Source organism: Pipistrellus hanaki (assembly GCF_964339955.1).
Source record: "Pipistrellus hanaki genome assembly, chromosome: 2".
Classification (NCBI taxonomy): domain Eukaryota; kingdom Metazoa; phylum Chordata; class Mammalia; order Chiroptera; family Vespertilionidae; genus Pipistrellus; species Pipistrellus hanaki.
The window spans coordinates 44143575-44215663 of record NC_140504.1 but is presented as its reverse complement, the minus strand read 5'-3'; the positions used below and the strand labels follow the sequence as shown (position 1 = coordinate 44215663).

The 72089-nt window shown below is 38.3% G+C and overlaps 2 protein-coding genes across 2 annotated transcripts; both read left to right on the top strand.

Annotated features, from left to right (window-relative positions):
• Positions 1 to 580: 580 nt before the first annotated feature.
• Positions 581 to 1038, top strand: LOC311617546 (phospholipid scramblase 3-like; the record flags this gene model as incomplete). Its single annotated transcript, XM_084873906.1, has 1 exon — positions 581 to 1038. The coding sequence occupies one exon, from the start codon at positions 581 to 583 to the stop codon at positions 953 to 955; it is 375 nt and encodes a 124-aa protein (XP_084730032.1). The 3' UTR covers positions 956 to 1038.
• A 48956-nt stretch (positions 1039 to 49994) lies between these two features.
• On the top strand, positions 49995 to 66056 carry CLDN1 (claudin 1). Its single transcript, XM_084872393.1, has 4 exons — positions 49995 to 50505; positions 59107 to 59271; positions 61468 to 61552; positions 63452 to 66056. Exons 1-4 carry the CDS (start codon positions 50283 to 50285, stop codon positions 63609 to 63611), a joined length of 633 nt encoding a protein of 210 aa, XP_084728519.1. The 5' UTR covers positions 49995 to 50282; the 3' UTR covers positions 63612 to 66056.
• The last annotated feature ends 6033 nt before the right edge of the window (positions 66057 to 72089 follow it).

Below are 72089 nucleotides of genomic sequence, written 5' to 3'. Positions count from 1 at the left end.
GCCATCTCTCCGAGTATTCTTGTTTGTCTTTGTGAAAGTCTCTGTGTCTGTCAGGTTGTCCCTGAGCTTGCCTCCACTTCTAGAACTAAGCTTCTGGAATAGCAACAACCTGCAAACCCTCATCTCTTTGCTATGGCAGGATTCTTCTCCTCCCCCGTCCCCCCACCCTCCCAGCTACACCCTTCACCCTCTCCTCTCTATCCTGTGACTGCTGGGTACCCAGAGCAGGTTCAGTATCCTGTGCCCATCCTGGACTCGCACCAGTGCCCAGCCAGGTGCCTGCCCCTGCACCGGGCTTCACTCTCTTCCCCTTGCCCAGCCTCAGTGCCCTGGGGCCTGCTGCTGGGCCTGCTGTCCGCCTCGTGCCACTGCCTGGGATGCCTTCTGACCTCGAATTCTTGGTGCCAACTGACCAGATCCTGATTCACCAGAAGGCTGCACGAGTGGAAACACTCCTAGGCTAGGAGGCAAGTAACAAGTATGAACTGTGCTCAGGGGCTGGACAGTCCCTGGGTCAGGCGGCTGAAGAGAGCAACTGCTGTGCACATCTGTGCTGCAGGTGGACTCCAGGGACGAAGAGATGGAAGTACAGTCGCCACCAGGCACCATCATTGGCCGTGTGCTGCAGACCTGGCATCCCTTCCTCCCCAAGTTCTCCGTTCAAGATGCCAATCACCATATGAGCCTGCAAGTGGTGGGGCCCTGCTTTGGCACAGACACCAACTTTGAGGTGAAGACTCTGGATGAGTCCCACAGTGTGGGCTGCATCAGCAAGCAGTGGTGGCGGGTGGGGCTGCTCCAAGAGGCCCTCACAGATGCAGATGACTTTGGCTTGCAGTTCCCATTGGATCTGGACGTGAGAGTGAAGGCTGTACTGCTGGGAGCCACATTCCTCATTGACTACATGTTCTTTGAGAAGCGAGGAAGCACTGGGCCCTCTGCCATCACCAGTTAGACAGCATCTCAGGGTGAGGACCATCACCTCAGCCAGAACTCAAGATGGTCACCTGGCCTGGCCTGGCCTGGTCCCTCCTCAGAGGCAGCTCCTTTCCTCCATGAACACTGCAAAGGACAGACAGAGATGCCTAAGAGGCTGGGGTCAAAGTGCCCCATTCCTACCCTACTCCCCTGGCCTCCTTCACCTGTGGCCCCCACAGAAGGGTATGTATGAGTGCATTTCTCCTGCTACCTCTTACCACTGTCTCCAGCCATCCATCCACACACAGGCATATCAGCTTTCAAACTGGCCCTACTCACTTCCTCTCACCCCTTTCCAGGGCTTCTGCTCTGGATGGAGCCTTTGGAATCCAGGCCTCTGGGGTTTTACACAGAGTTAGGGTGAGAAAGGATAAACAGCACCAAAGATGGCTGATATGGCCACCCACCTCTGCTTCAGCTTGACCAATTAGTTTAACCTCAGAACGTAGCACTCAGTGGGGATCCCTACTTCCCCAGCAATGGCTCTAGGTCCTCGGCCCCAATGCCCACCTCCTCTCCTCCTGGCTCTTTTCACAGCTGGTGCTTGCTGCAGCTCTGTGTGACTTAGTTAACCATCCCTTCCTGCCCTGTTCCTAGAAAGGAGGCTGCATCTTTGTGTGTTATATTCATATAAACTTTATAACATTTTGGGAAGAAAAAATACACACACACACACAAAAAAAAAAAAAAAAAAAAAAAATGACCAAGAGAATGCCATGGTCAACATCCAGAGTCTGGCTCAGGAAAATGGAGAGAAGGGAGAATTCCATAAGTTGGCCGATGCCAATATATTTCTGAGTGACTGCCTGGTGTGTGAAAGTTGTGTGACCATAGAGGAAGAAGTCCAAGTTTCTCAGCAGTGGGAAGGACCAGCAAGCAGGTGGGCAGTAAGGAGCGAGGAGTTCCGGATTGAGAGAGGGATTCCCAACTGTTGCCTTAGGCCTGTTCCCCAGGGGAATGTGCCTAAGCCAGCAGGCAGACATCCCCTGAGGCATCCCAGACTTTAAGAGGGTGCAGGCATGAATTTTGTGCTCTGGGCCTCTAGTAGAAGAAATAAAAGATGAGATCAAAAGATATATAGAGACAAATGATGATAACAATAAGACATATGAAAACTTTTGCAATGCAGCTGGGACCGGTTTGGCTCAGTGGATAGAGCGTAGGCCTGCGGACTGAAAGGTCCCGGGTTCCATTCTGGGCAATGGCATGTACCTTGGTTGCAGGCACATCCCCCATAGGGGGTGTGCAAGAGGCAGCTGATCGATGTTTCTCTCTCATCGATGTTTCTAACTCTCTATCTCTCTCTTCCTCTCTGTGAAAAATCAATAAAATATATTATAAAAAAAAAACTTTTGCAATGCAGCAACAGCAGTAATATCTAGAAAATTTATATCATTACAGGCCTACAGGCAGAACAAGAAATATCACAAGTAAACAACCTAAAATTATACCTTAACGAACTATATATTGTAGAAAAAGAAGAATAAAAGCAGCCCAAAGTCAGCAGAAGAAAGTAAATAAGAAAAATTAGAGCAAATTTAAATAAAATAAAAAACAAAATGACTATACAAAAAGTGAAAGCCACAAAGAGCTGGTTCTCAGAAAACATTAATAAAATTGACAAACCTCTGGCTAGACTAAGGAAAAGGAGAAAAACTCAAATAAAAAATCAGAAATGAAAGAGACATTACCTCAGACATTACAGAAATACAAAGGCTTATACAAGAATATTATGCAAGACTCTATGGCACCAAATTCAATAACCTAAAGGAAATTAATAAGTTCCTAGAAATATATAACATTCCTAGACTGAATCACAAAAAAGTAGAAAATATAAGTAGAGCAATGAACAGTGAGAAAATTTGAACAACCATCAAAAACCTCAAAAAGTAAAAGTCCAAAGCCAAATGGCTTCACTAGTGAATTCTATTGACCAAAGAAAAGGTGATACCTGTCCTTCTCAAACTCTCAAAAAATTGAGAAGGCACTACTTCCTAACATATTTTATAAGGCTAACATAATCCTGATACCAAAATCTGGCAAGGATAACTCAGACAAAAAAAACAAAACAAAAAAACCCACAACTATAAGCCAATTTCTGATAAATACATATTAAAAAATCCTAAACAAAATATTAGCAAATAGAATACAATAATACATTTTAAAAAATACATCACGATCGTGGGTTCATTTTAGGTACACAAGGATAGTTCAACATACCCAGATATAGCAATTTAATACACCACATTGACTAAATAAAGGATGAATATTATATGATCATATCAATAGATTCAGACAGAGCATTTGACATTATACAACATTCATTTATTATTAAAGCAATTAATAAAATGGGCATGGAAGGAAAGGACATCAACATAATAAAGGCCATACATAATAAACCCTCAGCTAATATCATACTCAACGGTGAGAAACTGAAAGCTCCTCCTCTGAGATCAGGAATAAGGTAAGGATGTCAACTCTCACCACTCTTATTAACCAGAGCAATCAGGCAAGTGAAAAAATAAAAGCCATACAAACTGGGGATGAATTAAAATTGTCACTTTTTGAAGATCACATGATTCTTTTCTTTTTATTGGACATACTGGGATGACATAGGTTGATAAAATTATATAGGTTTCAAGTGTACAATTCTATAAGACATCATCTATATATTGTTTTGTGTGTTCATTACCCCAAGACTCCTTCCATTTATTCCCCCATACCCTCTTCTCTCTCTCTCTCTCTCTCTCTCTCTCTCTCTCTCTCTCTCTCTCTCTCTCTCTCTCTCTCTCCATATATATATATATATATATATATATATATATATATATATATATATATATATATGCATTTCAGATAGGAAGGCAGAGGGAGAGACAGTTTTAAACCCAAACTAGTTTAAACAACAAAAGGTTGTCTTATAAAGTGAAAAATAAATTAGAGGAAATGTGAAGCATTTTTTATCAGGGTTCTGGCTCTGCATCCACAATTATTACAATTATTCATGTTCTACCCTCCTCAGAATGGCAGCTTTGTCTTCCAACTGGCTTTCCTCATCTGGATAAAATAGCTCCGACATCGACATCCACACATACACATTTCCCTACTTGGGAGATTGTAGACTGTCCAGGTACTAGAAGCCCCACTAAAAGTCCCTGCAGTCCCTCTGAATGGACTAGGTTAAGTCAAATGTCCACTTCATTCTCATTACTGTGATAAGAGGAATGAAGTGCACTGCTTGGCTTAGTGTAATTTAGGTATCTACTGCAGTAGGACAAAATATCCAATACTTAGTAGCTTAAAACAACAAATATTTCTTTCCAGGAATCAGGAACTCAGGGTAAGATTGGTTGATTGCTTCTGATTCAGGATCACATATGATCTTGGCTGTTGTCATGTCCTCTGAAGGCATGGCTCAGAGAGGATCTGCTGCTCCATTGTTGTTGGCAGGTTCCAATTCCTCACTGGTTACTGACTTACTATTTCAGATCCTCATTATAAGGGCCTCTTCTGAGTTTCCTCATGACATGGCAGCTGGCTTCTCACAGACTAAGTAGTCAGAGACAGCCTAAGAGAGTGCACGCTTCCACACTGGATCACCCAATCTCAGAAATAATATACCATCGATTCTGCCAAATACTATTGGTCAGGAAGACCAACACCAGAAAAATGTGGATGGGGACTATGCAAGGTGTGAATAACAGGAAGGGATAGATTATTGGGGGCTATTTTGGATGCTGATCACCACAGCCATGTACACCACTCTGCAGCCAGGACTAGTATTAGCTTCCCTAATACCTCATGGGGAATTCCACATAATTTATTCCACAATGTTCCCATGCAAAACTAAAAATCTCATGAGTTATAACGAGTTCCACAATAAAGTAGGCTCTAAGGCCAGAAAAATTCAGGCAACAAAACAAAACTAGCAGATTTATATTTAGATATAAATCACTTTCAAAACAAAACATTCTGTAGTCTTGCTTTCTGTGGAATGTTCTTTGGCAAATGATTAATTGGACATTTGGAGAAAATGTTCACCTTGATCATCTAACCTTAATATAAACTCCTTGCTTAGCCAACAAGCTTGTATTTAATGTCACCATTGGAGAAATTAATGCTAGAGCATTAGTTTTGAATCTCTAGCTCACAGATCAAATTCACTATTCAATAGGTTCCCTCTACTGTATAAGTAAATTCTTAAGGGAAGATAATTTATACCAATAATTTTAAATGTTAAGCATCATCAACTTTCCTGGAAGTACTGATAAAATATATTGTCTTGTTTTTATCACACAATACAGTTTCACTGTTGCACTTCTATATACATCATCAAATACAAACCTTTGTAGTTATCAGGACAGAAAGTATTGTCCTGTCATGAAATAAAGAAGTAAGAAACCTTTTCTTTCAGAACGACAAATGAATCTCCTGGGGACCCAGAGTAGAAAATTATCTAATGTGAACCTCAAGAAGGAATTTATCTATTGAGATGGACTCAGGCTCCTTTGGTTAACTGGGCCTAAATGCCAACTCAGAGTCTTGCAGCAGGTCACTGACAGGGGCCTCTTAAATAGCCCATTTTGCTGGGAAGAACCACAAGCTGAACTGTGTTTCTCACACTATGGCCTGCCTGCTTACATTGTCTAAGTCAATGGCTGCAGTTAAGTTCCTTGTATCTCCATACAGTCACTCAACCAATAGATTGTGACCCTCTCCGACCAAAATGTACCCTTATTTCCTTTTATAACAACCAATCCAAACTGCACAACTTGAAAACTTCATTTTACTAACTAATATGGAAACTATGGGTAAAAAGTTTTCCCTATAAAATGGCATCTCCTTTGTCTCAGCAGAGCTACTTTTGGTTTCTGCCTAAGTCTGTTTATTCTTGATTGAAAACTGTTATTCTGAATAAAATCTCTCCTTTTTCACTCCAGGACCTTTTGATGATTTCATTCATACTCCCTACTTAAAAGGAAGCAAGATATGAAAAATAGTCTTCACTAAAGATAAGAAGCATTTTAAATAACTTATGGTTTCAAGTTTTATGTTCAACTAATAATGTCGAATATTTATATTGCCTTATTCCTTGAATACTGCCACATCTTGACCTGGAGCAATTTTAAGGCCTTTGCAATCCTCAGATAATCTTATTTTTGGAGGCCTCAGCTCATAGTATATCAGATATAATGGAAGCCGTGGCATGTTGCAAACCCCCTTAAGACATAGATACTCACTGCCCCAAGCTTTCTGGAAATGTTGGATGCTGATGGATCACAGTTGAGACACTGTTACAGATGTTGCTCTAATTTAAATAGAGCTTTCCACCCAAGAATACACTCCCTTCTAGGAAGAAGCCCATATCTCAGGATGTGGGGGACAAATTCGTGGTCTCCTTCTCAATTTGGGACAGTTGTAGAGGTTTATCCCAAATCAAGAGCTTTCTGTAGGATTTGCCAAATCCTCATAACAACTGCATTATAGTTCAACTTCTCCCTCTATCCAATCTTGCCCCCCCCCACCCCTTACAGATTTGTTCCAAAGAGTGTGTCTTAGTAAATCTGCTCCAAAGTCTCCATCTCTTTTTGAGAAATTTTTAGACCCATTTTCTTAAACTAGATATTTGTACTTTGGGCATATATACTTATCTTGCAAAGATTCTTTATTTTGTGTCTACTTCACCTTAAATACTGTAATCAGTTTCTTCTTTGCTTCACAATTTAAAGACCAGAGCCAGCCATGCCTCAATCAGAGTTCATTCCATCTCAACACAGGCAGCCAAGTCCAGTTAAGAATCCCAGACTGTTATACCTCAGAAGGAAGGTGGGGAAGAGTGGGTGGATGCTAAGAGATCAACCAAAGAACTTGTATACATATATGCATGACCCTTGGACACAGACAATAGGGTGGGCTGGAAGAGGTCAATGGTTGCGGGGGGGGAGGAGGAAATATGTAACACTTTCAACAATAAAGATTTTTTTTTTTAATGAACCCCAGCCTTTGTCAGAGTCTCACCAGCTTAGCCAACAGGATTGTTATAATACTTTATAGCATCAAAACTCAAGCATATAGTTTTCTTTCGGTTCCTGGACCCAGTTCAAACATGTGTGGAGGCTTCACCACACAAACAAGTAATTCTAGGACACCATCAGGGTTTCCAATAATTCAACCCAATTCTGACAATATCCACTCAAAGAAAGCATCAGATTCCACAAGTAAAGGAATAGCATCTAGTTCTATAACACCACTCTCCACTTCACTCACTAATTGCAAGCCCAAGTTGTTACCTATGCTTCAGACCAACTGGCTATAAATCCTAGGGATTTGATTAATTTGCTAGAAAGGCTTACAGAACCTAGGAAACCTGTTTACTCACTAGATTACTGATTTATTACAAAGGAGATTAAAAGTATAAATAAACAGGCAGATAAAGAGAGAGATAGAGTAAAGCACCAAACTAAGGAGCTTATGTTCTGTGGAGCCTGGGACCTAGCACTGTAGCATATAGAATCATTTAGCTGCCCAACATGGAAGCTCTCCAAACCCTCTCCTTTGGGGTTTTTATGGAGATGTCATTACATAGTCATGATTAATTAATTAATTGGCCATTGGCGATTGTTTCAACCTCTATTCCCTCTCTTCTCCCCAGAAACCAGTGAATGGAACTGGAAGTTCCAACCTTCTATTCATCCTTGTTTACCCTGGCAACAAGCCCTCATCCTTACGTGCTTTACAAAAGTCCCTTCATTAATACAAACCTAGAGGTTGTGGAAAGGGTCTTTTCAAGAATAACAAGATACCCTTTTCACCTTTATGGCTCTGAAGTGTTTTCAGGAACTAAGGACAAGAGACTAATTATTATAACAAAATATATTTCCATTACTCAGTAAATTTGAAGGACTTGGGGACCTGTGATCCAGGAACTGTGCATGAAGACTATATATATATATATATATATATATATATATATATATATATATATTTCAGTATTGGCAAGTATCCTTCCTATCAAGTCCCACACCTCTTTATTAAGCCACAGTTTACAGCTATACTAAAATTCCAGAATTTCCCTGGACATGCCTTTCTGTCATTTGTTTGCATCTTTATACTTCCTCTTTCTTTTTTCTCAAATACTATGGCATTTTTTGTATGCTTTAGGAGTTCTTACTCAACCTCTAAAACATGTGTCAAATCTAAAAACACTATGAGAAACATTTTCCAAGCAGAGTTTGTTATCCTTCTCTTCTTCAATGCGCTCATATTAGTTTAAACCAGCACAGATCACATAAAGGTATAAATAGTATCGCCTGCTCCAGCCATTAAGTTGAGGAACATGATTTTATCATAGAATCCTATCTGGCCTTAGTACTAATTCTGGTATTTAAAACAATTTTCATTGAATGATAGGTGACTAAATATTATAGTTTGTTAGTATTTAGAACATGAAATCTATCATCAAAAGAATGGAGAGTTATACCCATTAACTGCTAGAAGTAACTGTAGAATTGCGATAAAGTTGAATAGAGTTCATTCATTTAATTCAACAAGAATTTACTAAGAACTTACATAAAATTAGAGCTCAAGAGTATATGGAGGAAACTTAGGGTTAATAACATTGAGTAGGTAGATAGAGAGCTAAATTTAGAAGTTCTTAATGCACTGTGTGTAAAGTCTGAATTTATATGTTAGGGTTGTTCATTTGAGAGCAAAATTAATGACAATCTTAATGAACAAATTTTTGCAGATATAAGGCAAATTATAATATAAACAAGATTTCAGAAAGTGATTAAAACACTTCAATTACCAAATTCTAGTACTTTATGTACTCAGTTATACACAGAAAATTGATGCCTTGATTACAAATCATATTCATTATGCTATAAGTTTCAAAAATTCAACAAGTTTATTAGTTAATTAAAGTAAATACTATGCATTGAAACAACAAAATATTAAAAAGTTAGCCTAGAATGAGACCATCTGCAGTTTTACTAGTTATATTCTTTAGAAATAATAATAATAAATTAGGTTTCAGTAATATCTTGGGTCATAAATATTTTTCAGTGAAGGAGCATAGGGTCTCTTATTTAGGTAAATTTACCTACTATATTGAACTATAAATTTCAATAACTACTAAAGCCCTTCTATGAATAACAACTGGAAGAAGGATGATCTGCAACAGAATTGGATTTAATTAAAAGACTATGTCCACAGAATTTCACTATAGGTAGGCCATACAATGGGACAGACTGCCATCTCTTTTCTAATAAAATCTTTGCTTGTTGAAGTCTTTTTTTAAATTTCTTTATTGATTATGGTATCTCATAATTGTCCTCATCCCCCCATTTCCTTCTCAAACCCCTCCCCAAGTATGCCTGCCCCACCCCCCTCTTGTCCATGACCACTGGTTAGGCTTATATGCATGCACACAAGTCCTTTGGTTGATCTCTCCCCTTTGCCCCCTGCCCCCACCCTCCCTACCTTCCCTCTGAGATTTGATAGTCTGGTCACTGCTTCTCTGTCTCTGGGTCTGTTTCTGCCTATCAATTTATATTGTTCATTATTTCCCCTAGATGCATTAAGTCATGTGATACAAGGAATTTCCTTATAAGAACCGAAACTGAGACAAGCCATAATAATGGTTATGCTGAGAGGCAAATGAATCCATCTGTAGTGAGTTCCTTTCTGGGCCAACAGTTCTTTTGTGTCCCAATTTCAATGTCAAACAGTTCTTTGTGTGTATATATCAGCCATGGTATTTCAGATCTGGTTGGTGGACAAATGGTGGTGATGCAGGTCCTAACGTCTCTGGTTTGGTCCTGGGCATCCTTCGTGATGCATAGCTGCTGTCTGCTAGTATGGCAAGGCGCTATCGGCGTCTTCCATCTCTGAACTATTTCTCTTCTGTCTTCATGGCAGGAGCACTTCTGTCTATTCCTCTCTGTTGCAGGAATCCACATGGCTTGTTGAAGTCTTGAGAAATAAGCTCATGTTTAAAATTTCATTGAAAAATTCACTGTGTAGAGTAGACTAATTATGACATCCTGGGAATAAATAGCTAGATTTCATCTCAAAACTCCACACAGTTTGCATTTAGCTTACAAGGGCTGCTGTTCCTGGAGATGTACTGACTTTCCAGGGGGAGGGAGGAAATTTAGAGTTTCTGTGTATGACTGATCCATTTGTTTGTATTCTGGAGGGATTTTGGTGGATTTTTATTCTGTTTTGCATATTCAGTCCTATGTGGCATTTCTAGTTTGAAAGTTGATGAATTGAGGATATGAGTAGATTAATGGTTAGATTTTTTTTACATTGTAAGAGAAAGCAAGCTTCATAAATCATGCTATATTTCTATTGATCTTTATAGCACTTCTCAGTGGCTCTTATTATGATATAAAATTCACAGAGCCACACTCTAAACTTACAAAAGAGAAATTTCCAGCAAAAAAAATAAATAAATTTCCACATATTGCAATGGAAATTGTATTCAACCTCATTTGTTGAGAAACTATAAAGAGGAGAGAATGTAAGAAACCAAACTGAGTTCAAGCCTGGCAGCATGGTTCAGTGATTGAATGTCAACCTGTGAAACAAGAGGTCATGGTTCAATTCCCTGGGTTGTGGGCTCAATCCCCAGAGTGGGGCGTGCAGAAGGTAGTCAATCAATGATTCTCTCTCATCATTCATTGATGTTTCTATCCCTTTCTCCCTCTTGCTTCCTCTCTAAAATCAATAAACTGAGTTCAAAATCTCAGACTCCTACTACTTTATAATACTTTTAGACACAGTGACAGGCAGCCTGAGCCCACACAGGGTGCCCTGGTAACAATACCTGAACTTATCAACTCATTTTAAATAGTTCTTAGTGATTTCATTACTCATCTAGCAGCAAAGTCACTTGAATACTATTTCATTTTTATGTCACTAGTTTTTGCATTGTAGCAATCATTCCTTTTTAGATTGGTAATATGTAATAAATGTTTCAATTTTTAGTTAAAGTATGTCTTATGTATTGATTTCAGGGAGTCAGGGAGAAGGAGAGAGATAGAAACACCAAGAATGAGAGAGAATCATGGAAAGGCTGTCTCCTGCATGACCCTCAGCAGATCAAGTGGGAAACCCAGGCATGTGCCATCACCAGGAATCATACCTTGACCTCTTGGTTCATAGGTCTCTGCTCAGTCACTGTGCCACACTGACCGGGAAACAGTTTGATTTTAAAAGAATGTGGAGGGTGTCAACCGTAATTGAAAATAAATTGTAGTCCTAGCTGGTTTGGCTCAGTGGCTAGAGCATCGGCTTGCTGACTGAAGGGTCCCATGTTGGATTCTGATCAAGGGCACATGCCCGGGTTGCAGGCTCAGTCCCCAGTAGGAGGTGTGCAGCTGATCAATGATTCTTTCTCATCAATGATGTTTCTCTCTCTTTCTTCCTCTTCCTTTTCTCTCTAAAACTAACAAAAATGTGCTACAAACAAAAACATCTAAATGCACAGCATTAAAAATAGAAGAAAATAAATTTTAAAAGATGAAACTGGGTAAAATGTTTATCAATCAATTTAGAACCCCAGTTCCCTAATAAGCAATATGACCCAATTAATTTATAAAGAATTTTAGAGCTCAAAGAAGCTTTTCAATGAAAGTAACAAGTAGGCCGGGAAGTGAAGAAAGAATGCCAGTGAAAGGGGTAAACAGTGTATAAAGAGCAAAGGGCTGCCACGGACCAACCTGCCTGTGCAAAAGTGCTGTGGCAAAGGGTGCCATGCCCTGAGTGTGGGGAGAGAGGGCAGGACTGCAGAGTGCTGAGGATGGCAGGGGGTGAAACTGGTGGGCTTCTCACATTCCAAGGTGAGAAAAGAAATGGGCCTCCCAGGTGTCTATTTCTTAATGAGCAAAGATAGGATTAAAGGGTGTTGAGGCCGAAACTAGCTTGGCTCAGTGGATAGAGCATCAGCCTGTGGACTGAAAGGTCCCAGGTTTGATTCCGGTCAAGGGCATGTACCTTGGTTTTGGGCACATCCCCAGTAGGGGGTGTGCAGGAGGCAGCTGGTTAATGTTTCTCTCTCATCGATGTTTCTAGCTCTCTATCCCTCTTCCTTCCTCTCTGAAAAAAAAATAAAAATATATTTAAAAAAAATAATAATAAATAAAGGGTGTTGAGAAGATGGACCTGGAATCCCAAAAGGCCACCTTAGATCATGCAAATGAAGAGCTGAAGGCTTTTTCTGAGCTGATTATATATAAAAAAAAAAACAAAAAAAACACCCACTTTTTATTCCTCAGTATGCTTAATTTTCATATTTAGAATCCTAATTAATAGCAACAATGTATTGAACTTTTACTACTTAGAGGCTTCTGTGTTACTCCCTACAATCCAGGGAAGAAGCAAATATAAAAGTAAAATAAATAATCCTTGCCCTGAAGAAATTTAAAAATTTCAATACAGAGATAAACAAATGATAATATGAATTAAAGTATAATGAGGACCACGAGACTATTATAAAGTGCTGAGGAATCATGGGAAAGGAAACATTAGTGATAGGGAAGCTCAAAGATGGCTTTAGACAAGCTGAAATGTTTGAACTAGATTTTAAAGAAAGCGGAAGATTTATAATTAATGAGAAGGAGGGAGACTTCTTATCTGCATTGATGAAAAGCCATAAATTAAGAAAAAATGAAAAATGCTGTCCACACACAGAGAGTGCAGGGTGTAGTGTAACAGAAAAGCGGGTTCAGATCATGTTTGTTAAGAACTTTGAGTGTTGTGCTAAGAAATTGGACTTTTAAGTCTTTTGGAAACCACAGGTCCTTAAAGATCACGTTTAGAATTAAAAAGTTCTCATAAGAACAGAGTAAAGTGTGGAAAAATAACTGGAATAAAGAAAAAAAAATAGTTAGGGCTGTTGTTTTAGCCAAGGCAAATATAGAGACGACTTGCATAGTACTAGAAGTTCTAGCCATAAAAATGAGAAAAGAGAAAAGAATAAAGGCAACTAAATTGGAAAGGAAGATGTAAAGTCATCTCTATTTGCAGGTTATACATCTAATATATAGAAAATCCAAAAGATATATCTCTCTATCTCTATCTCTACCTCTATCTCACACACATACATATACACAAACACATGCACATATAGACACATACACACAACTGTTAGAACTAATGAGTGATCAAAGCAAAATGGCAGGGAACAAAGTCCATACTAACACACACAAAAATGTACCTTGTGAATATTTAAATATCTCTGCATCAAAAAAGAATATCAACAGAGTAAAAAGTCAACCACAGACTTGGATGCTGTGGCTCAGTTTGTTGGAGTGTTATCCCCTACACCAGTGATCAGCAAACTCATTAGTCAACAGAGTTGCAAACCACGGCTCAATAGCCGCATGTGGCTCTTGAGCCATGCTTTGCTGACCACTGCCTCACACCAAAAGATGTAGGTTCGATTCCTGATCAGGGCACAAATCCAAGTTATAGATTATATCTCCAGTTGGGGCACATGGTAGAAACAAAGGGTTAATGTTTCTCTCTCCTCTCTCACATAGATGTCTCTATCTATCTATCTATCTATCTATCTATCTATCTATCTATCTATCTATCCATCTATCATCTATTATCTATCTATCTATCTCTCTATCATCTATCTATCTATCTTTTATCATCTATCTCCTTTCTTCCCTTCCTCTCTCTAAGATCAATTTTAAAAAATATTTTAAAGGCAATCCACAGAATAGGAGAAAATATTTCCAAGTTATAAAACTGACAAGGGGTTAACGTCCAGAAAATAGAGATAATTCCTAAAACTCAGCAACAAAAAGACAAATAATCCAATTCAAAACTGGGCAAAGAACTGTCCTCAAAACTGCCTGGTACTGGCACAAAAACAGACATATAGACCAATGGAACAAAACAGAGAACCAGAAATTGACCCAAGCCATTATGCTCAGTCAATATTTGACAAAGGGGGCAAGAGCATACAATGGAGGTAAGACAGTCTCTTCAAAAAATGGTGTTGGGAAAATTGGACAGATACATGCAAAAAATAAAACTAGACCACCAACTTATACCATACTCAAAAAAAACCCCTCAAAAAATCATTAAAATTTAAAACAATATTAATGATTTATGATTGTAACAATAATTCTTGCTTTTTTATAGCAATATTTATTTAAATAAGATTTTATGGTATAAGAAAAATATGTAACTTTATTTTCTTCAAAATGAGAGATATCTTAATACCATTTATTAAATATCATATCTCTATTGCTTTTAAGTGCCAGCTTTGTTACCAAGTAAATTATTTTGTATGTTTGAGTATGAATACATTTGAGTGAGACTGGGAAAAGGCTATCCAATCATTTTTCGGAAAACAAGGCTTTGGTTTACCACAAATAGGTAATTTACTACAGTGTTACTTATGCCTGGCAGTTCAGAAAATTTCTGACAACAGATACATTAGTCTGCAATCTACAGATTAATCCAGACATACTGTGTCTATGCTCCCCATTTACAGTTGCAAAAAAATCTAAATTTGAAAGTTATTTTAGTTCTTTAAGATCATGTTATGCCCACAATGGCAATGTTTTATCAGCAATTAAATCAGAACAATCTAAAAAAAGAGATATGTTCAAGGTTTGTTTTTGTTAGTCTCATAAAATGCAGTTATAAAAATAACCTAAAGAATCAATTATTAATACATTGCTTGAACATGTTTGATATAAGAACCTGTAAAGAAAAAGATTTCATATGCCCAGCCCATCAAAATGGTGGTTTTTACTATTTTTGCAAAAAAGTAAAATTGGTTTTTCTCCTGATTTCTTTTATATATATATATATATATATATATATATATATATATATATATATATATATATATTATTGATTTTTTACAGAGAGGAAGGGAGAGGGATAGAGAGTTAGAAACATCGATGAGAGAGAAATCATCGATCAGCTATCTCTTGCACACCTCCCACTGGGGATGTGCCCACAACCAAGGTACATGCCCTTGATTGGAATTGAACCTGGAACCTTTCAGTTCTCAGGCCAACACTCTATCCATTGAGCCAAACCGGTTTTGGCTCTCCTGATTTCTTTTAGGCTTAGTTTAATTTTAATGACTTTGAGGATCCTTATGTGAAAGATCCTAAAATATAAAAATCCAGGACTACAGCTATGCCTCATATGGATTTTTTTTTTTTAATTCACAAATTAGGACTCTCACTATGGACCTGGATATTGATCCTTTCTTTTTTTTCTTTTACTTGTTTGCACACCTAAGCTACATTAATTAGCTATTTTCCTTTTATATGGGTGATCTCCTGGCATTGACTCTGTGCATGCAACTGGGATATCAGTGAATATGAACACCCCATTAAAATACCTTGTATTGGTTTTCACAGGACTGTGAGAGGTTTTCTCTTTAAAATATTATAACAAGCTAAATATTTATTAATAGAGTTACTAGAGAATGGTATGTAAAGTCCATAAACCACACATTTTTCTAATAATCTGAGAACCAATGTTTTTTTTTCAAATTATTGTAAATTTTAATGGGCAGGGGGCCTAAATAGACATTTCTTAAAAGAAGACTACAGATGGACAATCCACATATGAAAAGATGCTCAAGGTCACTAATCAGGAGAGAAATGCAAATTAAAACCCCAAAAAGCTATTTCCTCACCCTTTCAGAATAATTATATTCAATAAATCAATAAACAAATATTAGGGAGGCTGTGGAGAAACGGGAATCCTTGTGCATTGTTGGTGGGAATGCAAATTGGTGCAGCCACTATGGAAAACACAGTTCCTCAAATAATTATATAAAAATAGAACTACAGTATTGCCTAGCAATTCCACTGGTGGGTTTTCATAAAAAACAAACAAACAAAAAAAAAAAAACAACAAAAAAAACCCCCACTGATTTGAAAGATACATACACCCTCATGTTTACTGAAACATTATTTACAATAGCAAAGATTTGGAAGCAACCTAAGTGTCTATAGTGTCCATTAATAGATGAATGGATAAAGAAGTGCTACATATCCTATCTAATAAAGATGGAATATGCTAATTGACCTTCACACTGTCACAAATATAGTAGTGCCCACAGCGAATAAGGAGGGGATATGTTAATTTACTGCCATGCCCTCAAAGATGGTAACAGTCACAAGATGGCATGGCCAAGTCCCCTCAGCCCTGCTGGGCCTCCAGAGTCTCTCAGTCCCCTCTGGCCCCCAGCCATCCAGGGCCAGCCTGAGGCACAGGCAAGCCTCAGATTGCCCAGCTGCCCAGAGCTGCTGGAGGCTCAGGTAATCAGGGCTGGGCGAGGCTTGCACTGCTGGCAGTGCAGGCAGCAGAGGTGTGATGGGGTGTCACTTTTCCCTGATCTCTGGGTTACCTCCTACTCCTGAGGGCTCCTAGACTGTGAGAGAAAGCTGACTGAGCTGAAGGACCCCCTCTCCAGTGCATGAATTTTCATGCACCAGACCTCTAGTATACAATAAAATATTACTCAGTCATAAAAAAAATGAAATATTGTCATTTATAACAAAATGGATGGACCCAGATGGTATTATGCTAAGTGAAATAAGTCAGACCAATAACATATAAATGCGCTTCTATGTAAAATCTAAAAAAAAAAAAAATAATAAACAAAATAGAAATAATCTCATAGATACATAGAACTAATTGATCATTGTCATATTGGTAGGAGCTTTGGTGGAGTGTGAAAAGGGTGAAGGGATTAAGAAGCATAAATTGGGCTTAACTGGTTTGGCTCAGTAGATAGAGCATCGGCCTGCAGACTGAAGGGTAGCAGGTTTGATTTAGGTCAAGGGCATATACCTTGGTTGCAGGCACATTTCCCAGTTGAGGGTGTGCAGGAGGCAGCTGATCGATGTTTCTCTCATTGATGTTTCTAACTATCCCTCTCCCTTCCTCACTGTAAAAAAAATCAATAAAATATGTATTTTTTAAAAAGAAGCACAAATTGGAAGTTATAAAAACAGTCACAGGATGTAAAGTACAACATTATAAATATAGTCAATAAGTAATAACTGTGTGCTGTGTCAGATGGGTACTAGACTTATCAGGGTGATCACTTCATAAGTCGTATATGTGTCTCATCACTATGTTGTACCCCAGAAATTAATATAATATTGTTTGTTAAGTGTAATTAAAATTAAAAATAATAAGTTATTATTAATTTATTATTTTTAAAATTATCCCAGATAAAAGGTGGCACTTTCTACAAAATTATTACTCAAGGAATTTTTATTAGATATTTTTAAAAATACAATATATAAATAGAAGCACATAATCCTTGTTGTTCTAAGTCAAAAGTTTAAATAGAGAGGATTAGTACTTGGAGATTTCCCACAGTCAGTAATTATTTAAATAGTTGACTAAAGTGGGGTTAGGCATGATCACAGTAATCAATATGTTGGTAGAAATGAAAATATAAAAACAGCAAAGTTAAAAGTTCAGCAAGTCAAAAGCAAATGAGTCTAAGTCTAGCCATGGCAATCCCTATTTATCATAGACATTTAATTACCTCTGTTGGTGTGTAATGATGGTGTGAGAAAGAGAGGCCAGATTACTAGGAGGGTTTGTTGTGTATAAGAGTAAGTCTAACACAAGGGAGTTCTCAAAATAACTCTGCAATGTTTTGTATATTTGAGTTTCTGGTTTATTTTTTTTCAGGTAAGTGTAATAATACCCGCCCCCTCCAAAGAAAGATCTTTAGAATAATGTTTATTCACTAAATTATTCCTGTGAACACCTTCCGTGAGCCAGCCCGTTTGTTAGGTACTCTAGATATGTCAAGCAGAATCTGTGAAGTTACTCCAAGCAAAATAGATTTTATGAGCTCACATGTAAAGGTAGGGATATCAGAAGCATCAGGGATTAATCTAGTCTCAGAAGCATCCAAATCCAGGGTATTAAATCTTTTACAATTTCTCTTCTTTCTGCTTATCCCTATCTACTGGCTTCACTCTGCAATGATAGAAGCTCACTCGCCCTAACCCACAGTTTCAAGTAGCCCTAAGCTTACATTCTCCATTCTCACAAAAGGGACCCATTCTCTACTATTGTCATCATTTTTAGAAAATAGAAAGGGCTCTAATCGGCCCAGTTTAGGTCACGTGCCATCACAGAATATGTACAGCCCGAAATTGGTAAAATGATTGATTGATTCATCTGTCTTGCCATCACTGGGACAAGAAGATTGTGATGGTCAACCCAAAACATATGGAGAAATAGTAGTTTTGCAAAGAAAAGGGGTATCTTATTATCAGAAAAGAAGCTGCTAATCATAATGAGAAAATGAAGCTTTAGTAAAATGTAGTCCTTGGCTACAAGCCATTCACTATTTTGCAATGAATGCAATAAAACTGGCTAATGCTGTGATAGACAAAAGGTAATTGTAAAGGCCTATTGGACAAAGATATGGCAATAAAATTTTTACCTGTTAAAAAAATGGTAGTTAGCTGGGAAAGATTCCCAAAGAGGTCATATTTGAATGAGATCTTGAATATTGAAAGGGAATGCGGCAAGTTTAAGGAAATAAGGGCATTCATAGTGAAGCTATTGAAACACTTTTTTAAAAGGTGAAAAACAGAACTGTGTCTTTGAAGCTCAGTTAGTGTCCCAAGCATTGTTTTAATAAATGGGCTATGATAATAGGAAGTAAATTGAAGAAGAGGGATAAAAAAAAATAGGTTGATATAACCTTGTAGAGGTTCTTAAATGTTATGGTAATGATTTCAGATATTGTCAGATCAGTCAGATGCTCAACTGGTCAACTAATCATGTATTAAACCTATAGTACAGACAGTATCCTTAGATGAATAAATTGGGAGGTCCAGTGAGGGACTGTCAGTGACACTTCCTCTCATTTATTCTCATTGAGAGGATAGCCACATGTTGCAGTTTACATGTATTCTAATTATTGGACAATTTTATCTACTTTTAACTACCCTAAGTGGTAGGGAATGGATAAATGGCTTTCTATTGCTATCCCACTATTATGTTCTGTTGTTAACAATGTACCTCAAACTAAGTGGCTTAAAATGACATCCATTTATTATCTCACAATTTTCATGGGTCAGGAGTCACCCAGTTGATAGTCATTTGTTACAGCAGCCAGCTGTAGGAAAGAAACACAGAAACTGTAGATTGAAGATAATACTAACAATGTTAAGAGGAAGGAAATTGCCAAAATAACTGGGCTGTCACTGTTAATACTAGAATCAGCTCTTTGTCAACAACTTTATAAATAAAATGTTAATTTCAAGCAGTATAATAAAGTCTCTATACTAAGAGGACTATTTGAAATTCCAATTGGTAAAATAGTTTTACCCTAAGTAAGTGCAAAGTAGAGCCACCATGATTAACAAAACCTTTTAAACTTGTGTTTATTTAATCTTGATGACAACTATCTTTAGGAGTTTGCAATGTTAGTAGTTTCTGAGTAGGTTAAAAACTTAGTGATTCATGGGTATAATAAATAAATAATTAAATACACATAATTCTGGGGTACATGTTTTATTTTACTGTTAGGAGTTTACATATTCATAAAAATGGAAAGTTTTTGGAAATCAGAGTCATGAACTTGTCAGGTTAAAGTTTATATCTTAGAAAATAACGTTGGTAGTGGTATGGAAAATATGGGTTGAAGAGGACAGACCAATTAAGAAGTTCTTGGAGTAGACTATTCTCACTAGCTCACTCAGACTGAATTATGGATAAAGTTAGTACAGTATTATAGTTAATACTAGTGGCCCAGTGCACGAAATTCATGCATGAAAGGAGTGTGCCTCAGCCCTTCCTGCACCCTTTCCAATCTGGAACCCTTTGGGGTATGTCCGACCGCCAGTTCAAACCAGCTGTTGGACATGCTTCTCTCAATCCAGTACCACTGGCTCCTAACTGCTCACCTGCCTGCCTGCCTGATCACCCTAACCACTCTACCTGCCAGCCTGCTTGCCCCCAACTGCCCTCCCCCCGCTGGCCTGCTCACTCCCAACTGCCCTCCCCTCCTGGCCTGATTGCCCTTAACCACCTCTGCCTTGGCCACCCCCCTATGGCTTTGCCCAGAAGGATATCCAGAAGGTCTCCCAGAAGGTCTCCTGGTCTAATTAGCATATGACCCTTTTATTAATATAGATAGTTAACAACATAATGATAAGCAACATACAGTAATGCCAAATATGTGGCAGTATTTATGACTTTGTATTAATCCTCATAATAATTATTTTGGGTAGATCCTATGTTGATCCCATTTTACAAAATCATTTTTGAGCATTTATTATTGAGCTCAAAATTTATTGAGCATTTATTACAGGTTTAGAATTTTATTAGTGATTAAGAAAAAAATTACATTTAGGTTGGGGTCAAAGTCCTTTCCAAAGTCATGCAACATTTTATACATTCAGGTCTATCTGATTTTTATTTCTAAAGGACAGAATGAAGAGAAGAAAGAAGAGTTTAGCAAAACATGAAATAGGGAGAGAGGGATAAGAGATCAACCAAATGACTTGCATACATGCATATAAGTATAACCAATGGACACAGACAGTAGGTGGTGAGAGCATGTGCTGGGGGGTGGGAGCAGGTCAATGGGGGGAAAAGTAGATATATGTAATACTCTAAACAAAAAAATAATTTAAATTTTAAAAATATATATGAAATAACTCAGCATTAACATAATTGCTTAAAACCAGTGATCTACCCATTCTCTGGAGGCAGTTGATATGAGAAAAACAACAAAACCCTGACAAATAGTAATATGTGATGTCCTGGAATTATAGCTTTGGTTTATACTAATGAGCTACTAAGAAAAAGTTATCACATTCAAATGCAAGTTTTCTGTGCAAATTTTCTCAACCATAGCTAATTTGATTTCTAATTACATGATTGGAATTTAAGCTGTTAGCTCTGTCTGTGATATGTAATTCAAAGAGTACTTTACCAAAGAAAATAGAATTTACTCTTGGATCAAATATTCTAAAATAGTGTCATAAGTATTCCTAAAGTTGGAAATGACCTTGAATATTCATCTTGTTCATTTTTCTACTTTCACCCTTCTCCAGTGGGTCTGCAGGTCAGATCTACATAAAGATGGTTCTGATCCTGTCCCCTTTTCTGAAATATCTATATATATAAAAGCCTAAGTGACCATCACAACCAAATGGACGACCGAACAGGCTGCATGGGGCAACTAGGCCGGCAAGGAGGTCAGTGAGGGGCGACCAAATGATTGAGCAGCAGGCTGCATGGGGTGACTAGGCTGGCAAGGAGGGTAGTAAGGGGTCATCAAACAACCAAACAGCAGGCTACATGGGGCAACTAGACCTGCGGGGCAGGGAGGAGCAGATGGGGGTGACCAGGCCAGCAGGGAGCCATTTAGGGGGGCGGGTAAGGAGTAACCAGGCCAGCGGGGGAGGGGGGGAGTTAGAGGCAATCAGGCAGGCAAGCAGGTGATCAGTTAGGAGCCAGTGTTCCTGGATTGTGAGACAGATATCCAATTGCCTGGGGATTGAGCCTAAATCAGTAGTCGGACATCCCCTGAGGGGTCTTGGAGAGAGTGCAGACTGAGCTGAAGGAATTTCACCCCCATGCACAAATTTTATGCACTGGCCTCTAGTAGCAATATAATTAAATATAACACATTATTGAGAGTTTATATTCTAGGTGCAATGTCTAGAAAAAGAAAAACTAAATTCCCCTTTTAGTACTTCCTTCTTTAAAAAGTAATTATTATGTTTGACATTGGAAAGAAGCAATCCTAAACTTTTTCTTTTATTTTTTTTTAAGAACTCTTTCTCTTAAAAAAATAAAATAAAATAAACTCACTCCTTCAGTTGCCCTCTAGTTTTAGTTTCAGATGAATGATGTGGACTAAAGCGTGATCCAAATTGTAATCAACATTAAGACCATTAATTATCTGTATGCCCTCAACCTAAGCAAGATGTAGAATATATGTAATTACCAGGATAATTCAAGCCAGGAAAAACATTTTGCTGGATTTGCTAGACTTCTCCCTGACATTTTGATTTATATTTGGGATGGCCTAGTTCAACCTGAATATTCTTGAATGTTTCCATAATCAAAAGAGAACTTTGTCCTCAAAGTCTCTCTAACACCAAGGCCAAGTTAGTTCAGCCTGTGATTACCTTTCACTTCAGATGACTACTAAGTAAAATAACCTTAAGACTTTGTGGTGTGTTGTTTTGTGTGTGTGTATTGTGTGTTTGTTTGTTTTTCTTTTTTTTGGTGGGGGGAAGGGGGATAAGCTACTTATATTTGCATTAATTATGTATACAGTATATTTCTTATTTCTTATTTCATTTTCTATTTATTTCATACCTATTTCTCCTTAGCAATAAACAATTCTCATCCCAGGATCTACTAAAGCATTGCTTATGTTTTATTTAAAAAAATTAAAAAATAAAAGTAAGTAGTAGTAATAATAATAATTATTATAAAAATAAAAGTTTCCATTGCTTAATTTAAACATTATAAATGCCACTCCTTAAACAATGTTGCTTTAAATTCATTGGTTCATTTAAACTTTATTACAATCCTATGGAATAGGTTCTATTTACACATGAGGAAACTGAGACTCAGGGAGGCTAGTGTGTTAGTCTATGTCCTCAAGAAGCATAGAATGAAAAGGGCAAAATTTTTATTAGAGGAAACATATGTGTGGAAGAAAATAGGGAGGGAGCTGGAGGAGGAAAGGAGGAAAACCAGACCACAATACAAGTCTGACTCACAATAAAAGAGTGAGGAAGAGGAGGTTGGGTGAAAGCATATTAGACTGTCTGCAGTCTAAGGAAATTTTGGCAAAATTGTAGGAGCCATGGGCCAAAGTCAATGACAAAAGAGAGTGGGTCAGCCTAGTATCTCTGTCATTTTCATTCACTGGCCAGAGCAACCAGGGGAAGGCATGGTCTCAACCCAAACACAGTAAAGGATTGTAAAGCCAGCATGAGACAGTTATACTCCCTGTAGTTCTGGGAGGTGTGATCTCATGGCTGCTACAGCTAGTTACATGGTAATGCTGAAATTCAACCCTGTATCCCTGACTCCAGACACAATCTCTTTATCATTAAGGTTATTATATTTCTCGTGACCTTTGTTTGCATGTTCTCTTGACTTTGGTAATAATTTTTCAATATTTAATATCAAAATTAGCAGCTTGCATTGAAAAATAGGCTTTGTTGTTTCTCTTTTTTAACATGAAGTAAATATTAATTTACTTAATTAATTTCTTTAAGATGATAAATAATTTAATAATGCAATCAACATCTATAATGAAGCTTATATGTCATCATAAATGATGATTCCTAAATCCCTAGAACTGCTCTCATGTAAAAATTGTTTATCATTTTACCTCAGAGTTTGAATCAATTTAGGAAGTTTTATACAGGGAATAAAATAAATCATGTCTCAAAAATATGTTTCTTTTTAAACCAAATCTTCAGATGTTTCTACTGGACTCTTAAAATGTGCATGAAATATTGGATGTAGTTGGATGTGGGAGATGACTAAATGATTTTTTTTTCCTGACTCACCCATTAATACCTCATTATTCTAAAGCTTGTTCACCTAGGTAACCAACAGAGAAGATTAATGAATCTGTTAGCTCTTACTGTACCCCAAACCACCTTCCCCCAAATGGTGGTTTTAATGACAAACCTTCCCTTTTCTACATTCGATGAATGTGAATTGACAGAGCTGATTTAGGCTAATCTAGGCTGGACTCATTTATAAACCAGCAGCTTAGCCATATTTCTTAACTTCACAGTGCCTCGTTTTCCTTGCCTCTTAGATTGGGTTAACCTACTAAGATTATTGTAATAGGGTAAATAGTGCCCCCCCAAAAAATCATGTCTATACAGAAATTCAGAATGTGATCATTTGGAAATGGGGTTTTTGCAGACATAATCAAGTTAAAATGAGGTCACACTGAATTAGGGTGGACCAAATCCAATGATCGGTAGCTTTGTAAGAAGAGGGAAATTTGGACATCAAGACACACACAGAGAAAAGAAGATGTGAGACAAGAGGATGAATGCCATATGAAAATGAAGACAGAGATGAAGTGAGGAATATACAAGTAAGAGAATGCCAAGGATTGCCAGCAACCACCTTAAAGATGCCTTTATTTCAGACTTCTGGCCTCCAAAACTATGAAAGAATAAACTTCCGTCATTCTAAGGCACTCAGTTTGTGGCAATTTGTTGCAGTAGCCCTAAGAAATGAACACAATTTCCTGAAAAGTAGGCAGAGGACAGACCACTGAAGGTCTTATATACCATAGCATGGAGCTTAGATTTTATTCCACAGAAGGAGGAAAAGTGAAGAATGTCAAGCGTGGAAGCATCCTGGTCTTGCTTTCACTTTAAGTGAACTATTCTGGTGGCCGTGGGAAGGATCAATTTAAACAGTGCAGTGTTTTTGGCCCAAGACAAAGAGAGACTGATGTTGGGAACTAGGGCTAGACAGAGGCAGTGGATCAGAGACATAGATAAGAGGAAACCTGACAGAACTCTTTGGCTGATTACATAGGAATGAAAGCAAACAAAGCAAATGGTATTAGTCCACGTTTTCCAATTTGGGCAACTTCATTGAGTGGGTGATTCTAATAATTGAGAGAAGGTATTGAGGAAAAGGAATAGTGTAAGGGAGCATGCTGAGTTCAGCAATAGTCAAACCATTAGGCCAGAAGAGACTTAGTGCTCTTTCTTTGCTGCAACCTTTGTTTTTCTGCCTTCAGCCACCACCATGTAAGGCTAATGTGTTATCTTTTTTCCTAATCTAGGATATTATCTGTCTACTGCATATCCCTATCACCTAAATTAGCTTTCCTGCATGATCCCTTAAAAATCCTTATCAAAGTCATTCAATGCTCTGTGAGTATGGGGACTTTCCAGATGTGGAAACATTATGAGCCTATATAGATTGATAAAGAGGGTGCTCAATCTTTAACAATAAAAATCAGATCCTGAATGTGGTCATGCCAGAGGCATAATTTTAATGAGCCAATGTCTCTTTACTGAAGTGTCACACTTCAAAAGAGATCCTCTCAAATAATACAATGCATAACACTCATCAGGGTAGCCTGTTAAAATGTAGGACCACACCTTGAAAATCACTTCTTATAGAGCTCATTTTGGTGGATAAATCTCCCTCCAAGTAAAGTAATCTTATATAATAAAAGTGTAATATGCAAATCTCCAAATGGTGGAACAACTGGTCAGTGGGGGCTGGGGCTGGTGACCAGGTGTCACCCGGCCATCCAAGGCACTTGCCAGTGGGCAGAGAGAGGGGAAGGCAGTGGGGTAGGGAGGGACAGCAGCAACAAGCAGTGGTGGGGCGATGGGGGCTGTGCCATCCCCTGATCGCCCACCTGGTTGCCTCCTGCAGAGGGAGGCCATGGGCGGCAGCAGCAGCCAGGTGATTCAGGGCAGGGCCACCCAGCATCATCCCCAGATAGGCCTGCTTGGGTTGCCTCCTGCAGAGGGGGTCATTTGTGGCTGTAGCACAATTGGGGGCAGGGCCAGCTGCTCGCTGCCTACACCATTCCAATTGGCACATAATCACCATCCGCCGAGGGAGGACAGACTGTGGCTTAGGCGCACTCCCCACTCTCCTAAGCCATCAGTAGGACATCTCCTGAGGGCTCCCAGACTGTGAGGGGGTAGGCTGGGCTGAGGGACCCCCCAGTGAATGAATTTCGTGCATCAGGCCTCTAGTGTGTATATATATATATATATATATATATATATATATATATATATATATATATATATATATATATATATATATAAAAGCCTAAGTGACTGTCTGACCACCAGACTGTCCGGCCATCCGACCAGTAGCTATGACATACACTGACCACAGGGAGCAGATGCTCAATGCAGGAGCTGCCGAGCAATGGAAACTTTTCAGAGTGTTCTCTCCCACTCTGGGACCATTTAGGGGATGTTGGAATGCAGTTTTCGGCCTGATCCCCGTTAGCCAAGCCAAGGGACCCCACCTGCCGGAGAGACCCCACTCACTCTACAGATGCCCTTTGAGTCCCAGCACTATCCCAGGTATGACTGGCTGGGGAAGGACCACGGGAGGTTGGCTCCAGGGCTAGTCCAGCCCGTCTCACCCAGTCCCGCCCCACTAGCCACCTTTTAATTAATTTTCTTTCAATGTGCATGGCCTCTAGTAAATACAATATAATAATTAGCATACAAGTATGACTTCACAGGAGAACAGATGGATGGGCTTGCAGGTGACCTAGGACAAACTGAGTCATAGGAAGTCATGAATAGAAAAGTCACTAAAGTGCATTTATTTCAGCTCTTGCCTGTATTTCATTTAGTCAGAATGAGTAACCAGAATCCCAGTGGTGTAACACATTTGCTCAGAGTTCAGCAGTCATCAATGGTCAAACTGCAACCAGAATTCCTTTTCCTCTTCAGAGTCCTTCCACAACATTATGTAGCATACACTAAAGAGAAGTGGAGCCTGAACCTGTAAAACATAAATAAATAAGCTATATCTTGGTATCTCAGTTGGTTGGAATGTCATCCTGTACACTAAAAGGTTTTTTGTTCCATTCCTGGTCAGGACACATGCCTAGGTTGCAGGTTTGATCTTTGGTTGGGGAGAGTACAGGAAGCAACTGAACTATTCCTCTCTCCCCCTTCCTCTCTTTCTAAAATCACTACAAACACATCCTCCAGTGAAGATTTAAAATAATAAAATAAAATAAAATGATAAAATAAAAATAAATGAATAAGAGATAGTTACAGCTGAAGGAGTAAACCTGGGAAAACACTGGCTTTGTTTACAGAGGACAAAAATAATAATGATGAGATGAGAGTATGTCTAAATGAATCCAGGATTGCCAAATATGGTGATTCAAAACTGATAGGAAGTAACTCAAATTCCTTAAGTGCAGTGAGAGAATGTGTAACTAAGGGGGGAGAAATTAAATTCCTGAAGTGCAGCGAGAGTGTGATCGGGGAGAAGAGAAATTCCCTAAATTGAGATAAAGCACAGAAGGAACAAAGACAATTATGAAAGACCTTTTATCTGGTAGTATCCATTCGAGACAAAATCCTGCCTGCCTACTTGCCCCTAAAAGCTTGCTTGCTATCCCCCTAGTTGCCATCAGGGTTATTACTATAACAAGAACCAGGAATTAACCATGTAGTTTAACATAGATAACATGGCAGTACTGTGTGTCAGGATGGGGAAGGCATCTTTATTCAGATTCCTTAACCCCCTAAATCTACAAATTCCAATGACAGCTCTGCTGTTAGATTAACTCTTCTTCTTTCACAGAATTCTGCCCATTTGTCCTATACATTTTTGCTTTTAATAAAAGCCCAGTCTTCCTATTACCTCAACTTACACTTCTGAATATGGACATACCTCACTTTATTGTACTTTTCTTCATTGTGCTTCACGGAGGTTGTGTTGTAGACAAATTGAAGGTAATACATTCCACCAGTGAAAAGACTGACTTGCTTTATTGTGACACTTGCTTTATTGTGATAGTCTGAAATGGAGCCTGAAATACCTTAGATGCATGCCTATAAATAGAATTATCCACTCTATCAATCAATCTCACCCTCCTCTGTCAATTTCCAATCAGTCCCTAAATCTCAACAAATCTGAGCATGAATAAGAAGACTTTACACAATTTGGCCTCTGCTAACTTTTACAATATTCTCTTCAGTCATATATACCCTATATTTTAGCCATCCTATTCTCTGAAATCTATTTTCTTTTACATTTTCATTTTTTTGCTTATTATTATTATTTTATTAATTTCTAGAATAGAGAGTGATAAGTTAATAATTTAATTTTGAATGTTTTGGCCAAAAGAAAAACTTGGGTTATAATTATATATTAAAGTACAATTATTTTAATATATTTTAATATGTATAAATATTAATATGTAATAAAGTATGCAGCATATACAATTATTAAGCCTACAAAAAACACACTATTTATTACTCCACTATACTTATATAAATATTTAGAGTTAGTAATTTATATGCACACTGGAACCATCAAATGCTAATTATTGTTTAAATAATATTTAATAATGACTTCTTTGTAACTTTTAATAACAGTAGCAAATATGATTAAACATAATTAAACATAGCCACTGGTAGATGAATGCCTAAAAGTCCATGTATGATTTTTTGGGGGAATTTTTGTAGTTACTCAAGATGTTTGGGTAATATAGCAATTTCATTGAAGACATGGTTGGTCATAAAAACTGGGCAATTCTGTGCTTTATAACTATAGAGTTATGACTTTATTATGTACTTTCACTGTCTTTGCTTATAACTCCAGTATAACATTTATTTTGTTTTGCCCTTTAAAACAGCTATCCAAATAAGCATGATGATCCATTAAGACCAGAGTTTGTAGAGTGTAAGTGTAAATTTATTATGTATAAATAGGTAATGGGAGCACAATCATTGTTTGATGGAGTCATAAGATAATATTTGTGGTTCTCTCAGAAACATAAGACACTTTAACCCTTAAATCAATGATGCTGCCTACCTCGCTCTCAAATTTACCCCCAAAAGGCTACCTCCATGGGTTTTGAAGTTGCAACTATTCCATTATTTTCTGGATTATTGCAATAAGGTATTAAATGATCTCTGCAGCTGGATTTGTCTTTCTTACAATTGCTCCTTTACAGTGATATCAGATTGATCATTCTAATGTAAATCTGATCAGATCACTCCCTGCTTGTCCCTACTTCATTAGCCAGGATTGTGACCGAAAATCAATGTCACATACAAAATGGAGAATTGAGAAGAGTTAAATGAAGGGGGCTGTTTTCAAAGAACAGCAAGACTCAATGAATGGTAACCCAGCACCATCAACAGAAGAAAGCCACCACCACAAGGTGTCCTGAAAGGGAAAGTGGAGAGAGCCTTCAGAGCTGTAGCTTCAGAGCATGACCACCAGAGGAGACTATGGTCCTCAGTAGAGGAATGCAGCATGGTCACAGCCAATTGACTTAGACCTGGCCACCCAGAAGAAGAGCAGACAAGGAAGTTTTGCACCACATGAGTAATGAAGGAGTACCCAACTGCCATCTATAAGAAAGAAAGAGTGAAAAAGGCAAAGGATGGAGTTCGACAAAAATGTGATTCCAGAAGAGGGTTAGGCTCAGTCTAATTCCCTAAAATGCTCTAGAACATAAAAAGTGGACAGAGATTTTCCTGTTCAGAGAAAAGAGGGCTGCAGTGTCATGTCTGTACATTAGTTAGTCATTGGCTATTGGCTTACTCCTGGGGAGAAGACAGCTTAACTTCTCAGAAATCTCTGGTTATGGCAGCTTCAATCAGCCTAGAGCCGTGGTAGGCAAACTGCGGCTCATGAGTCACATGCAGCTCTTTGGTCCCTTGAGTGTGGCTCTTCCACAAAATACCACAGCTTGAGCAAGTTTATTTTGAAGAAGTGGCGTTAGAAGAAGTTTAAAAAAAAAATGGCTCTCAAAAGAAATTCCAATTGTTGTACTGTTGATATTTGGCTCTGTTGACTAATGGGTTTGCCAACCACTGGCCTAGAGCAATCTTCCAGGGAAATATGTCTGTTTGACTAGTTATCAGCCTCATCTTGCAGCCAGCAGGGGATGGGTACACCAGTCCAGCAAATCTAGAGAGGTCCCAGTAGCTTCTGCCACAGTCCACCATTTACATTTCTCAGGTCCATTTGCTCTCATAATAAGTTCTTCCCATCTGTTCTCAGTTTATTCTGAATATGGGTTGATCTCAATTTCTGGGAAAACTTGTGAGAGGAGCATTAGCAGGGTATATTATAGCCTTCTTTGCTGCATTTGGTTTCAAGTTTGTAAGTGATACTCATAATCTCATTCTCCTACCCTTCTACATTTCCTTTATTCTTACCTAGAAGTTCAGATGGCCTTGGTAGCTTGTTTGGTGAGATTACTCAGACTCTCACTCCTGAAAAACGTGATACTCTGATTAGCATACCCTTCCAGGCAGTGATTACTATACTTATTTATTTATAAAGTAAGGCGTGAAAGTACCAAGAAATAGGTATAGTTCATTTGAACTATCTATGTTTTAATATAAAATTATTTAGTATTGTTTCTCCATATCCCTATTTAGCAACCCTACTTCCTTATGATAATCAGGTTAAAATATCCCAGTGTATACAGTTGTGTCAGTATGGTAACTCCTTTCTTTATATCCTTGCTGAAGAACTGTGATCAGATGTCAGCCATGGCTTAAGTTTAGTGGAACTGGCAAACAGGAGCTCTAGACATATAGGGTCTAAAGTTAAAGAGACAGGAAACACAGCTTCTCCCAGTGGGGCCCTGGAGTGGTGAAGTAAGGCCACCACTTCCTCCATTTATTGGTTTTTTAACTCATGTGTTCTACCTATTTGGGACATGGCATCATTAAATTGTTTTAGGATAAATGGACTGCTCTCTGAAGGATAATGTCCCTAATCTCCAAGTTGGCACTACAGCTCTGCTTTTAAATGGGCATTTCTGGTCTCTAAATGATTCAATACACCGTAGACCATTGGATTCTTTTGCTATGCTCCTACCACCATGCCTCTTTTGCCACTAAAAAGGTTACTTGGCTTGCAGTGATATTATTAAGAATCCCATCCAATGAGATTATTATGTGAGTCTTTGTATGTGACACTGACTGATCCTGCTGGTTAGAAAGGTCAATATATACTTGCAATATGTGTCTTACTGCTCAGGACAAATTGTTGTCCTTGCCAGGATGAGAGGAATCCAGTGTTATCAACTTGCTTCCAAGTACCTGATTGGTTTCCTTAAAGGAGGTATCATAATAGGAGCTCACCATTAACATTTGTTCCTGGATAGTTTGGGCTTTTAGCTGTGGAATTAGCTAGATCAGTTTCAGTGAAAGGGAGCTTATGCTATTGGGTCCATAGCTAGTCTCCACCTCTGTCACCTTGGCTATTCCATTCATGAGTCCATTGAGCAAGCACAGAGGTTGGTTTATAATCTGCTGGATTATCTCCTAACCTGGTTGTTTTCCATGTCTTGACAGTGGGTGCTCTTTGATGAGAGCCAGTATTAGATGGTAAATCTCTCTTACTTTGTTCCCATTAACATATGCCCATCCACATTCTTACTCCCTGAACCTCCTCATCCTGAGTCTATCAATTTTGCTCTTGGAGAGCTCTAACCAGTGAACCAAGCCATTCACCACTACATACACCTTCATGCATATTCTTATTTTTGAGTTAAAAATTAAGTAATGAGTAATACTGACCAAAGTCCTATCTACTGTATAGGTTTTCTTATTACTTCTGTCTTTCAAGGCTGCCCTTGAGTGGAGCTGTATTAAAAGCCCATTTTTAGTCCTTGAATCAAGAATGAGTTGTTTTTGTCCTCTAGTAAGCTAGTCATAAGGAGTTTCCCAAAAGCCTATAGTATGAGCTGTTGAGACTGTGTTATGTGACATGGAAGTCTGGGATCATTCGTTTAGCTTATATATGACATTCGGACCTACTTAAGGTTGATTGAAATGTAACCCTTCCGTTTTATAAAAATTGCTGCTGGCATTGCTAACATTTATGACTTGGTGAGTTTAATAGTAACCATTCACAATAAGCAGCTCTGATTTCATGGTTGTTTGTTGTCACTTGGTCAGATGTTTACTCTTTCTGTGATCCTGGCTACAGAGGGGAAATTAGACTACTATTTCACAATGAATATAAGGAAGAATAAGTCTGAAATAAAGGAGATCTTTTAGGACACCTCTTAATATCACCATGGGCTGTAATTAAGGTCAATGAAAAATTACAACCCAATCAAAGCAGAAACACTAATAGTCAGACTTTTTAGGACTGAAGAACCATAGCCAGCTGAGGTGTTTGCTGAAGGCAAAGAGGAAAGAGAGTGGGTAGTGGAAGGTAGTTATAGATATCACTTATGATCATGTAACAGTTATAAATACAAGGACTATAATTGTCAAGAGTTTTTCCTTCTAATTTTGTTGGGAATATATTTGTGTATATATACATATATGTTAAGCATATATCTTTTGTTTTATTTATTCTCTTATTCCTTATCATATAACATAAGATATAGTGACTTTATATCAATATTTAAGTTAATTGTTAATTTTGCATCATAGCATTTAAGTTATAGGATATTAGGAGAAGAGTAAATATCACTCAAAAACATTATTTTTCTTCAGTTGCATACCAGGATAGTTGTATCATGTAAAGTGGAATTATTACCTTGTTATTGTCTGTATTTGGAAATTAAGAATGTGTTAAGAAGATACATAGCCAAAATCAGTTTGGTTCAGTGGATAGAGGCTTGGCCTGCAGACTGAAAGGTCCCAAGTTCGATTCCGGTCAAGGGTTTGTACTTTGTTTGTGGACACATCCCCAGTAGAGGGTGTTCAGGAGGCAGCTGATTGATGTTTCTTTCTCATGGATATTCCTAACTCTCTATCTCTCTATCTTCCTCTCTGTAAAAAATCAATAAAAGTATATTAAAAAAAAAAGAAGAAGATACATATACTAGTAGATGCCAGTTGATGAGGGCTGGGATTTGATGATTAACTTTATGTTTAATTTAACTGAGCTAAGAGATGCCCAGAGAACTGGTAAAACAGTACATATGGGTGTATCTGTGAGGATGTCTTATGAAAAAAATAGCATTTGAATCAGTGCTCTGAGTAAAGAAGAGCTCTCTCACCAATGCAGGTGGGCATCATCGAATCCACTGAGGGACTAACTAAAACAAAAAGACAGGAGAAGAGTGAATTTTCTCTCTGCCTCAGATGAGACATTGACTGTTCCTTGCCCTCAGACATTAATGCTCGTGGTTCTCCAGCCTTTGGATATGGACTGAATTCTACCACTGATTCTCCTGAATCTCCAGCTTGCAGACGGCAGATCATGGAATTTCTCAGCCTCCATAACTGAGCAAGCCAATTCCCATAATAAATTAATTGATGTACATTTATAGTTTATATATAAAATACATTTTGTATTATGTATATTTATGCACATTAGTATAACATATTATGATTTACTTATATTTATGTTTCATATGTTGTTTATGCTTATATACTTATATTACATATATATATATATATATATATATATATATATATATATATATATATATATATATATATATATATATATATAGTTTCTGTTTCTCTGGAGAGCCCTGACCAATACAATATACTATGCCAGGTGGCATTCCAGCAGCTGCATTTTAAATAGTGTTCTCTAGTATAAGTGGCAAGATCCTGCTCCAGAATCTCAGTTGTCTGCTTTGAAACTCTTCTGTTGGGACTTGTCAGAGACTCCACATGTATTTTCATCTCCTACAGATAACTCTTGCACCATTAACTCAAGTTATAGGACTGCTTGTACTATAGCCTGGACATGCCCTCTCTTGCACAAGGCCCTCACTGAAAACTGGCAGCTTCCCACATAACTTGCTAAATCACTCAGCGCAGTATTTGCAAGTGTGATATGTGCTGCACTTTGCTTCTTTTTTAGTGATAGGATACACAAGGTGCAATGCTTTCCACTTTACTTTGGAGGGAATAGCCCAGTGTGCCTCAGACCACTGAATCCCAAAAACTGTCAGATATAATAAGCCAAGGAACTTTTGTATAGCTTCTCTTTTCTATTCTCTGAAGTACATATCTTATCATGGCATCTGAGTTGTACCTGGGCTGTAAATTCAGCCTTTTCTGAAGTTCTGCTGCTCTTTTTACTAATGACTGTTCAGCAGCTCAGTATGTCCTTCGCTGCAGGTTACAAGGATCTCTCTAAAAACTTAAGGAGGACCTCTGAATTTCACACATAGCTTTAAATTGATGACCAATCAGGTTCTCTTCTGAATGCTTTAACAGGGACACATATATGGCCACCCAATTCTTCATTCCTTACTTCATTATTTACCCTGTTCTCTCAAATATCAGAGATACTTTAGGAGGTTATTCATCACCATTGCCTTAGTAATTATACTGCTATGACATTCAAGAAACTATCAACACTCTACTTAGCACAAGAAACAGGGTCTTCATTGTTATCCAACTGGTATATAAATCAACTCCAGAATTAAATCTTCAGAGTTTACTTTACAGAACCATTTCTAGTACCAACTATCTTAAATCAGCTTCTCTAGAAGATAAGTCTGGGTATAGAATCTTATGCAAATGATTTATTCAGGGAGTGCTATTAGGACAAACCTTTAAAGGGATAGAGGAAGCAGGATATGACTAGGGAAGAAGCTAAACAAAGATGTGGTTTCAGAAGAATTGCATCCTCAACCCAAACACATGAGGAGCTCTGGAGTCTCAGCTGTTTACAGAGATTATTCTGTCTAGTTCCAAGAGACCAAGAGGACTGGCCAGTCACACCCTTGCATTGGTCAACCACTGATAAATTGGAGGGTTGAATAACTTCCTGGGCATCTCATGGTAAGATGGCCTTCATGAGCCAAGGGTTCTCCTTATTGCTGCTAAAAAAACAAAAAAAAAACAAAACAAAACAAAAAAAAAAACAACTAGTTAAGAACAACCTGCAGCTCCTGTACATTGAGTGTACCATCTTGATAAAAAAGATAGGGCAGAACACAAATAGCATCTGCCACATTGCTTTCCTCTACCCCTCTGGTTTCCTGAAGGTGCTTCTCTTTGGTCAAAGTCAGATGGCAAAAGAGACCCCAGATGCAACTATAAAGATTCACCTCCTGGAACACAGGGCAAAGTGGAGAATATTGCAGAATGGATATAGAGGAGCACACAGAAAATATCCAGTGCTTCTACATAAAAGCATTCAGAGCTTCCAAAAAAGCCCACAGTCCTCAACATGGAGGGCTCTTCAGAGCCTCTCTTCCTTGCACGCCTTGAGGCTTTATATTTCATGGCTTCCTAAACAGATAATAACATATATTCATGCTAAAATTTCTCAGATTTTCATTTTAGAAACACTTTTCTTCTTCCCAGGTGTTGCCCTCCCCACTCTCAGTACCTCCTTCTGCCACCTTACCACAACTTCTCCCTAGTGTGCTCAACATGAAGTTTTATCCTAACAACAACCACTATGTACTCTAGCTCTTTACAGGTCTATTGCTCAAATAGATTTTTAATTACTTGAGAAAAGGGATGGTTTTGTTCTTGCATTGCTTTGGCACAGAGTAACAATAAGTGAATGAATGGATGAAAAAATAATGATTTATTCATATTCTTCAAGATTCAATTTTAAGTAACATATTTTAATAACAGTTATGGCCTTTCCTTCCTGTCTCAAAATGTCAGTGCTCCTCCCTCTGTTTCCTTAACCTTTTACCTACATTCTTCATAGAACTTACCCTAAGCATTACAACGGTATATTCAAGTACCTCTCACCCCCAATGGAATATAAGACTTTCATTATTTTATATACAGTGCCTGGGAAATAATAGGTCCTTTAAGAATATGAAAGATGAATAAATGATTAACTGAACGACTGTAATAGACAGTGAAAACCCATATAATCTCCAGGAGAAAGAGTATACTTTTCATTCTCAGAATAAGAGGAAGTATTTAAAATTAGAATGAAATTTTAATGTGTGGCTTGTTCAGTGGGCTGCAAAATAGTTAACAGCATATAATGAGGAGACAGATGATAGACAGGTAAATAGATAAAAAATACAGATCCATATGGATATACAGATAGAGATCTAGTAGTTTTACCTAATTAGTTCTCAATCTCTATATAGGAAAATATATGTAATTTTATCTATAGTTTTTGTGTAAGGATGCATTTAAGTTATAGTGTTTTAAGGTACTCATCACTAATAATTTATTAATGAATTTAGAATATCATTGGTCCAAAGGGTTTTAAGAATCTTTGTGACCTCTAGAATAATGCCCTTTAGACAAAATAATTTTAAGACACCTTGATCTCAAAGCTTTGGCTTCTTAGAGTTCTCAAATCTAAGGTTTATTTCAGTCAAAAAGCTCCTTCTTGGAGGATTTAAGGAGAAAAAACCTTGATTTTATTCATTGGGATGAGTTTTCAGTGAGCTCCTGCATGACACACACATTGATGCCACAGCAAAAAAAAAGTCTCAGTTGTTTATGAACTTTGTTGAGTACAAAGGTTTATATGCAAAAAGTCAAGTAGTTTTTTGGGAAAAAAATTTGTAGCCTTTCTAATAACAATAATAATCCTGTGTTTTTCTAAGTATATGGTTAAAATAAAGCAGGGAGATGAAAAGTTGTTTAAACATGTTCTTTACTAATAATTACTCTTAGTCTAACCCAACTGGAAATACAAGTGTTCTCTGGGCATCCCTCCTCCTTCTACTCTTGATTCTTTTTTTTTAAAATATATTTTATTGATTTTTAACAGAGAGAAAGGGAGAGAGATAGAGAGATAGAAACATTGATGACATCGACCAGCTGCCTCTTGCACACCCCCCATCTGGGATGTGCCCACAATCAAGGTACATGCCCTTGACCAGAATTGAACCTGGGACCTTTCAGTCCGCAGACCTATGCTCTACCACTGAGCCAAACAGGCTTTGGCTACTCTTGATTCTTAATAAAGCAATGGTATGCAGCCATAGTTGCCAGGCTTAGACTATTTTTACACTCCCCTCACCCTTCTTTTTTTTTTTTTTTTTAACCTGTTCAGTCATAGTGTCTCTTAATTTGTAATAAAAATAAAGCTGTGCTTTGCCATCTCTGATTAGGTTATCTCTCTTTGGTCTTCCTGTACATACTGTTTTGTTTCATTTGGGTTTAAAATGGAACAATGCTATCCTGCTCAATATTGTGCTTAAAAAAAAATCTTATCTCTTCTCTCTCAATTCACACACACACAAAAAAAAAAATAATAATAATAATACGAGTATGTAAGGACCTAGAGATAATTTTATCTGCTCTCTTATCTATGTAAAAAAAAACAAAACAAAAAAAACACATAAATTTAGAGAAATTTCATAGGTGAGTAGATGTCTATATTAGAAAGAGGACCCCTCTTTTCTAATTAATATTTCCTACATACCCTTCATTTATTCCATACTACTACTTACTTAAAGTGCTATTAATGTCTCTATAACTCACCCCCTCATGATTTCATACATGTAAACTCTTAGAATCTTAGACCTCAGTGTCTGGTGTATATTAAGTATGAGCTATTATTATCTTTCTATTACTAATTGATTCTGATTCCACCTGCTATAACCTCTATCTTATCTATTTCCATTGAAAGGAAATTAATGAGAAGAAATATTTTAATATCACTATTTGCCCTTTCTCTATAATAGAAGTGTCAGAGATGAAAGAAAATTAGTAAAATGTATATGAAAATAATATATAAATTGATGTATAAATAAATAATAACAGCATGATATAACAACAACAAAGACATGATATAAAAACAAAAACATGATACCATGATATAAAAACAACATCGATAAAAAACAATGACTGATAAATTGATTAAACTTATTCTAATATCTCCCTGTATACCACATTAAGAGTAAAAACACTTTCAGAGTGCTTGACTAATTTCCCTTGTGATGAAGTATGTACAACTTTAACTTAAACGGCACACACTCTTCAAATACAAGAGAAAACAACATATAACTGACCATGTCCCAAAACAGGTTCAGGAAGGAATATTCCTACTCTGTCTAGAGTTTGTCCTTGTGATTTATTAACAGTCATCACACATGCTGCCATCACCGAAAACTGTCTTCGAATTAATTTAAATGAGAGGCCAGTGTCAGACTGGGACAAATCAATTCTTGGAATCAGAACAACTTCTCCTTCCACAGGTCCTGTTAATACTTCAGCTTCAATTATGTTAGGCTGCAATCCTTTGATAATAAATCTAGTACCATTACAAAGACCCCATGAACTATTAAGATTTCTTAGTATCATCATGATTGCATCTACTTTCAATTTTAATTTATGACATGGCATTCTCGAAGGAGTAACACTATTTAAAAATTCAATGGGAAATTTTTTTTTTCAGCATCATCCATCAAATCTATGCAATCATCACTCAAATAGGTGTGACAATGTCCATGGAGTATATCCAAAATTTCATCATTTAATGTATGAATGTGCTCATTTTTTGGACAAAGAATTGTATGTTTAGATATATTTTAAATATTATCTATAGATACACTATTTCCAAAGGTAGCTTCAATAATAGATCTGTTACAAATCATTTCACTAATATCCATTTTATTAGGGAATTTCAATAATATCTATTTCTAAATGAAAACTGCTATCAAGTTTGCCATCTTCAAATTTTACTAACCATTCACTATAAGCAGAATCCTCTGATCTCATATTGGGTTTAAGAGACAATTAGCACCAGAGAGAGCTTTATATGTACTGTGCATGTGAGTCAACATTTATTTTTAAATTGCCAGTGCACATCGTATGTACTGCCCAGTGGGTCAGTCATATTGTCAGACATACGTACAGACAGTCACATAGCCTTTTATATATATTCCAGAGGCCCGTTGCACAAAGATTCATGCAATAGGCCATCCTTTACCTGACTGCTGGCACCGGTTTTCCTCCAGCACCTGGGACCTAGGCCTTCACACTGGCCGCCGCCTTCTGCCTTCACTCTGGCTGAAGTCTGCAGGCTTCTTGCTGACTCCAGCCACAGTCTGCAGGTTTTGCTTCGCTCAGGCCAGAGCACAACTCCTATACCTCCCTCTGCCCCCTACTCTCCCCTTCATAGCAAGCATTCTGCCTTGCTCAGCTGCTCTGGGCAGGGCCAACATCATCTTTATCCTGTTAATTTGCATATTCCCTCCTGATTGGCTGCTTGGCATCACAGAGGTATGATAAATTTAAATATTTATTTTTTATTAATGTAGATGGATTGTCAATGTGTATCATACATACTGGCGGATCAGTTGGTCAGATGGTCAGACAGATGGTCAGTCACTTAGCCTTTTATATATAGATTTTCCTTATAATTAACTGATTTAAATTATTTCATGATGTGTAGTCAAAATTTTTTGTTAAATCAGAAACATACAAGTAATTATCTGTAATATACTTACTTAGCATCTCTCTTTAAGGAAAATCATTGTTCTTTATAAAACATTTATTACTTATTAAGGTGGGTAGAATAATAGCTCCACCACCAAAAACATATGTGTCTTATTTCCACAACCCTAGGGATATGTTACATATTTTGACAAAGAGGAATGAAGTTTCATATGGAATTGACAGTGATAATCAACTGACCTTGAGAGGTGGAGATTATTTTGGATTATCCCCAGTAGGCCCAGTAGTATTATAAGGTTCCTTATAAATGGAAGAGGGAAGCAGAACAGAGAGAACCAAAAAGAAGGCAAGAAGAAAAGTTGTTGACTGAAAATGGAGGAAGAGAATCAATGCTGGTGGACTGTGGAATCTAGGCTCTGCAAGGACAAGGAACAGAGACTCCAGATAGGAACTGAGTTCTGCTGATAACCTAATACTAGCCCAGTAAAACTTATTTTGTTCTTCCAAATTACAGAACTTTAAGATAATAAATTTGATGTTTTAAGCTATTAAATTTGTGGTAATTTATTATCATATCCATAGAAAAATAATACACTAATTTTTAGAGGGACAGAAAAGTTCAAAATTATAGAATCTGTACATTTGGTCAACTCTATTATAGAACCATAACCAGGACACTCTCAGACAGTGCTGACCACGGAAAGAATCTGAGATGTTTGGTACTGTACATCTGCTTTGTTCAGAATGAAGCCCTCATGATATGGGTCCCTTGATATGTGGCAAAAACAACAGAGAAATTGAATTTGTAATTTTAATTAATTGAAATTTAAATAGTCACATGTGATGAGGGGCTACCAAAATGGATGGCACAGTTAACATCTGGATTATAATTAAATGGTTTTCCCTGATATCCTACCTATGAGTTGAAAGACAATTCTCATAAAATGATAATCTAGCAAATTAGAAACAAGCGTTTGCATGTTCTACGTACTAGAGCTATGTTTAGTAAACTACTTACTTGGTAAATATTTAATGAAGCTTGTGGGAATGTGGTGGTAGCCACCCATTAACAGGAAAGAGGTAAAGTAAGACAGTTACTGGGAGAAGATAATTTTGTGCAGCCCAATGAAAGGTGGCTTGATCTCTGCCCTTGTGAAGCCAGAGGTATCCAACCAGAAAATCTCTGGCATCTAATGTCCCTGACCCACAAATGTGTGGTATTACAGGTCAAAATAATAGAAAATCAGTTTTAACTTCACTCTTAACTGTGAGAATTTTGCAATGTTGTGTTCTTTGTCCTCTTCTAATTTCCCATGTTTACTAATTGATTCTGATTCCACTTGCTATAACCTCTATCTTATGCAACTTTCATAGAAAAGTAGTCTTTTCTAAGATTTTCTCAAGGAGGTGACATGGGTTGGAGGAGAGGGCAGATATTATTCTGAGACTTTAGTTTTTAATTTGTAGAAAGTACATATGCACACATGCCTTTGGAACATTAATTTTAGTTAGTTTTGATTAGTTTTCTATAGGTTATGTGATTTAACTTGTTTTCTTATACTTCATTTTACATCATGATAAGGCAGCTTCTCCCATAACACTCTTACCTCCACCCCATTTTCCATCCTACTATTACATACAAATTTGATCCTTACCATTTTTCTCCCTACACCAGTTATTGTAAGAGAGAGGACTTATTGAGCGGTTAATGTGTACTAGGCCTTCTTCTAAATGATTTATATAATAGCCCTCTCCTTACCACCATCCAAAGAAGGTAGTAATATTAGTGTCCTTGTTTTGCAGAGTAAGACACAAGGCATCACAAGGATAATTAGTAATTAATGTTGCCTAATGTTATGCAGCCAACAATCAGCCAAACCAAGACTGCAATGCAAGAAACCTGGGGCCACAACCATTGTGCCACAGTGACTTCACCAGCTGTTAACCATTTTGCCACAGTGACTTCACCAGCTTCATTATGACACACAGCCAGTGAACATTAGTTAGATGAATCATAATTAATTCGTTAATATTTTAAAATAGTGTAGTTAACCTAATAGTTTGATAACTAGTTTATTCCTTAGAGCCAACGTTTAGCCAATAAAATAATACTTTTTGGTAAAATGGAGGGAAAGCGAGTTTGTATTTCTTAAAGTCTCAGGCTGGGGAGCTAAGGGAGCATACAGTTAGAACTCAACAGTTAGATTCAGTTTTATATTCTTGAATTGGGAAATATTTGTGGCTAGTACACCTGGAATTGCATATAAGCAGCATTCTCCCAGGTTTGTGATCAATTGAGGGCGGGGGGGGGGGGAGGATGGAAGTATCTGTCCCACAATATGACAATAGTCCCTTAATTAAGCAGTTAACTGATCATCAGCATGCAACTGGTCTAATGCCATTATATATTTTTTCAACACATATTCTCCACTTTTCTCTCAATTTGGACCCTCTGGTCATGGCATCCAGCTCTCACCTAGAATATAGCCACACCCTTCTAACTTGAATGCACTCTTGCACCCCTCCACCATCCATCTCCACAATCCCTTTGCCATTCTTTGGAGTGAGGTGGAAAACCTGATTAGGTCTGGCTTCTACTTAACACCTTTTCATGTTTTTCTATTGTGCTCAAGAAAATATCCAAATAATCAGTTTCATCATTTGCAACTACATACAAATTGGAAATTATCTCAATGCCCATTATCCCTCCCTATCCCAAATCTTATTATTCCTCCATATAATATAGCAGAGCTACATTTTATATAGACTAAAATCATGCATAATATAATTGTCCTTGAAAATACCCCAGGAAGAAGCCATATTAAAGTCTGATACACTGTATAGATCCAAGAGGTTCAGTTTCTCCTCCATCTTTGCCATGAGATCAGAGTTCTGTTTCCCATCCAATACTCACTTTCAGGGGCACACATAATGTTTCTGTCTTGTGTTGGTGACCTAAACTACCCAGAATTTTATTTGTCAATGCTCAACTATTAAGCTGAGCCCACCAGCATTAAATATATATATTATCATTCTTGATGAAGCAAAACTATTTAAAATGGCATTAAAGCAGACAAAATTCATCTTCACCATCTCAGATAGGTGCATGCTTTTTTTGTGTCTCTAATGCCTCTGACTTCAATATCAGTCAAAACCACTCACCTACCCATTTCTACATGATTTCCACAGCCTTTCCATTAAACTGACTTCTGTCTCTGCCTCCTCCAGTCCCCAAAATCTTTCTAAAACACAAGTCTACTCAATTCTCTGTTAAAAATTCTGTGATCTTCTCCTTATTGTCAAGTGAATACGTTTCACACTCCTGAACATGGTATGCAAATCTGCTCAACTCAACTACTTACTACATGCACTTTCTCTGCACATGCTGGCACCAAAAAGCCTATAGGATTCAGAAAAGTGACATCAATGAATAGAATAGAAACAGCAGGTATATGGAGAAATGGGAGACCAGAGAATCCATCTAGAGCTGCACAGTGTGGCTACCTCTTTTTTTTTTTTTTTCAGAATCTACATTTTCAGGTGAAATCACATAGTTTTATAAAATTAAAGCTAATTTACATTTTGGAAATTAATGGGAAGTTAAAACTTGCATATTCAGGTCATTTCTAAGATACAGTTCACTCATCTGTAACTGCCACACATTTTAGTATCAAGTTTTTCCTTTGCCTAAGAGTGTAGTTCAAATATTTACAGAATTTCAACATGATGAAATCACAGCCTGCCTACCACCCTTTGCTCTATGGCCTTGGGACACTCACTGATTCTTTACAGTACATCTGTCACTTATCAAACACTCTCCATATCCCTGGTACAGGGCTCAGCATTTTATAGGCATTACCTTAATCAGTTGTGCTTATTTCTCACAGCACTGTGAGTTACATATATTTATTTTATTTTAAAGATGGGGGGAAAAGAGAGACACTGAGAGATTAATTAACTTGTCTAGTATCATTTCTAATGCTGAGAGAAAGCATTGTCATATCTTTAATTCTGTCTTATCCCAAAGACAGTTTTAAAAATTGTAATCTTCATTACATTGCCACCTCTTTTTGTTTTTATTTCCCAACCCACCACCACCTGAAACAGGATCTCTTTGAGCATCAAAACTCAGCAATGTGTGCTAATGTCTCAGATTCCTCACCACAAAGACAGGAGATCCATTCTTCACTGGTCCATCCATCTGTCCATTCATCCACTTAATTACCCAGCACTTACTGAGAACTGACTACTCAAGCTGATATGATTCTAATCTGGGAACTTGTTGAGGCTCAGCTTGTGGATATCACTATACTGGATGGTTTTGGAGAGTCAGGAAAGAAGAGGAACATGGGCCTGGGCTTCAGTTTAGTTCAGTGTTCTGCTTAAAGTTCTCTGCCTCAAGAGTTGGATCTACTCAATTTGAATGCCAACTCTGTCTTTTACCCATTATGAACCTTGGAGCAAACTATTTATTTGGGCCTTGGTTCCCTCATCTGTACTGATTGTTATTAACTCACTGGCTTTTTTGAGAATTGACTTCATATAAATAAAGCCCTTAGATTCTAAATAATCCTATGCATTAGTTTTATGATTAATTCCTTCTCCACATACCTAAGGTATGGTGGCCAATTTGGTCAGATATCAGTCTAGATGTTGCTGTGAGTATATTTTAAATATATAACTAACATTTTAATCAATAGACTTTGAGTGCGCAAATGTGGGTGAGCAAAGACTTTTGGGGTGGAGATAAAAAGAAATCCTCACCCTATCAGGGGTCCTCAAACTTTTTAAAGTGGGGGCCAGATCACGGTCCCTCAGAGAGCTGGAGGGCCGGACTATATGAACTACTAATTCCTACTGTAACACCTCGGCTGCGCTCACTGCCCAAAAAACCTGGCGGGCCGGATCAGACTCCTCTGCGGGCCGCATGTGGCCCGCGGGCCGTAGTTTGAAGACCCCTGCGAGTGGATAGAGTCGGCTTGCAGACTCAAGGGTCCCAGGTTTGATTTTGGTCAGGTGCATGTATCTTGATTGTGGGCACAATCAAGGCGGTGTGCAGGAGGCAGCTGATTGATGTTTCTCTCTCATCAATGTTTCTAACTCTCTTTCCCTCTCTGTAAAAAATAAATAAAATATATTTTAAAACAAGAAAAATAAATTATCTGTCAAGCTGAAATATTTGTGATTCAAGACAGCAACATTAACTCTCACCTGAAACTCCAGCCTACTTACACCCTATACAAATTTCAGACTTGGTAGTTCCCACATTACTTGAGCCAATTCCTTAAAATCTCTCTCTCTCTCTCTCTCTCTCTCTCTCTCTCTCTCTCTCTCTCTCTCTCTCTTCATATAACTTCATGTCTACTGCAGGGGTTTATCTATTATCTATCATCTATCTATCTAATCTCCTATTCTGTTTATCTGAAGAATGCTGATTATAACAGTTAGTGTTCCATTAAGAAGATTAAAAGTAAAATATCTTAGTAATTTGACCTTGATTCTTGATCAAATTAATGGGGTGTTTCTAGCATCCTAATAATTAAAAAGGAAAATTTTCTCCAAATAGAACACAAGCAAAGAGATAAAGTAAGGAATAGTATTAAAAAAATTGTAATCTTCATCGGCTTGTTTCAAAGTAGATTTTTATAACTTAAAAGGAAATTTTTTATGGTTGAAATTCTACTATTTTTCCCCTTTTGTTTCTGAAAAGATAGATTTGCTAGGCTAGGAGTTGAGGGGAGTGTCCAAAGGGCCTTTACAAAGTCCACCTGGTAATAAGGCAAAGACTTAACAAAAATCTTACACAAATGCCCAGCCAACATGGCTCAATGTTGAGCATTGACCTATGAACCAAAAGGTCACAGTTTGATTCCTGGTCAGGGCACATGCCCAGAATACAGGCTTGTTTCCAATCAATGATACTCTCTCATCATTGATGTTTCTATCTCTCTCCCTCTCCTTTACTCTCTAAACTCAACAAATATATATAAAAAAATCTTACACTAAGGATTTTTCCCCTTGACCCTCTGAAGAGCATCACTGATCTGCAGAAAGAACCATTTGGTACTATATCTTCATCCTTCCTATGTTCTTGGTCCATCCCCTCTCAGAAAGAGCCTTAAATACTAGCCATGGAAACTACACAGGACTTGGAGGGAACACCTGTTTAGGGCCTGGAAAAGGGATCTAGAAATCTCATCTAAATCCCCTATCCCTAATATGATGCCTTTTATATTTTTGAACACAAAATTGTACCTCCTTGTTAGAAATGCTGCATATTCTGTCACCGTGATTTAACTATGACATTCAGTGGGATTGTAATTGAATCAAAACAAGAAAGAGTCTTTCTCAACAAATGGGAGGATCATTTATAAATGGCAGGGTTAACAAGCTAAATGCATCTGTTTTGCTAGAAACAGCTATCATTCCATGTGCTTGCAAGCTAACTACTGTTCTAAGTTATGTACAGGTATCAACTTGCTTAATGACCACAATATAATGAAGTAGCATCTTACTCACCTGAAATAGGAACAGTCAAAGGCACAAGTACATTGTATAAATTTTGCAAAGTTATTCTACAAGTGATAGGGCTAGATTTCAAAATGTTTTTACTTGTAACTACTTATATCTCATCCCCTCTCAAAAACTCCAAAGGATTAAAGGACTGTTCACATAGTTATGACCAATGGTTTTGAGTATTCATAACCCTCACATTAGTAACCCTGAAATTTATGTTAAATTTTCACATTTGCACTTTCATCCCTTTTCCAAACCCTAAGTAATTACACAGCAGATTGCAGATTGTTTACAAGGAAATGTGCCATACATTCTGTTTTTAACACCTGAGAAGCCCTGAAAAGTCCATGTTAACATACATTGTCAGTAAGTGGAAAATTGACATCCCAAAGGCTTTCTTAGTATTTAACCATACCTGAGAATCTGCCAAGCTGGCTCTTGGGATTGTGTCTTTGTCCACACTCTCTTCCTGCACCCAGAGTCTCACCTGTACTTGCATGTCTTTGGGTGTCTCTTCTACTTTTTTCTGGTTCTCAGGATCACAGCTGAGCCCCAGCATCAGCCACATATGGGCACAGGGTAAGCCAGTGACAATGTGCTGTTCTTACCCAGACTTCCCTCCTGGGCAGCAGCACTCTCTCACGTGATCTGGATCCTCCTGGTGTAGAATCTTAGTGGGCAGCAGCAGACATTGTCAAGTGACTGGAAGGAGCAGAAGTAAGACAGTCACAGAGTGGACAATCTCACCACTGCCTGGAGGAAGACACACCTGATATGGTTGGCTAAACCCTAAAAGCCAATGGTTCTCTGTGGGGGCCTGAAGCTGCAGGGATCTCCCTTTTCCATGCCCTACATGGAAAGAGAGATGAATGAACCGGTTCTAAGCGGAGGTGCCAGGGATTAAGAAATATTAGAAATAAGGAGAAAAGACACAGAGATAGATTTCAAGCTGGGAGCTGGAAGGGCCTCAGACCTCCTCTGCTGGAGAGACTGACTGACAACCTCCTGAGCCACGCAGCACATCTATTTATACTCCAATCCAACAAGGGGTTTCACAGGAAAACAAGGAGCCTGGGAGAGCCCAGGTTCCACGCACTCCTTCCGCCTGATCAAACACATTAGTCAGGAACTAAGAACATCTCCACACTCCCAGGGCGGGAGTGCAACTGACATGATTCTGCCAATATTCCGGGACAAGTCAACAACAATCTATAGAATGTCCAGGTGTCTCCCCATTTGGCCCTTTACAGTTCTCCATCGATTTGGTTCACAGGGAACAAATGTAGGGCAGTATTTAAAAACATGGACACCAGGATCAATGGGTGCAGTTTGGAACCCCAGGGGTGCCAATTGCCAAATATGACCCTGGGTATGTGATCTGACTTCTAGGTGTCCCTGTCACCTTCACACAGGAGATAGTGCATGTAAAACTTGTAGATCAACACTGGATGAGGACAGTAAGTTACTCACAAGTGTCAGCTATTACTACTTAGAGTCATAAAGCTTTAGACTCAAGTGACCTTTTAGAAGTCAATTTCCAATTTTTATTAATAGGGAAACTGAGAACGAGAAAGGAAGTAATTTGTCTGAGGGTGCATAGCAGATTTTTCTATTCCACAGGCCAGGATATTTGCTGTACCATAATCAGCCTTTCTAGAAACTCCTTGGTCACAGAGCTGCCTCTATTGTTTATGCTCCCTATATGAAAGGCCAAATGTTTGTAAGTTGTTTTTCCTCCTCAGTTGGTGTATTTATGCTGAGCCATTCTCTCACCTACCAGTTCGTAGGAAAACACAGAAAACTAGACAGGCTTAGGGATGCCAGAGATGGGCATGGGTCACAGCAGGTAAACAGCATCCACCGCAGCCTCACAAACAGGGCTGTGGGTGATGAGGTAATCAGCTTCAGAGAGACTTGGGATAAAAAAACAAAAACACATGGGGCCACCCTGACCACAGAATTCATCCCTCCAAATCCCTGCCAACCATCGATTGTTAGAAACAGGCCCTCATGTATGATAGATTAAAAGGGCCTGTGCACAAGTATATTTATTAAACTCAACTTTTGTCTTCATTCATCCAATCTGAACAACAATGAAAACATTTTTAAAATATTATTATTTTTTTTAATTCTGAATTGATTGGAACAACAACAAAAAGATTATATGATTCACATGGTAGGGCTCTAGCCAGACTGCAAATTCTGAGGACCTCCTCTGAGCTCAGGAATCTTGGGGAATAAGAAAATCAAATGTTATTGATACTTTTTCTTCCATACACACACAGATGGCTACTGAATATCCATGGGGAACCTAAAAAGAATTACTGACCTCAGGCCGAGACTCAGGGGACTCATGCTGGATGCAACCTTGCCCTGGAGAGCTGACTTAGAGCCTGCCTTGGGTTTGGGGGAGGCTTTCCAAAGGGCAGTGCTCACTGGCTTTAATCTGTCTTACCCCTCATTAATTCTCTTTATTCAGCTCACATGTTTCCCCTCTTCATTTCTAGTCACCAAATCTCTCTGCAGACCTTTCCTTTGGATTTCAAACTTCAAAAGTCATCTAGAGCTAGACAGGTAAAGTGAAGGCTTGGGGCTTTGGATTTTTGTTTATAAATAAAACTTTTATTTATAGACCTTTTAACGTATTTTTATTGATTTCAGAGAGGAAGGGAGAAAGAGAGAGATAGAAACATCAATGATGATAGAGAGAATCATTGATTGGCTGTCTCCTGCACACCCCTTATTGGGTATTGAGCCTGCAATCCAGGCATGTGCCCTGACTGGGAATCGAACTACGACCTCCTGGTTCATAGATTGATGCTCAACCACTCAACCATGCAGCCAGGCTATTATAGACTTTTAAAAATGCCTTTTTAAGGACAGTCTTAGGATCACAGCCAATTGAGAAAGTACAGAGATTCCTATGGAGTCTGGGCCCCCACATATGCATAACCTCCCTCATTATCAACATCCCCCAAGTGGTAGAGGTTTTTCATTCTCCTTATTCACACTCTGAACTTCTTTATCTCTCCCTCCTCGTCACAAACTGGCAGCTCCCACAGTAAACATTGAGGCATATCTTGTTTTCTACTTCCATGTTTATTTCTGCCTCCAAGGTGTTCCTGTTTTTCATAAAACCATAGAAACATCTCCTCCCACCACACTCACACTACACACAAGAAACAGTTGGGAAAACATTTTAATTATTACAAACCACAACACCACTTAACTACAGAGAAGGGAGCTTTAGAAACCCATTGAAGAAAACAAAAGGCTCACCTAAAACCTGAGGGGGTGACCACAGCCAGTCACTGCAAACCCTGAGCCAGAACCCAGACTCCAGACCTCCCAGCCCAGTCCTCTTTCTACTGGGGAGACACTTTTTAGATGCTCTCACCTTCAGTGAATAACATCTGATAATTCAGTAGTGAAATACCTATGGAGGTGTGCATTTGGGAGGGTGGAGGGGGCATTGTCCTGGTCCCTCCTATAATAAATTGATGCTCTAAAACAAACTGCAGTGTGTGTGTGTGTGTGTGTGTGTGTGTGTGTGTGAAGGAGTAGGGGGAACCAGGCTGGTGTGTGTGTATGTGTGTGTGTGTGTGTGTGTGTGTGTGTGTAAATGGGGCAACCAAGCTGGGGGTGTGTATGGGTGTGTGTGTATGTGTTTGTGCAGGAGTGAGGGGAACCAGGCTGGTGTGTGTGTGTGTGTCTGTGTGTTTGTGTGTGTGTGCAGGAGTGGGGAACAGTAGACTGCATTTTCATGGCTATGATAATAAATTTAAGGACATATATATCAGTCTAGTTGAGATGTAGTAGAAAGCAGAGTGGGCTGAGAACCAAGAACTGGACATGCTGATAACTTGCTGTGTGACTTTATAGAAATCATGTTTCCTTTCAGGGTTTCAGTTTCCCACTCTATAAAGTACTATAGCGACTCAGAAATACAGCGTTCTGGGAGAGTCCTTGAAGGCAAGAGGGGGGTGGAGGGAAGGAAGGAGAAGGGGGAGGAAGCTGGACAAAAAGGGAGAAACAGGTGAGGGAGACGAAGGGAGGGGAGTAGAGATGGAGAATGCCTTTTAGTAAGTCAGAGAAAAAAAAAAGTTGCAAATGGGAACTGTGGGTCTCAAGAGGGCTTTTTTTTTTTTTTTTTTTTTAAGTTTTGCATGTTTAGTGTTTACACATACTTTGTCCTTTTGGGGGAAATACAGATTGAATGAATGGCGAATTTGAGACGACTAACTAGAGAAAAAAGAGCCAGGGGAGAAATGAGAGGGAGCAAGCACAGCTCGGGAGCACTAGGAATTCCCAATCCCACCCAGGAAGTCCCCACACCGCGCTGGACCCTTCAGCCCAGAGCACCTTGGCCAACTGGGCTGGAGCGCGGCCTCCCGCTTCCCCAGCGAGCCGCCCTGAAACCGCCAGGGGGCGCTGCGCCGCGGCCGGGCTGGGCGCGGGGCGGAGCTGCTTTAAATTGCGGCGCCCCGCAGGTTGGCTCTCATTCCCTGAGCCTGGGAGCAGCCACAGCTTCTCGCACTCGGACTCCAGCGCCAACACCGGACTTGGACCCGGACCTAGAATCTCTCCAGCAGCGCCGCAAGGAGCAGGACTCCCCGCAGAAACTTCCCCCGCGCGGCTCCGCCACCCCCGGGAGCCCCAACGGAGCCTCTGCAAACTCCACCTGCTGCACCTGCCATCCCGGAGCCAGCCAGGGCGCCCGAGCGAGCCATGGCCAACGCGGGGCTGCAACTGCTGGGCTTCATCCTGGCCTTCCTGGGCTGGATCGGGGCCATCGCCAGCACAGCGATGCCCCAGTGGAAGGTTCACTCCTATGCGGGTGACAACATCGTGACAGCCCAGTCCATCTACGAGGGGCTGTGGATGTCCTGCGTGTCGCAGAGTACCGGGCAGATCCAATGCAAAGTTTTCGACTCCTTGCTGAACCTCAACAGTAAGTGCATTCCCCTCCCCCACGGCTGGGATCCAAGCCCCCAGCCCCCAGAGCTTCCCTTCCATTCCGGGTAGAGGCCATCAGCTGGTTCTGTTAGGTGATTACATGGTTGTCAGTCTTCAGTTGATCAAGTCTTCAGATCATGTTGAGAGGAAGTAGAAAGAGCTGCGCTTTGGGATAAGGCAGGTCCAGGACTAAGCTCTAGTTTTGCCTCTAATTCCCTGGGTAACACTTTTTCTCCTCCTCTAGGTGAGGCTTCCTCTAAATCCCCATGAGAGTGGGTTGAAGATTGAGGGGTGAAGGCCAAACTCCAACCTGAGTTCTTAGGCCTCCCCTGGACATTGTGAGATTCTGTGTGAATTGAAGAGCGGTAGGGTGTGGACAAGAAAATAGTATGCCTTGAAAAGTTTGGAGCCCGGTAGTTTCTCATATTACTACATGGAGTTCCTCAACTTACGTTAAAGTTGGAAGCTTTTGTTTCTTTTGATATTTAAAAGGCAATAAGTGTGTGGGGGCGCCTTTGTGCCCCTTTTCATGACTTTTTGAAGAAGCCTCTTGAGATTCCCCTGAAGGTTTTCAAGTTGGGGATCTTCAGAGTAGCGGAGTTTGTAGGTTCTTCTGGAAAGTGAAGGTTACTCGTGGCAGGTAGGAAAAGGAAGACAAAAAAAGAAAAGTTCTGAATAAACTCCCATCATATTCTGAAGGGAAAGATGAAGATACTGAAGCAAAATGCCGTTAAGGAGATACAGCAGAGGTCAGCTGCGGGGAGAATGCAGCACAAAGAAGGGGTGGCTCTTCTCTCCAAGTTCCCACCTTCCACAAAGGATGTTCTCTGTAATGGGTGTTTGCTACTTACTTCTGTGGAAAGTTTCATGTAGAGAGAGATATTCCTAAGGATAGCGGGGAGAAAGAGGACAAAGACGGCTTTTTTTTTTTTTTTTCCTTCTTATTACTTTTTAAATAAAGGCCTTTGAGTGCCTCTTCTGAAACTATTTAGATTCCCACTTGCCTAGGTAATCCCAGTTTATGGCTGGAGTAACTTCCTTGAGATATTACATTCGTTGTCATGTAGCATGTGTCTGTTATGCCCTTGAACTACCTTGAAGAAAAGCTTCCTTAGTCTTTGCCTAGATAAACAAGCTTGCCCACTGGCCCCTTTATGGGCTGAGGGTGAGCAGTGTTGTCACCGCTCAAGTTTACTCTAAGTGCTTTGTTCACCTCCCTCATGTGGTTTTGTAAGAAACCATATACTGGAGGGTTATTGAATTTGTTTAAATGCCTTGAACTCCTGTGGAATCTGGTTAGTCACTGTGGATGGTGGTTTTTAGTGTTGTCATTTTAGCTTTTCAAAGTCCCCATTCTAGGACTTCTTTATGCCAAATATAACAAGTATATTAGGTATTATCCTTTGTATAATCACTGGATCTCCCCATGGAAACATAAATACATGTAAGGAAATAGTGTCAGGAATTTGGGGTGTCATATTGAGGCATTGGCAGATGGAGAAGGTTCTAAGGGCAATTCTAGAGAGATCTCTGATTCTTCTGATCAAAAGAATTCATTTTCAACGTGTTTAAATGGGTCTCTTTAACTTTCTTATATGGCCAATGGAATCAGATTGATTCGCATTGCAAATACTCAACCAGGTCATTCCTACTGATGATAACGTGGCAAAATGTTTTTTTTTAATTATTATTATTATTAGTTACTAAAGCTATTACAGTTTTTGTGCAAGAATTAAACAATGTCCTCCTCGTCTCCCTACTACACATTTCGGAGATTTCTACCTATAAATTTGTATGTTTAAACTCCAGATCAGATTCCTCTTTTCATTTTGGCTAAAGCCAGAGATTATTCAAGATGGGGCCGAGGCCTTTCTCTCAAAACCAATTCCCAGAAAAGGGAACCTTTGACTCATAGGCATTCTCCCCAACCTGCAAATGACTCATCAGATGCCTTTGGACAGAGTCCAGAGAACCTGTCTCCATTCCTCCACCTGGGCAGTGGTGCTCACACCCACCTGATGCAGAGACCTGGGTGGTGATTCATTGACTGGTTTTGGTATAGTTCTGTCACCTCTGAATGTGAACAGGATTATCTGTGTGTATAAGTAGTCTTCCTTGTAAAAGATGGCATTCCTCGAAGTGCTTTTAGGTGAAAAGCTTGGCTAGAAGTTTCCTGAAATTGAACCTTGTTCTCTTTGTCAGTGGAGCCTACTTGACATCTTAGGGTTAAGATACAAGGATGTGTCAAGGCACTGTTCTCCTGCTCTAAATAGTGCCAGCTGTATAAAGAATAGTTCCAAAAGTGCCTAAAGAGATATAGTGTGCTCAAAACAATGTAGGAAATGAGACACAGGGTGTGTGTTTTATTTAGGTGGTTCTTGCAAAGCAGTTTATGACAGTGTACCTGAGGCCTTCCTGGGGAAACAAACGTTGCACTGTGCATTGTGGTTTTGCAATGGCAATTCCATCCAAAGTACTTGGTATTTATTGTCACTGATAACTCCTGCAGCTGAAAGTTGGAATATACAAAAGAGAGTGGCAGATGCGGTTAGAGTATATTTTTTTTTCTGGGCTACACTGTACATCTTGTCTTGTTTTAACCCAGTTTTCAAACTTTTAGCAAGCTAGTGTCTAGTCTGTGTGCTTAGTTAACTGCTGCTTCTTGCTTGGCTTTAATAGCTAGGGCTTTCCAAAGACTGGGATTCCCCAGGAGGCTGCATGGTAGGAGGTGTCTAAGCAGAGAAATAAGTAAGCATTTTGTAAGAATGTTGTAGGCAAAATACAAGCACCAGACAAATGGGAGGTTAGACTAGACTCTCTTAAGTCACATCCAACTGTGGGATTCTGTAATTTGTTTATAAGCTCCTCTAACCTGCTCAACTTGCTTTGCATGAATCCACATGTATGTAGGAGTGCTTAATGAGTATTGGTTGTCAGTGAGGTTGCCCCGTACTCTCACCATGATGTCAGGCTCGATCAAAGAGACAAAATCACTAATTTGGACAGACTTTGAAGCTTAGACAGAGAGAAAGGCACCCTTTACACTTCCCCATAGTATGGAGTATGCCTGCTGAACCGAGGGTGTTCAAGGAGCCATTGGTATTCAAATCTGTTCAAGAGTTTGATCTGACTCCTGGAATGAAAGATGTCAAAACAAAAATCCAGGCTTGAGATCAGAAGTTCTTAATCCTTTACCCTGGTTTTGCACTAACTAGTCATATGTTTAATGGTGAGCCACTTGGTTTCTCTGGGCTATAGTCTCGCCATTTATCAAATAGGGAAATGTAGGGGGGATGGTGAGCTGAATCCATGACTCATTCCTCTCTTCAACAAACGTGAGCTGTCTTGCTCCTGGGAATGCAACTAAGATGATATATAAGGTGCTAAAGTTGATTTCTTCCAGTGCCAACATTCTTTGTAACTAACTGTTGTGACTGAGGGGAAAAGTTAAGTGGCACAGTTAAGTTTTCCTACTTTGGGATGGTAAGTGGCATAGAGGAAATATAGACACATAAATGTAATTGTGAGGCAGTTACTTGAAGGAAGGAAAGAAGAAAGGAAGGAGGATGAGAGGAAGGGAGGGAATGGTGGAAGAAGGAAGGGAGAGAGGGAAGGAGGGAGTGAAGAAGGGAGGGAGGGAAAGAAAAGAAAAGGAAAGGGAAGGGAAGGGAAGGGAAGGGAAGGGAAGGGAAGGGAAGGGAAGGGAAGGGAAGGGAAGGGAAGGGAAGTTAAGGGAAGGGAAGGGAAGGGAAAGAAAGGGAAAGAAAGGAAAGAAAGCTAAAACTTGTTAGGACATTCCAAAAAGTGGTTAGTCCTGCCTCATTCCAGATCATTTCAGTTTCTGACTGTGCTGGTGTCCTGAGGTTACACCCAATGGCCACCAGCTCAGGCAACAATAAAATGGAAATGTTAATAAGGACTCCTTGAGAAACTTTGAACTTGAGTAAAAGGGAGATTTAACAAGTAAAAAGGCCAGGGAAGTATAGTTCTGTGATGATCTGTGATGAGATCATTTAATTGCAGAGACTAGAGCAGTTTTGCTCTAGTGACCCAATGTTCAGTTTATTGATTTCCCTATTACTTATTAAGCCACCACTGATGCAAAGAGGGACTATGTGAGAATGCAGATATACTTAAAATCTATGTTGTTTATGAAGTACACAGAGTAGCAATTAATAATATGGCCAGTAAGTAGCATGAACAATGCCAGAAATTTAAAGAAGATTCTATTCCTTGTATAGTAAAACTTTAGAAAAATCTAAAAAGAAATATCACTTAATGTTCTACACTTAATGTTCATCAACCTAACTATAGTTGATCAGTAATTTCTAACTAATTTCTTGTCTTGTAAGTAGAAGTCTTTTTAAATATTATTTTTCAGATCATACTTTCAAGCTACAAGTGGTAAGAACTTCATAGAGAGTCTTTAATCTCAAGATTATCAGTCTAGCTGAGTATAATTAAAAGACTGCCTTCTCCGTGTATTGCTGAATAATGATGAGAAACAATGGTTTAGCTTCTCAAATGTTTGCTAACATTTTCTCTGCAGACAACTTTAGCCCATGATAATAGTATTATAGAGGTATCTACCAATTTAAAGGGCCAAGAAAAGAACACATTTGCTTTTAGATTTGATTTAATCAGACCAGATCAGAGTTAGTAGTCCAAAACTCTACTGTACCTCCCTAACCCAAAATTTTATTTTGTACCTTTTAAACATTTTTCAATTTCTCTGTCCTGCTGATCATCATTCCACTAGGAAGAAAAAAAAAAACTTCCTTGGAAGATCATAAAATTTGTAAAATTAAAACAAATCAGATTAAGCAAAAAGTGTGAATTTTTCCTCCCTGTATGAGTTATTAGCTTTTAATGTTCTAAACTAAGTCTGGTTTTATACAGTACGATTTTAGCATCCCTGGCTCTCTAAGGAGGCATTTCTCAGGATTTTTTTTTCCAAAGGTTAAGCTTAACACAAGATAGTATTTTTTAATGATTTTATTAGTAGAATTTTAAAGGATAAAGACATGTTCTAATTTAAATTCATTGAACACACATAGCATAATCTATATAGCTTGTCAGGTACCAGTTTTAGTGCTTTGGGTGGGAACATGAACAAATATCTGATCCAAGTCTTCAAGGAGCTCACAATTATATATTATGGGTATCTGACTTAGAAGACTTCCATGGATATTAATTTGAAGAATTCTTCTGGTTCCAGCTTAAAACTGTGCAATTTAGATTCTATCTGTGCATAAAACCTTCCTAACTTCTAACACACTTGCTCACCTTGATTTTTAAACCACTATTATATACACTCAGTATGATTGTCAGCCTTTTTCCTTTTTACTTTTATTTTTACATCCCTCCCCGCACCACCATCATGATAGTTAAGAATTAATCCAAATGTCTACAATGAAGCAAAATGAGATTTTGTTTGATGCCCATCTAGTATTGTAAAATATAAAGAAATGTCCTAAGTCAATGGATGCCAAGGTCATAAATTGAAAAAATACTGCTTTGCAAAATAGCACTATTGCTTTATCAGATTTTTTAAAAAAAATGAAACATGAATCCCTTGCTCTGTAAGGTTTAGATAAGTCTCAACTACAGTTTTTTCCTCCTTTATTTGTGTGCATTATACAAGCAAGCCATTATTCTATAAAGAAAAAATAAAACATACTAGGCTTTGTCCCCTCCTGCAGAGAAACTTTGTAAAATAAGTGGAAGAGTAAAATGGGTATGGCATGAATCAAATGTGTGTTTGTAGGGTCGGGTCAGGGGGGAGGATGAGAATTTAAAGGGGACGAAATCTAGCAATGAAAATTGTGAATCTTACATCATTCCAAGTGAGTGCAAAGGGAGCTTTGAAGTAGTGTATCCATGTGTGCTCCCTGCCTGCATGGCTTTATCCAGACCTGACTCATGAGACCGAGTCATAGACTCCTCGTGAAGAACACCTTGTGATCCAAGTGCTCAGACCTGCCAGACTGGTGGCCTGCTGCTTTTACGTGAAACACACACCAGAATGATTGTTATGGAAGCTGGGTTTGGTTAGAGGCCCTGCAGCTCCAACAAAGTGGAAAGCTTGGAGACAGATCAGAGAAAGAAACAAAAGTGATGAATAAAGAGTCAGGAAATGGAGTATTCATAGAAAACAAAGTAGAGGTGGCTGAGAAGTGTAGGAGCCTATGCATATTTGAAGGGCTAGCATAGGAAAAATGTTGACTGTGCCCTCTATACCAAGGGTAAACATCTCATCACCCCTTCTTTAAGACCCTCCAGTGACTTTTTGTTACACTTAGAATCAACTCCAAACACTTTACCCTCACTTGCAAAGCCCTGCCTGACTTGCATCTCTGCTCACTTTGCTAAACCTACCTCATTTTACTTTCCACATCCTATCATCCACCAGGAGAGTGACCAGCTGTCCCTGTTGGTGCAGGATTGAGGGTCTTCCCTAGATATAGGACAGGTAGTTTTATTTTTATTTTTAATTTTTTTTTATTATTATCGACAGTATTAGAGATGTCCTCCATTTCTCCCTTTTGGCCCCATCCACCCAGTCCCTGCCCCACCCAGGCCTTCACCAAACTATTGTCCGTGTAGCACAAGTAGTTTTAAAACCAAGATAGACCCTAGGTCACCCTATCCTGGCACGTGGATCATCTCCTCTGTCAATATTCCTTTGCTTTAAATGATTGCCTTCTGAGTGGAATTTGAAATCTGTGTTGTGTATAAGAGCTTAGATATTGTATTTTCATTTTCCTTCTTAGTAATGATTGATTGCCTTTGCAAAAACATTTAGTAAATTAGAAGGAAAGACACACCAAATGGTGGAGTCCTTGGTACTTTCCTCTTCCACCACTGTGGAATATGTATTTTGATTCAGCAGCTCTATACCACACTGGAATCTTAAGATAAGTGTGTAGGTAGGGTGCATGTATACCCACACACACTTATAAAAGGGAGTGTCTCTGGTTTGCCTTTTAATTAAATCAAGCAAAAATGTATTTTGGCTTCCAAAATATCTCTCAAATACAGAAAAAAAAATTTCTACTTCTTAGATAGAGGTTACTATGATTTTATCAGAGTTTGGTTATGGCTGGAATGAAAATATAAAAGAAATAAAAATTGAATGATGTTTTAGATCTTAGTGTTAATTAGGATTGGTAATTCAAGGTCTCAGCTCTGAAAATACTAAGACTGAGCCTAGGTCTCAATTAGACAGTGAGATATAGAACCTTTCTATCATGCCAGCTACTTTTGAAGAGCATCAAGAGGTCAACTAGCAGTTTTGCTCAGTGGATAGAGCACTGGCCTGTGGACTGAAGGGTCCCGGGTTCAACTCTGGCCAAGGGCATTTGCCCAGGTTGTGGGCTTGATCCCCAGAGAGGGGCATGTAGGAGGCAGCCAATCAATGATTCTCTCTCATCATTGATGTTTCTATCTCTCTCTCCCTCTCCTTTCCACTCTAACATAAAAATATATTTTAAAAAAAAATAAGTCAATTGTTCCAACTCTCTGATAAGAGATACCATCATTCACACTTTACATAATAGAATCATGGTCCCAAAGAATAATAAGTAGCTTACTGAAGATAGCATGCTTTGGTTTGATGTAAATAGTATTTATATATCCAGAAATACTTATCACATGTAAGTCCTGACAGTGAGATAATGATCTTTATATGAAGGAGGAAGTAAATCTAGAATTAATCAAACTCATCTCACCAGCATAGCTTCATCTTGTTTTCTTTAAGTTTGTGCCTTTATGCCACAATGATGGTGTCATGATTTTACCCTTTAGGAAACATACTGGCAAAACCTCTGAACCCTGTCCACATCTTAGTGATCATGACTTAGTTAGCAATGACAATAACAGGAAATCAGAAAATGAATGGAACCCTGAGAAATGCTACCTTGAATTATTGTCTATTTGACAACATGACAATGGACATAGTCATGGTGATAGCTCTGAATATGAATCCACTATGTTCTAAAGTAACATGGGAAAGGTTATTTAGTTTTGTTCAAAGAAAATGACACTCATATTTCCCATCCTCACCTCAGCCACTTGAGATATAAATGCTGTTTATTCAGCCATGATAATCAAAGAAAAATTCATTTCTTATCTTCCCAACTCACCTCTGTCTTTTCTGAAGTCTGATGGCGGAGGTATAAAGCTGTTGACTACAATCCAAGATATATTAATGTTATAAATGGTTTAACATTAAGGATAAAACATGATTGTGTTTCAGAATTAAAATACTCCATTAGTAAGGATTAAAGATGTATTAGATCTGCTAACCCTATTCCACCAGATCATTCGTTTTCCAGAGGAATTTGAATTTAATGTTGAAAACATAAAAGGTTAGAGCCTAAGGGTTTCTTATCCATTAGCCAGCCAGTTGTTTGGTTTTCTGGAGAAGAAACTATGTTGCTTATGTACAAAAATATCACTAGAACTGGGGTCTCCTGACTCCCAGTTTAATTTTCTTTCTTTCATACAACATTGAAATATACTTGGTCTTTTACCACTCTTCTCTTATTGATCTATATATGATTAATTTTTCATGTTCTAAAATATTTTCTGCCAGATACTTTGCAAGCAACCCGTGCCTTGATGGTGGTTGGCATCCTGCTGGGACTAATAGCTATCTTTGTGGCCACTGTTGGTATGAAGTGTATGAAGTGCCTGGAGGAGGATGAGGTCCAGAAGATGCGGATGGCTGTCATTGGAGGTGTGATATTTCTTATTGCAGGTAAGACAGGCCCTGCCCCCCTTTCTAAACTCTCTCTGGCATGGTTTTATCTTACTAAACCATCTCTGGCTTGAGATTTAGCTTTCCATTTCCTTAGACAATGTTGGATGTCTTGGCACTTGAATTGATTTATTTTAGTCCTTTTAAAATCTGAAGACATAGAAACCTTAAGTCCAGCTGACTTTCACATTCTCAAAGGAGCCAAATGAAAATTTGAGATCTGTGCTCACAGTGGACAGATCTATTATTCTTTCTGGTTTCAGTTGCCAACCGGTTTATTAGAACCAGTTTCCCCAGGTAAAGAGCAAGATCTCCTATCTAGCAAACCCTCAGGAACAACTCTATTTACATAGAGAATTTTCATGACATCCCCACGGACAACATATGGCAAGGATGGGGAGCAGTAAGAAGGAATATAAAGAATGTGTGAATCACATAGGTGTGTGAGGAATGGATGGGGTTGGGATTATTAGAGGAAAATGGGAACATCATTTCAGTTGGGTAGATCTGATTCCAAAATAAACAGGATGTACCCATAAGTTAGTGAAGAGAAAGGCCAATTGGAGTGTAGGTGGAAGGTGGAATGGAGTGGAGGTAGGAAATTGGGTTAAATGAATTAAGAGTGAAAATGATACAGAGAGGCCTTGAAAAAGACCTATATATATTTGTTGACTTACTGAAGTGTTGCTTATTGAGTTAGATTTGTGACCTTTAAGAAATGAGAACCAAAGAAAGGTATGGCAGTTCCATTTTAGTGTTATAATAAGCTTCTTTTAAATAAGGTTTTATGTATGTGTATAAAATAGTATTTAATATATATATAGTCTATTTTTTAAATAAACTATTATATTCAGTACATAATATATATATATTAGTTTATTGGTTTAAAATGAAACCAATGATATATCTATCACTAGGAGAAACTAGAATTACACTTTTTTTTCTCATTTCCTCTTTGATAAAAGACCTTGTAGGGTCCTTTGCCCCAGCATGATATGGGATTTAACCAATAATGAAGAGTTCCTGTGGCTTTGCCAAAGATTTGGCTAGTTGAAAGTCACCAGTCTTTCAGTTTTCCAAATTAGCTACCCCCTTCCCCCCTGCAAAAAACCACACACACCCATGGATGGTGCTTTAATTCCAAAAAGTTTAATTTTACATCAAAGGCTAGGAATAAACTTACTGCATAGCACCCTTCTTTTGCTTACCTTTTTGTAACTTCTCTGAATGATTGTATCATGCCCAGCTCAGTTTAGTAAGGGATTTCCTAGGGAGTGAGGGCCGAAAGTTCCAAAGTAATCTCATGATGCATCTGAGCAGCCAAAAGCACTCGTGTTTTCTGTCAAGTATTAGAGGAAATTAACTTGGACACATTGTTTTTTGAGATGGAGGAAAATGGAGCATTGAAAATTTTAATCTGTCTATATTGATGGTTTCTTAGAATTACTATGAAAGGAAGTTATTTAATTTATTTGGATTAGAAAAATAAAAATATTTTATACTTGTTAAAAATGATAGAAAAATTATTTTGGTATTACTAAAATATGAAATAAATGGAAAATTGGGAATGTGCTGTATACATTTACCTGTAGCATCACCTCAGCAAAACTCAAGGCAGTATCTGGCAGGTCTGGCTAGTGGAGCAGTAGGAATTTGGGTGGTCTGGACCATTCTGAGACAAATTCTGCTCTTACTGCTATCTAGCTACTTTCCTTTTGATTCTACAGAAATGTAAATTTTGCTCTTTGGTCAAGAAGAATATAGAAGAGTTTTCATTTCCCCCTTTTCAAGTGACTCTTCTATAGTAATGAGGACATTGGTTTTATGAAAAGTAGTTTAGTACACTAATGTGTAATAATATCTTTGACGATCATAAATGACATGAACCTCCTGAATTGTTTCTAAAAATGCTTTATTGGTGTCAGTAACCTTGAACTATAAATGAATAAGATGACAGAGTACAACCTATGCCTCACTCTGACCTAATGTTTTGGTCTGTCTTAACAGAATACTTGGAATAAAACAGGTTTTAACTTCTAATCTCCCTAAATTAAAATTGTCTAAAATTGACTAAATTCAAAATGTCAGCCTTATTGGCGAGATTTAATTCTTATAAAATCCTTATCAATGTAATGGGCTGCATATTTATGCTCAATGTTCCATAATGATTAAGTCTTTTATTTTTAATTTCTCTAGGTCTAGCTGCTTTAGTTGCCACAGCATGGTATGGCCACAGAATTGTTCAAGAATTCTATGACCCCATGACACCGGTCAATGCCAGGTAATGCTATTCATGTGTAAAATAGCTTGTTTTCTGAGAAAATACTCTTTTTATGTTCTGCAAAGTCCAGCTAGTGCCACAGCTTCCCAGATTTGCTTTCTGGAATTTTATGTCAAACTTAAAAATAATTTGTATAGCCTGTGACTCATGTTAAAATGAATTTGTATTATAATTGCTTTAACAGACTGTATGAATGATAGAACATATTTGAGGTAGAAAAGTTGCAAGCTTTATATTTTGCAACTGTGCTCGGCCTTTTCTCTTTTTTTAATATTAATAAATATATTAATAAATTTGAAATGTGCTTTTTGAAGTATGTTGTGATGTTTACAACACTTAGTTGTGATTATTTGTAACTAACACACAGCTTATGATTGAAAAAATAGTACTTACTACTCTATGCCTTAATGAATACTACTTCTTTTTCAATAGTTCATTTTTATTTATGAAAATAAGTTTAATTTATTTATGAAAAAATAAGTTGTGATGCTACTTTAAACATTTCTGTTCCACCACAACAATAAAATTGACTTTCCAAAGGTCAACTTTCATAATATGGCAAGATGTGGGAGTTCAAGGGCTGATTCCTGGCTCTCATGTAACAGCACTCTTTGATCAGCGAAAAGGCTCTTTGTCTCACTGTGTTCATGTCTTTAAAGCCTAATAACTACATTCGGAGTCAGGATGTTAAGATGTAATTATTGTTTGTGTCAGGATGAATAGATGAAAAATCCCAGTGGTTGGACAGATAAGGAGGATATACATTGCAATGATTGTGTTGGAGCCCTTCCCATAAGATTTACAATGTAGGTACAGAGACTGCTGGAGGTCAATAGGCTAACATTTTACTAGTAATGAATGTGAGAGCAGTTTATTAATTGCCAGGCAGGGTACACATGTTATTTTTATGTCTCACGTGATCCTGAAAGGAGACCAGTAAGGGAGATTGGATTATCCTCCTTTAAGAGAAGCAGAAACTGAGGTTGAGAAGTGAAATTACCAGCATATAATTACAACAGTTGAGAGTTTGCATTTGGATCCAAACCCAGGCCTCATAATTCTAGATACAGCTTTCTCTACTTTTGTTGTCTACTATCAGACACAGATCCTCTCCCCAAAGAGTCTGGCTTAATACATCCACTTAGATCAGCTTAATCTAGAATGCTCCATAGATTTGCTTAGAAGTCTTTTTTCTAAATCATAAGTTTCAGATTTCAGTGTTTATAGGTACCTGGGATCAACTATTAAACACTCTAATGGATGCCCTGGCCAGTTTGGCTCAATGGATAAAGCATTGGCCCATGGACTGAAGGGTCCTGGGTTCAATTCTAGTCAAGGGCACATACCTTAGTTGCAAGCTCGATCAAAGGCATGTATTCCAGTTGCACTGTAGGAAACCAATCCATGTGTCTCTCTCACACCAATGTTTCTCTCTGTCTCTCCTCCCTCCCACTCTCTCTAAAAAATCAATGGAAAAATATATCCTCATGTGAGGATTAACAACAACAAAAAACTCTAATGGTCTAGCACTTTAGGAGTTTGTTTTTATAGAATATGGTTGCTTTGTGGTGATAGCATGACTTGTTAAGCTCGAACCTAGGAATCATTGTTCAAACCTGATTCCTAAAATATATAAAGATGCTTTACCAGTCTCCTACACATGGAAAAGTCTTTGGAAATTTTTGTGCAATTGACCCAGTGTTGCATGCTGTATTTCCTGATGTACTATTGCAAATGCAATGTAAACATTCTTGTGTGTGCAAGCACAAACCTGAAAGTACTTCCCCAGGGATCATGGGGGATTGTTTTCAGTGGGGGAAAAACATGAGATTTCTAATTACACTAGGAAACTTTCCAGTGATTCATTGATTAAGCAGATGCGTTATCTTTTCCTCTCAGGTATGAATTTGGTGCAGCTCTCTTCACTGGCTGGGCTGCTGCTTCTCTCTTGCTTCTGGGAGGTGGCCTACTTTGCTGCTCCTGCCCCCGGAAAACATCTTACCCAACACCACGGCCTTATCCCAAGCCTGCACCTTCCAGTGGGAAAGACTACGTGTGACACAGAAGCAAAGCGAGACAACCCTGGAACAAACAGAAAATGGACATTGAAATACTATAAGACTTTAAGACCTTGAACTTTGACTATTGTCGTCTGAACTGTGGTGTTATTAAAAAACAACACTTTTTTTTTAAAAAAAAAAATACCCATTGCTAAAAATGACTAAGTCTTATATCCTTGCTTTAATACAGGGGGGAAAGCTTTTTCCAAGAGAATTACTGCTTCCCACTGAGAAATCATCTCAAATGTGGGGAGGGGTGCTCCTTAATTATAGATATGTATATAGACATGTTTTTCTATAAAAATTAGTTAGTAAAATTTCTTATGTTGGTAACAACATAGTTAAAACATATCTAAAAATATATATATATATTTAAGTCTATATTGATTGAATAAGCAATTTCTTTGGTATATGCCTCTTTTTTCTATATGTACACATATATAATAGGTCAGATATCATTTACCCTCCTTCATCAGCTTTTAGTGTCTTTGACATAAGACTTAAACTGCTAAAGCAAGTATAAATTCTGCCTGTTCCTCACATGTGCCCTTTTCATGTAATTATTTTCCTTTTTTTTTTTTTTACCATGATCTTACAACACTTGCTTTGTCATCAGTCAATTGTTCTTCACACCTTTATTTGTTTTGTTTTTTTTACTAGGTTGGACTTGACTTTTAAATCTAACAACATATTTCCTAAGGATATTATTTAATTTCTAAAATTAGTAAGTTTCTCTTACAACTCAGAGCTTTGGGGCAAATCTTTCTGCATGGCCAGATGATATGCTCCTGTTGACCTTCCCACCTCATCTCTGTATTTTGACCTGTAACACTCTAGTTTGCTTTGAAAATATTTGCTTTTTTGAGCAAGTGTGTACTGCTTTCTAAGTGTTGTAACACAATTTCATTGATTGAATTTTTAAGGTATTTATTTACCGTTTATTCCTCCAAACTACCTTTTATGCCCTCCACCCTCTCTCCTCAGCTATATGCTTTCTCATAGGTAATTATCATATAGTTACCTGTATGTTTGGTCTGTTTTTCTGCATGAAGTGCTAGATGTTCTGTAGTGATAATCTGGTGACAAATATTCTCTCTGAAGTTGTCAGCAAGTCACTTGTTCTTTCTCCTCTTTTCCCATCTGTTAAATTGAGATAATGATACTTAACTAGCTGGTGGAGGTGGTGTGAGTATTAATTAGTTGGTGTTATGCTCATTCTTTAAACATGAAATATGTCTGAGTAGTGTTTTTATTTGCTCAATTGGTAGTTAGAACTCATTGAGCCAAACCTGCACACACCTTCACATTGTCCTTTCTACCCCAGACCATTTTCTTTCTCTCAGCTGCACCAATCATGTTGTTGGTGCTCTGTTTCATTTTAACAATTGCTCTTAGTTTTGCAGTAAGTGGAAAATGCTTCTCTACTGGAGCAAAATGATGTAATGAAAAGGGAGTTGGTGTTTGTGTCTGGAGACCTGATTTGAGTCTTGGTGCTATCAGTTACTGTCTGAGTTGGCCTAGATTTATTGTTTCATCTGTAAAAAAGGGATTGTGATTCCTGACCTGCCTAACTTGCAGGGCTTTTGTGAGACTCTAGTAAGATAGAATATGTGCAAATGTGGTTTGTTAGGTGAAAAGTGCTATAATAAAGAAAAGAACTGAGGAATTTACATGCATACATTTGGGTTTGTTTATTTTTCAAATTATTGAAAAAGGAGAAATTTTAAGGAATGAGTTTCTTGCCATAACCAATCTCTCAAGTAATGAGACATTATAAGGAAATTCAGCTTACTAAATGAAGTGGATTCTAAGGAAGTCAATTTCTTCAGTGTGACCTAATTTTTTATTTTTATTTTTTGGCTAAGCTTTTCTCCTCTTAGACCTAGGACAAGTCTGCAGGTGTAGTAGGTAAAACAGAAGTGTAAATATTGGCAAAGCCAAAGTATGGACGATTTTTTGAATTATAATAACTTCCAAGGTTATTCAAGGTGAATATCTGTTAAGTGATGCCTTCTGACTTAGTGCTATTAGGTGTTGCTAACACTGATTGTTTAATTTGGGAATGGTCATTCATAGTGAAACCACATAGGAAAGTTATACAGAGGATTGTAACATTTGAGGATTTGAACCTAGTAACTTTCAGTCTTCCAACCTGAGTCTATGCTTCTAGGAGGTATAACTCAGAGAGCTTTTGCAACACACATAAATCCTAATGCATGTGGTTTACTAATTGCTAAATTCTGCAAAATCAATCTATAATCCAAAATCACTACCAGGATTGTTACACTGGAAGTTAGTCAATTTTGATATTTTTATATTCTGCTACTGTACCTGAAACAAACCCAATGAATATTTTGGGATTTTGTAATGGAAATTTGTATAAAGCATTATTCTTTTTCAATAATTGTTGGGTGTTTTTTTTTTTAATAAAAACATAGATCATTGGCTTGTTTTTCTAATTATCATTTCAAGATTGCCATGCTTGGAAGAGAAGAGGACTTGGGATAGGATCTACCTCAATCTAAGAGCTATGGGCCTCTGGGTCATCTGTCATATACTTGAGTGACTCCATCTATTAGAATGCCCTGTTTTTCTCAAACTGAATTCCTTCACCATCAAAGCTGGTGATAGGGGAGGTTGCCAAAAGAAGTTAGTTGATTTCCCTTAACAACAACAACAACAACAACAACAACAAAAAGTGGGGGAGGGGAGAAGAAGGGGAGGGCATATTGTAATGAGAAGCTGAATGATAACATAACCAACTGTGAAGCACCCTGCAAGCTTCAGGTAGCTGTTTTCCTCACAAGGTGGAAGAGTGAAAGAGATTCATTTTAGTTTTTGTAACAATTACAGTCAAAACTACCTCTTAGGAAAGCCAGTGATGAAATGAATTCACTGGTAATCTGAAAATATCAGTAATTGATAGAGCCTTAATTATAGGGCAATTTTCATAGTAAAGAGATGGGTGTGTAAACCAAGGATTGTAGCTCTCTGTGGACTCTCAAACATTAGCATGATAGGTTGGAGACTAAGATGATTGATTGTCTGCTTGATTTGAACCCTCCTTAAGTTAAGCAGACTCACCAGAATCCTACTCTCTATCAATTTACATATCTGGGGGTGGGGCCTGGGCAAGGGGGCCAGTGTAGCTGAAATACATTAAGTTAGAAAGAGGGTAATAGGAGATGAAGACATGAAAGGAAGAGGAATTCAATCTGTATAGATTGTGATGAAACATTGTAAGGACTTAATTTTTCTCTCAGTAAAAATATAAACATATTGTTATATATATTTTGAGCAGAAGAGACACAGATTTAAATTATAATGTAATAGGATCACTTTATCTGTTGTGTTGAGAATAGACTTAAAGAGGGCAAGGAGAAAAGCAGAGCATTCCAATAGAGATCATTACAATAATGACAAGCAATGGGTAGTAATAAGTTGTTAAATCTGGATATTATTTTAAAGTAGAGCAAACAGTTTTTACTAACTAACTGGGTATGAAGTATGAGGTTTAAAAAGGAGTAGTCTGAGATGATTCCAATATTTTTGTTGCCAGCAATTGATGGGAGAGAGCTACCAAAAACCAAGAGAGGGAAGACTATAGGGGAATGGGTCTGGAGTAGAAAATAAGCAGTTTCACTTTGGGTATGTTAGGTTTAAGATGCCAAATGCATATCCAAATAAGAGATGTTCAATAGGCAGTAGAAAGAGAAAAAGAAGAAAGCGGGGGTGTAATAAAGAAGAGTTTTCAGTAAAAGAGAGTAATCAAACATCATTTCATATGGTTTATCAAGTTGAAAAATATATCAATCTTCAGAATTTAAGTTCCTAGCTAGGCTAAAAGGTCAATAGTGGGCTAATAGGTTTGAGAAACCTAAACCTATTTGCCCATTATTGAATCTTTTATCATCTTCCAAATTATTTACTCCATTATTCTCCCTAAAACTGTTCTCAAAGAAGTATGGTATGTTTTTTTTTAATTAAAAAAATATATATTTTATTGATTTTTTACAGAGAGGAAGAAAGAGGGATAGAGAGTTAGAAACATCAATGAGAGAGAATCATAGATCAGCTGCCTCTTGCACACCCCCTTCTGGGGATGTGCCTACAATCAAGGTACATGCCATTGACTGGAATCGAACCTGGGACCCCTCAGTCCGCAGGCCAACACTCTATCCACTGAACCAAACTGGTTTTGGCAGAAGTATGGTATATTAGTGTCATAGAACTGCCTTGAGTTTTTAGGCCCGATTTGACCCTTAACTAGCAGCACTACCTTTTAATTATTACATCTTAATAATTTAATGTAGCTGAAACAAAATGTGTCATTTAGGTATTCTGTGAAGCAAGGCTCCAGAACAGAATTAGAATTGCAAAATATGGAATGCTAATGCCTATGACAGAGCAAAGAAATATGTTATGAGACAAATTCTCAGCCAACTTACATTTTTATGTCTCATTGGGTAGAATGGTTTCCCATGGTTGCACTCAGCAGCAAATGAAGTTGGGATATTTAGTTTCATAGATGGGCACACTACTGCCCATTAAAATCAGATTTTGCCTGCCTCATTAGCTCTGTGGCCTTGACCAAATTACTAATATCTCTCTGGCTCAGTAATAATATGTGTTCAACTTAACTTCCAAAGTTTTGGTGGAAGCCAAATGACATAATATATGTGACTATCCTTTGCAAATCAAAAATACTGCACACATATAAGGGATTGGGGTTCACAATAATGATTATTTTTGTGAAATGAAAGACTTTATCTTGCCCACTTCAAGTGAACAGTTAATTGGGTAGGATCCTTTCCCTGATTTCAACTGTTACCTACGTCAATGTACATCTTCCACTATAATATACGGACTAAACATTCAAAGTCCCATGAAACAGAATTAAGAAGCCAGAAGACATGATACCTCATATAAACAAACACATTTCCTGATGGTGTAATTTTCAGAAAAGAATAAAACTGAACAAATAGATTAAAAAATAATATCTAGTGAAGCCATTTTATTATTTTGCTTCCTCATGAGAAGTTGGAAGCAAAGCAATATTACTGAAATATCAGTAAAACTACCACCTTTTCAAATCAACGTTTATTTAGGGCTCAGTATATGCCAAATCCTGATCTAAACACAGGGTTATATAGAGAGTTGGGTAAGACTAGTCTCTTTCTCAGAGCCACCTTGTTGCAGCACCCCAGTGACACCATTCTCATTGTGGTCTATGTGAACAATGCCCCCTAGAGACTTTGTAATGTATAGCCCAAAGTACTACACAAAGGGACCTCAAAAACAGAATTCTGAGAAAAATATACATATGTACATATACAACATGAGAAGAACCTTGAATGACCACTAATAACCAGTGAAAAATAATTAATTTTACATTCTTCATATTAGTAAAAGTTGTAAAATCCAAAAATATCAAGGATTGGATAGGATATGAAGAAATGGGTTCTCATCCTTACTTAGAAGCATAAGTTGGTAAACTGCTATAGAGAGCCCATTTCAAAATATCTAGCAAAATTTATTCTTTCAATGTGGTCCAGTAACTTGAGATACATAACTTGAGATATACAGTATAACCTTGAAAACTAATGCAAGTACTTATTGTGATGGTGTTATAACAAAGGAGAAATTATTGATATTAGATGATAAGGGAGCTCAGAGGCAGAAAGCAGTTAATAGCCTCAAAGATTCTGTGAAATCTAGTAGCAAGGGAATAATTGAGGGATGGTAGAAAATCTACCATCTGAGCATTACACCAGCTACTATAATCCAAACTACCACCAGCTTGAACTTAGATCAATGGGATAAAGTCCCAATAGAGCCCTGCTTCCAGTCATGTGTTCTACCATCTCTACTACCAATAACACCAACAGTGATCCTTTGAAGAAATAAAATAATTTTACAGTCTCTCTACTGTTCTAAATATTTCTAAAACAAACTTAATTGATAAACAGAAACAGACCTGGGGACAGAAACGCATCGATTAGGCCTCAGAGGCAAGGTAGGGAGGGTGGGGGCAAAGGGAAGAGATCAACCAAAGGACTTGTGTGTATGCATATAAGCCTAACCAGAAGTCAACAGGGGGAGGGCATACATGGGGAGGGGTTTGGGATGGGAATGGGGGGATGAGGACAATTATGTGACACCATAATAAAAATATAATTTTTTTTTTAAAGTAATACCCTGGCTTTTGGCTCAGTGGTTTGGTTAGAGTGTTGGCCCATGGGCCAAAGGGTCTCAAGTTTGATTACTGGTCAAGGACATGCAACTGGGTTGCAAGTTCAATCCCAATCCCCAGTTGGGGCAGGTGGAGGAGGCAACTAATTGATTTGTCTCTCTCACATTGATCTCTCACTTCCCCCCTTCTCCCTCCCTTCCACTTTCTCTAATAATCAATGGGGAAAATATCCTCGGTTGAGGATTTAAAAAAAATTATACTGGTTACCTTCCCATCCTCATACCTCATAATGTCTTCCTAAATCATCCTGCTCCAACCAGTCTGGTCTCCTTGCTTTTCCTGTGATACCCACAAGCTTCTTAAATTTGTTTTTCTCCCAGAAGAATCACAAATATCACCATGTCAAAAAAGACTTGTCTGATCACCCTATAAAATAGAACTCTATCACTCTTTATTCAATTTTCCTCTTATTTTTTCTTATAATATGACAAGAATTGAAAAAGTATATATATATATATATATATATATATATATATATATATATGTGTGTGTGTGTGTGTGTGTGTGTGTGTGTGTGTGTGTGTGTTAGTATGTTGTCAGATTGTCCCATGGAATAAATGCTCTCTGATGGCTGGGGATTTATTTATTTATATGCATTCTTCATGTCAGTTCATCATTGTATCTTAGATGCCTAAATCAGTGCCTATTCCATAGTCAAACTTAAATAACAATTAGTAAATCAATTAATAACTAATGAATAGTGATTAATTTAATGAAGAACACATAAGCCAAATTGAACTAAAAAGACTTGATTCTTTTACAATATTATAATTATTAGTGTCCAGGGCATAAAACTCATGCATGGGGTGGGAGGAGGGGTTCCCCTCAGCCCAGCCAGCACCCTCTCGAAATCTGGGACTGCTGGCTCCTAATCGCTCACTTGCCTGCCTGCCTGATCACCCCTAATTGACCCTAATTGACTCTGCTGCCTGTCTGATTGCCCCTTCCTGCTCTCCCCTGCCAGCTTGATCTCACCTCCAACCTCTCTGCCTGCTGGCCTGATTGCCCCTAGTTGCCTCCGCTGCTGGCCTGATCTTGCCCTCAACTGTCCTCCCCTGCCAGCCTGATCTCACCTCCAACTGTCCTCCCCTGCCAGATTGGTTACACCCTACTGCCATCTCCTGCCTTCCTGATCACCCCTAACTGCCTCTGCCTCAGCCCCCACCACCATCGCTGTCTCCAGAAGGAAGTCAAACATCTGGAAGATGGCTGATTAACCCATTCTAATTAGCATATTACCCTTTTATTAGTATAAAAAGATTACATAGGATAGGATTGCTTAAATGGGTGTGGGAAGCCTTTTTCAGCAAGAGGAGATGGTCTTGGCAGAGAAAAATACATAATCCCTATATTTGGACTGATAGCCAGCCATATGCACTATATTGCCAAACTGGTCATTTAAAAATTGAACCACTTTCTTACACCTTACACCAAACAGCTGTCGCCCTTAAAACCCCTCCTCAGTCCTCACCTTAGGTTCTGTCTTTGCAGTTTACCCAGAATAGGTTCTCATTGGTCAGTTTCTATGCCAGTTAATGTCAAAAGCTCTGCCTCCTAGGTAGCCATTGGCTCAAAACAATTTACTCAGATTTGATTCTGATTGGCCAGTTTCTATTCCAGTCAGCATCTCTGGATCTATCTCCAGGCCTGATCAGAGAGGCAGGGCTGATCAGCAGCCCCAGCAGAGGCCTGGCAAGAAAGAAAGGCACAGTTGCTGGCCAGTCCCTGAAAGAAAGAGAGAGGCAAGGGCTGATCAACAGCTGCTAAGGAGGCTATGGATCAGATTGTGCTTCTCTCTCCAGGCCTCTCTCCAGGCCTGATCTGCAGCTCCTTTGGGAGCCAGTGCTGGGTCACTGCACCCACAACAGGACTTATTTCCGGTTGGAATATATAATATATAAAGACCCTGGGTTTTTATATATTCAGATTAAGAAAAAAAATTCTCTCTAAAAGTTGCTAGATAAAAAGATAAGAGCCTAGGGCAAATAATCTGTAATAATATAATTATAATATGCTAATTAGTCTGGACATCCTTCTTTACATTCTCTGGATGACCTTCTGGAGGAAGCCAGGGCTGCAAGGGAAGTCCAGGTCCTGGGTGCTGGAGGGAAGCTGGTGCTGGCAGTAATGGGAAAGAAGGCCTACTCTTGCACCAATTTCATGCAATGGGTCTCTAGTAATAATAATCATAATAGTAATAATAATAATAATAATAAATATTAAT

Bases quoted from the DNA above. Each gene is read 5' to 3' on its own strand.
- CLDN1 (XM_084872393.1), top strand. From the start codon at position 50,283: ATGGCCAACGCGGGGCTGCAACTGCTGGGCTTCATCCTGGCCTTCCTG. The intron at 59,272-61,467 runs GTAAGACAGGCC...TAATTTCTCTAG, and splicing joins TGTGATATTTCTTATTGCAG to GTCTAGCTGCTTTAGTTGCC. The intron at 61,553-63,451 runs GTAATGCTATTC...TTTTCCTCTCAG, and splicing joins ATGACACCGGTCAATGCCAG to GTATGAATTTGGTGCAGCTC.